Source organism: Anomaloglossus baeobatrachus, chromosome 7 (assembly GCF_048569485.1).
Source record: "Anomaloglossus baeobatrachus isolate aAnoBae1 chromosome 7, aAnoBae1.hap1, whole genome shotgun sequence".
Lineage (NCBI taxonomy): Eukaryota > Metazoa > Chordata > Amphibia > Anura > Aromobatidae > Anomaloglossus > Anomaloglossus baeobatrachus.
The window spans coordinates 248891568-248963298 of NC_134359.1; the positions used below are offsets into that span (position 1 = coordinate 248891568).

Sequence of the window (71731 nt, forward strand, 5' to 3'; positions counted from 1 at the left end):
GGCTGGAGTTACTGGCACTAGTATGGGCGATAACCGAAAGGTTCTCGGAATATCTCACGGGAGCTCAAATTGAAGTCTATACGGATAATAACCCCCTGGCTCACATCTCCACCGCCAAACTGGGAGCAATGGAACAGAGGTGGCTGGCACGACTCTCCAGATACAATTATCATGTGCAGTACCGCTCTAAGCATGAAAATCAGAATGCGGATGCCCTTTCTCGTGTTACCACCGAAGCCCTAGTGGGGGAGAGATGAACAGTTGGAGGAAGACGAAATTCCGGACTTCAGTAAATTCACCGCTCAAGTAGTAGAGGCTCGTATGCTGGAAATTACGTCGGGCACGACATCACGCCTGCTTGGCCAAACCAGAAAGGAATGGGTGAAAATTCAGTCATCTGACCCAGAACTGCTTCAAGTGAAAGAGTGGGTGATCCAGCAGCGCAAGCCTAGAAAGGAAATACGGGCCATGCTGTCGCACGTGGCCCTCCAGATTCTCAGCCAGTGGGATAAGCTGTCGGTGCAAGAAGGGATGCTGTATCGGAAGGTGCACCTAGCTACAGAGTTGGAAGTACGGTGGCAAGTGGTGATACCCCAGAAGATGGCAGTACCACTGGCCCGAGAGGCGCATGAGAAGGGAGCCCATTTCGGACCGGACAAGACTTACCAGTGGTTGCAAAGAATAGTATACTGTCCTCAGATGCTTCGGGCAGTAGAGAAGGCCTGTAAACTGTGCCGTTCCTGCGAGTTAAGTAAGGCTCCCCCACAGCAAGCACCAGTACAGACTATTGTAACCAAAGAGCCGTTGGAAGTACTCATGATCGATTATCTCAAGATTGGTCACTCCCACCGGGGCTATCAGTTCTGCCTTGTGATGACAGATCACTTCTCCAAATTTGCGGTGGTGACGCCCACCAGAGATCAGACAGCTGAATCAGCTGCTCGAGGCCATCAGTGATGACTTTATCCGGGTGTACGGCTGCCCCAAAAGAATACATTCCAACCAAGGGGCTTGCTTTCAGGGCGGTGTCGATGTGAAGCCCCACAGGTGTTGTGTCGGTGCATTACCTTCAGGGACTCCACTCGGCTGGATCTGGTCACAGGTAGGAGATCTTCTATTTGTCGTGACGCCACTCTCAGTATTGCGGTCAGTGGGGACCGCCACTGCAGGTTGAGGGACGCCTGGGGCTGATGGTGAGTGCAGTTAGTTGGAATAGCCTCCTGAGAGTGAGGCAAGCCCCAGGGCCCTGTGTAGGTGCGTAGTACCACAAGGCGCAGAATAACTCCACACACGCAGAATGTCTTTCAGGGGTTTTACTCACTTCAGATGGCAGGGTGAGTAACCCGGGCGTAGCTGGGATGAACCAGGCTGGAACCAGGTATCCTTCAGGCTGACTTCTGATGGTGACTACCAACTCGCCTTCCTTAGCCCTTGGTGGTTTGGGGTAACCCCGACTTTTAGTCCCTATGGGGGTCACCCAGGGAAGTTGCTGAAGCCTCTCTCCCCTTCGTTTGCCGTTTGCTTGTTGCCTGGGCCAGATCACTCCAGCTGCTTGCCTCCTGTGAACTATGGGCCCTAACTGTGGCTACGTGGCTGCGGCTTTTGTGGTGTTGTGGTGTGGGCTTTGAGGGCCCCACACCGGCAGGTTTAGCAGGGAAAGGTGGATCTATCCCCGCTCCGGGATCTGCCGCCCGTTTGGGCCTGGTACTCCCTAGCAGTCTCCTTACTTCCCACTCTGTGCTCTCTCTCTAGCTGGAGATGGGTTTCGGGTAGCACTCCTAGGTGACCGTTCTCCCCCGTCGGTAGCCACTGCGCGGACGCTGTCAGACTGCAACAGCCCCAGGGGTAGGGGTCAGCTCCCTCTCGGAGCTCCCTGGACTCTGCACTGAACCGGCTCACTGCTCCTCCTCTCCTGTTCTTGCCTACGCCACCTAGCAACCAGGCTCTCTTACCACACCCCTTGAGAGGAGATGGAGGCTTTTGGCCCCCTCCACTATTCCAGTGGAGGTGAAGGCTTTTCCCCCTCCTGGGATCCCCAGGGGTCCTCTCATAGGTACATGTGTGAGACCTGATCACTATGCGCCTGTGTAGTCACACCTCGGTCAGCCTTCTGGATTACCTGTATTGTACTGTCCCCAGCATGGGTGCAGTACTCAGTGGTGCCTGACCAGGTCAGGGGCGCCACATCATGAGAGAGCTGCAAAGGATTTACGGAATGCAGAAGTCAAGGACTACGCCTTATCATCCACAGGGCAACGGAGCCTGCGAGAGATTTAACCGGACCCTCCTACAAATGCTACGCACGTTGGAGGATGATCGTAAGAATCACTGGCCCGGCTATCTCGCAGAACTCGTGTGGGCGTACAATAATCGTGTCCACTCCACCACTGGGTACACCCCATACGTACTACTGTTTGGAAGAGCCGGAAGAGGCATAGAAGAGCTCAACCTGGCTCCTCCCGAGATCAGTGAAGGTCAGAGCGTAGGTTCCTGGGTTGACTGTCACCGTCGGCGGCTGGAGACTATCCATCGAATTGTCACCAAGCGGTTGCAAGAAAAGACACACCCGCAGTGGAAACCTGTGTGTGAAGTCCCGTTCTTGCCAGGAGACCGAGTACTAGTTGCAGAGACACACCCGAGACACAAATTGAGTGAGCGCTGGAAAACAGAGCCGTACATTGTGATTAGAAGAATCTCTCCCCACGGATCAGTATAGAAAGTGAGAGGTGAGCGAAGAGGCGAGACCCTCATCCTGCATCGTAATATGCTGAGGCCCTGCTATTCAGAAGACAGGACCCTACAAAGTACCTCGGAGACGGTGCCCGTGCCTGTTCCTGTTACCTTCGAAGAGGGCTCTGACGATGAAGAATGGTGGCGGGCCCCGACCAACCCAGCAGACTGGGAGAGATCCACACCCCCATCCTTTCAAGACACAGGTGCCACCCCTGCAGAGCAGGAGTCACTAATCTCCAGAGATGGGGACGGGAATACTGTACTCCCTGATACGGCGCCGACGTCTGGTGAGTTAGCTGTGGTGCCACGCCGGACTGAGCGGGCTAATGCTGGTATTCCCCCTGATCGGTACTTGGCAGATGAATTTGTGTGTTCTGTCACGGAATCCTGTTTTACGACATTGGCTCCCAAGCAACAGGTTGTGAAGCAGGGCAGGAGTTGCCACCGTGTGCCCCTTTGCAGAGTGCCTCACTAGTGTATCGGCCGGGACGGCCGAGGTTAAAGAGGGGGGGAAATGTAAGACCTGTTAACATTTATATATATATAGGTTAAAAGACTGTTGGGTGGACTTCCTTGTGTTATGCTGCCACCTGCTGTCAAAACAGAGAACAGCGGGCAAAAGTCCTGCTGCTCGAGTGACTAGTTCAGTCTGGAACAGGAGGAGGAGGCTACATGTGGCTGTGTTTTGCAGAGAGGAGTGTGCTCGAGTGGGCTGTAAGATAGCAGGCCTCAGTCTGCCCTGTTTTCCGAGGTCGAAGTACCTTAGAGTGCTGCGTGGTGTCCCCCCCAAGACACAGATCCAAAGAGGCTAGATGTGGAGCGAGGGGCCAGACAGCACGTGCAAATTACAGATCCAAAGAGGCTGGATGTGGAGAGCGAGGAGCCAGGCAGCACGTGCAAGTTACAGATCCGGGACAAAGACTGAACTTTAGAGCTGTCTGCGGCGGAATACGGGCCCCAACGGTGACAAGGTACCCCACGCTGAAATCTGCAGTTAAATGTGCACACTACTTTTAGTTAGGGACAGATAGGAAAAGACTCTGCACTGTGTTATACGAGTAAGATAACAAAGACTCTGCGGGTTTTTTTGTTTAATAAGGATTTCTGTGTTTTGCTTTTGGGAGTACAATCTGAGGCTTCCTATCTTTGACAAGTTATTCAAAGTAGTTGTATGTATATTGCATTATCTCTACTGCTGTGCTCCCTTCCCTCACTTTTCCTCCACCTGTGTTGTGCAATACATTATTAAATTTGCATTGATTAACCCCCGTGGTTCCGTGCAGTCCTTGCGTATCCCGTTACCTGCAGGTTATTACACAAGGATGTCAAAGCAGAAAAGGCTAGCGTATAAAATTCCCTTTAAACTGGAGGTAATAAAATATGCAAAAAGAACATGGGAATAGAGCAGCGGAGAGACATTTCGGACCGCCTCCAACTGACAAAATGATAAGGGAGTGGAGGAAACAGGAGGATGAGCTGGAAAAAGCACAAAAAAGCAAATGTGGTCTTCGTGGATGTCGTGCTAAGTGGCCAGACTTAGACGTGGACATGAAAGAATGGATAACACGCCACAGAAATAGTGGCCTATCCGTGTCCACTAAAATGATCCTATGCGAAGCAAAGCGCATTGCTGCGGAGAAAGGCATTACTGACTTTACAGGATCACCATCATGGTGCTTCAGATTTATGAAGAGATGTGGTCTTGCAATGCGCACAAAATCTAGAATTGCGCAAAAAATGCCCCGAGAATATGAGTCCAAGATCCTGTCTTTCCACAAGTTTGTGCTTGACAGCATAAAGAAAAATGGTTTTGAAATAGGCCAGATTGGGAATATGGATGAAGTGCCTCTAACCTTTGATGTGCCATCTAACAGGACTCTTAATGAAAAGGGGGCAAAAACTGTAACAGTAAAGACCTCAGGACACGAAAAAACCCATTACACCGTTGTGCTGTCCTGCTGTGCCGATGGCACGAAACTGCCACCAATGCTCATTTTCAAAAGAAAGAATATGCCCAAAGAAGCAATACCGCGAGGAGTTGTCGTGCATGTTCACGAAAAAGGATGAAAATGGAATGAAAGTGTGGATCGACAAAGTCTGGTCCAAACGTCCTGGAGGGCTTCTAAAAAAACCTGCCCTATTAGGGTACTTTCACACCTCCGGTTTTTCTTCTGCGGCACAATCCGGCACTTTGCAGGAAAATCGCAACCGGTTTTTTTTGCTGCCGGTTGCGATTTTCCTGCATAGACTTTAATTAGTGCCGCATTGTGCCGCATGGCCTTGCGTTCCATCCGGTTTTTGCCGCATGCGGCAGATTTAGCCGATGCGACGGCCGGATGGAACGTTGCCTGGCACGTTTTTTCGTGCGGCAAAAAAACCCGCATCGCGCCGCATTCGGCCGATGCGGCGCATCTCTCAATGCATGCCTATGGCGGCCGGATGCGGCGCGATGCGGCAAATACCGCATCCGGCCGCCACATGCGGTTTTTGCCACTGCGCATGCTCAGTAGCATGCCGCAAGCGGCAAAAACCGGGCGGGCCGCAAGGGAAAAACGTATGCAAAGGATGCGGTATTTTCACCGCATCCGTTGCATAGCTTGCACAGCCGGATTGAGCCGCAGGGCTCAAGCCGGATGTGTGAAAGTAGCCTAAGTGCTGGACCAGTTTCGAGCTCACATTACTGAAACCACAAAAAAGGTTTTTAAAGAAGTGAAGACCCATCTCGCTGTGATTCCAGGGGGGCTTACCAGCCAGCTGCAACCCCTTGATGTGTCCATCAATAAGCCATTTAAAGTGTTCATGCGAGAAGAGTGGAATAAGTGGATGGCTGCTGGTAATCACGATCTGACACCTTCTGGACGAATGAAGAGACCCACTATTACTCAAGTGTGTGAGTGGGTGAAAACTTCATGGCAGTCCGTGAAGGATGAAACGGTTATAAGGTCATTCAAAAAATGCGGGATTAGCAATGCTTTAGATGGCACCGAAGATGATATCTTATATGAGGACACTGAAGAAAGTGACACTTCTGACTGTGAGGAATTGAGCTTCCTGAATGCTGACAGCACTGATGAGGAATTCCTGGGGTTCCCTGAGGACTAGAAGAGTCCCGTATCTGAGGACTAAAGCTTTCCTTCCTATGTTGTTCACAAACATGGTTCATGTATCAAACAATGCTGCTATTGACTCCTGTTGAGTCTAAATTGTTAAAATAATGTTATTTTAATTTTATTAAAATGTTTTAGCACACTATTTGACTCAATTTTTTTTTTTTAATTTTCCTCCTCCAAAACCTAGGTGCGTCTTATAATCAGGTGCGTCTTATAAAGCGAAAAATACGGTATATATATATATATATATACACATACGCAAATATCTTCATCAGCGCTCCAAAAGACTGAATAGCTATTTTTCATTCATATATTCCCTGTAAGGGAAATCCGGCAGGAGCTGCTCAGAGGATAGGAATTTGTCCAGAGTAACAGAGGTTTGTTTAAAAGAACTGAAGTCCTCAGTGGTTGATACCTTTTAATGGCTAACTGAAAAGATGGTAATATATAGCAAGCTTTCCAGACTACTCAGGTCTCTTCATCAGGCTCCATATAACACAAAATCTGAAGAGTCACATATTTATACACAACAGGACTTAGAATAGTGCAGTGAAAAAAAAACAAAAACAAAAAAAAAACAAGTCCTGTGAAGCAGAACTATCACTATGGCAAGGGGGCAAACTGTTGTGGCCATAAATATTGTTGTGGTTCATAGATAAGCAGTGTGAAAGTTTTATTGTCCTCTGATTGGGGTCTGGTCCAGGGCTGTGATGCCCCAGATGCTCTGAAGAGCACATTTCTTAACTGATGTAAAAAGACATGAATCCATGAGACACATTCATTCCTGCTCTGAATGTGTCAAAGGTCATCATGAGTTTGAATTCCCAGACTCTCCTGTCTCTTTGGGACTAGAAATTTCCTTTAAATACCAGCAATTTCATGTCCATGATGCTGTGGTCTGGGTTACAAAAATGTTTGGCCACAGGTAGATCTATTCTTTTTTCTCTAATTGTGTGGCGGTGAGAATTTACTGCACTATTCTATGTCCTGTTGTGTATAAATATGTGACTCTTCAGATTTTGTGTTATACCATGCCTGATGAAGAGACCTGAGTAGTCTCGAAAGCTATTGCTATTATTACCATCTTTTCAGTTAGCCATTAAAAGGTATCAACTACTAAGGACTCTCAGTTCTTTTAAAGAAACTTTTTTTTATTTCTACTGGCTAACACGGTACAAGGATATATTTTACCTGTATCCAGAGTAACCGAGGATTTGCTGGATGTGGATGCCAGAACGGGAACTACGTGACCTGCGGTGTCGGTGCAGACTGGAGGTGTCAGGAGAGCAGTAAGCCCCGATCAAGTTTCTCCACACACAGCGCTCCAGGGAGGTGAAGAGGATTGCCTCCCCATAAAAAACATAACTCTTTACTGGGGTTGTGCGGGGGTCGCACAACCAAAATAGGTGAGCAGTGGCAATAAGTAATAATACATTATTAAATACGGGTGCTTCTCATTGCGCCTTTTTTTCTCCCTTTTTCTAATTATACTCAGGGACATGGCCAAGGTAAGGAAGGCTGAAAAACGACCACCTTTGAACAAGAAACATAAGATAAAACGTCAAGACTGGGCCAAGAAATATCTTAAGACTGATTTTTCAAAGGTTTTATGGACTGATGAATTGAGAGTGACTCTTGATGGGCCAGATGGATGGGCCAGAGGCTGGATCAGTAAAGGGCAGAGAGCTCCACTCCGACTCAGACGCCAGCAAGGTGGAGGTGGGGACTGGTATGGGCTGGTATCATCAAAGATGAACTTGTGGGACCTTTTTGGGTTAAGGATGGAGTGAAGCTCAACTCCCAGACCTACTGCCAGTTTCTGGAAGACAGTTTCTGGCGTTGCGTTGAGTCTGTTTTTTTCCGGATGCGGCATATTTAGCCCATGCGGCGGCCGGATGGAACGTTGCCTGGCTGTTTTTTTTGTGCGGCGAAAAAAACCGCATCGCGCCGATGCGGCGTGATTTCCAATGCAAGCCTATGGACGCCGGGTGCGGAGCCCTGCGGCAAAAAACGCATCCGGCGGCCGGATGTGGTTTTTTGAACTGCACATGGTCAGAATCAAGCCGCATTCATCAAAAAACGGATGGGCCGCATGGAAAAACATATGCAACGGATCCGTTTTTTCCGCCGCATCCGTTGCTTAGGTTTTTGAGCCGGATTGAGCAGTTATATTGGTTTACCTGGTGAAAATAAACAAGTGAGATGGGAATATATTTGGTTTTTATTAAGTTGCCTAATAATTCTGCACAGTAATAGTTACATGCACAGATATCCTCCTAAGATAGCGAAATCTAAAAAAAACCCTCCAACTTCCGAAAATATTAAGCTTTGATATTTATGAGTCTTTTGGGTTGATTGAGAACATAGTTGTTGATCAACTATAAAAAAATCCTCTAAAATACAACTTGCCTAATAATTTTGCAAGCAGTGTAATGCAGACAGAGATATCTCAGTGCAAGATTAAAAATAATAGCCTCCTACAGAAGAAGAGGATGGGAGCTCAAGTGCAATCTATTGGATGTACTGTATTATTCAGCTCAATCTCGAACCATGGTGACTTGATCGATGAATGCTCTGTAGGAAGATCGATCTTGTGCAGCCTAGATGGGTTTATTAGGTTCTTAGGGAATCTGACAGCTTATACATACTGCCCAATCCACGTATCAGATGCTGGGTGTGTGATTTCAGCAACATATGTTTAACTGTAAAATTTTGCAGTTTCAGAAAAATACATACTTTAATAGTTTCCGGGGAGCGAGCTGCACAGAAGACTAGTGGGATAGACGGATGCATGGTGGCTTCTCCAAACTTGCTGCCCTGGAGTGGCATGTCTACCACTGTGTTCATGTATAGGGAGAGACATGTCATTTCAGGGCAATGGGGGGAGAAGCCGCCGGGTATCCACCTGTCCCACTAGTGTTACGTATGGCTCAATTCCTGAGGACACGACTGCGAAACACGTGTCGGGGTGTAGGTTCATGACCGTTCGGATCACCACTGCCACCACTGAACTGAGATAAAAACATTTTATTGTCTTTAATAAGCTTAAGAAGTCTGTCATTCCTCTACACAGTATGATTTTGACTGGGGTTGAATTCCTCTACTACTTAGTCCGTACTTAGTAGTTATAATACTACACTGTTAGTGATTTCACTTTTGTATACCGGCATTTTAGGACATGCTATGACATCCCATATGTTTGAACTCAGTTTACTCAATACCATTGTCACATCTATATATACTGTTTTAATATGTGCTTTGTGTGGTCCTTATACTCTTCTACATTTTGTGCACTGTCCATAACTATGATATATTTTGAGGGTTGTTTTATTATTTAAACCGGTCTATGTACATTATTTTGATCTTTTGAGGCACTTTTTTTCTGCTGTTTGTTACTTCAATTATATATAATAAAAATAATTCTTTTAAAAATGATTTTTTTTCTGACCTTGTTACTGGTTATTTTTAGCTTATTGGTGCTGAAAATTGTGTTATACCATTTGTATCCAATGATGTTGGATGGTGGACGCAGGTACGGTGTTGTTCGTCATTCCTGGGATGTCACACGTAGCGATGTGTGCTGCCTCAGGAACGACGAACAACCTGCATCCAGAAAAAAGGAACGACACTTGGGAAATTAACGACGTGTCAAAACTCAACGATTTGGTGAGTATTTTGCATCGTTAGCGGTCGCTCGTACATGTTACACGCAATGATGTCGCTAACGAGGCCGGATGTGCGTCACGAAATCCCAACAAATCTCGTTAGCGTATAACAAGGCCTTAAGTCACGTAGCAAAGGCCTTTAAAGAGTGCTCATGTGTCGCCCAGGGAAAGGGGTACTCGGTCCCGGGCGGTTACAAATGGGAATGTCACTCTGGTGGCCGTTGCCCGGTCCTGTGGGGCTCCTTTGTAAGGGGGAGTATTTACAGGGGAGATAAAAGTTAATGTTCATGTGATGCCACTGGCGGGTTGCGGTTAGGGTGTAGAACCGCCACTGCTGAATATGGGTACTCCCAGGGCTGGTGGTGGTTGCAGCAATGATGTTGAGCCCTCCGCAGGTAGGGCCGTGGCTGGGAGATGTGAAGGGCAATAACGGAGACCACACCAGGTTGTCATGAACAGTCTCTACTCACTCAGGCCCGTGGATTACTGGTTCAGGTCCCATGGAGTATCAGTGCCAATGTAGTGACCCAGGTTGCTCTGTCCCCGGCACTCTCTGTTGATTGGGTCCCCGAAGCGTGCAGCGTTTGGGGCCCGACTGTCCCTTTTGGGGTAACAGTCTCACCCGTACGGCGGACAGTGCGGACCCTGTTTGGAGGAAAGTGTCCGAATCCCGATCCTAGTTTACTGCTGATGCCCCCGGATTATTTGGTTTGGTGAAGTCCAAGAAGGTGTCCTCACCGGGCATGTAATTATCAAGCAGTGTAAACCTGGCGCCTGACCTAGGGCCCTATGCCCCGTTCATGCTCCGGTCCAAGCGGTACCTGTCCGTACCCGACCTGGCGACCTCTCTCCCATGCCCTCGGTGTCACAGTTGCACGGACCCAGCTCCGGCACGGCCGCACACCTCTGTGTGCCACACTTCTCTGTACTGCCTCTCGACTCCTCCCACCAGGCTGGCTAAACCCGGGACTCGTTCCTACCCATAGGCGACCATCCCCTTACTTGGTTAACCCTATATACCAGGTGTGGAGTGGAGAACTAGGATTTTGGTTGTGCTTTGGTGGTATCGGCACTGGTACTCTCGGTCCCAGGGGGTAGGTCCTGCATCCCCAAGAGGATGCAGTTCCTTGTAGTGCCCTGAGTAGTTCAGGGGCGCTACACTCATTACACGAGTAAAGCTGATCAGATGCTTGGATGGGCTCGATTCAAGTAACGAGTATAATGGAAGTCAATGGGGAACTCGAGCATTTTACCAGAAGACCCTAATAGAAGAGTCGGGGGTCATGAAAATCACTGAAATGGATAGAAACAGCATGGGGAGTATGCCTGGACTCTAATGTCGCTGCTGTGAATTAAATAAACAAATAATTAATTTAACAAATGACATTGGGAACACTATTAATAATAATAATAAAACTGCACTTTTTTTAAATTTTGTCGAACTTGGACATTTTTTCCAGTACATCACATGATAAAATGAATGACATCTTTCAAAATGACAGCATATTAAATGAAAACCAAGCCTCACACATCTAGATTAATGGAAAAATAACAAAATGTATGGCTCTTGGAAGAAAACTAAAGCACGCCCGGTCAGGAAGTAAATTCTCAGAGGAGCATTGGGTGGCCTATAAATCTCCTCATGCCTGCTTAGCACTCTCTATAAGGAAAAACATTATTCCTTAAATCGTCCTGTCCAAAGTGTCTTAGGAACCATCCAAACCGCATATTCCTCATTCTTCTGTGTGCAGCCTGCGTTGCCTATATATGTGCTACCATACCATGTACTCCAGAGTCTCTGGACTTGTCTCACATCGAGCACTTCTAAGACATAGTGTGTTAAAAAGTGCGGGATCAGGCAGGTCCACATTTATCATTAGCTACCGGAGTTCTGGTGCCTGGGGCGGCGAGTCACGAAAGGCGTTGCCAGGAGCGAGAGTAAAAAAAAATATTTTTTTGTTAAAATTTCCTTCTCCTCCCCAGACTCATTGCTAAAACCGGCGTCTTTGTGGGGGGAAAAAGGGAAATAGCTGGAGGCCCCGGAATTATTTTGTATTAGCGTCTTTAAGACCTGCTCCTTGCGCACTGGCAGGAGCTCCAATCAGCTCCCTGAGCTGGCGCACTTACTGATGTCACGGGCAGTGCGATACGTTTACCTCCTCGCTGCCGGCGTCTCTGCAGAGTGCTGCTGAGGAGGAAAGGAGAAGTCACTGGTGCCGGTAAGCGCTGTAGAGCCAAGGATAGTGGCGGCAGACGGCGGGGTGTGATCTCTATGGGACGGGCAGAAGCATACGGAGCACTCTGTATGGAAAAAGGGGGTACATGGGGTGTGATCTGTGTGGGCCAGGGGGCAGCAGTATAAGGAGTGCTCTGTATGGGAAAAGGGGGTGTATGTGGTGTGATCTGTGTGGAACAGTGGGCAGCAGCATAGGGAGCGCTATGTATGGGAAAAGGGGGTGCATGGGGTGTGATCTGTGTGGGCAAGGGGGCAGCAGCATAGGGAGCGCTCTGTATGATAAAGGGGGTGCATGGAGTTGGCTCTGTGAGGAGTTACAGCATGCGGTGTGATCTGTATGGGGCAGGAGGCAACCTGAAGGGTGGAATCGGGAACAGTGTGTGGTGGGCTCAGTATGAAAAAGGGGGCAGCGTGGGGTGGGCGCAGTCTGGAGAATGGGCAACATGGCTCAGTATGTAGAAATCTAATGTGAGGGAGAAAGTTCGAATAGGGGGCAGCATGTGGTGCAGACAGTTTGGAGATCATAGTTCCTAAGTGAGGAGGGTGTAGTGGGTGTAACTCATGAGGCGAAGCAATGTGGCATATAAAGGGGGCAGTGTGGAAGCCATGTACCATAATATGGACAATATGGGGGTCATTTTTTTTGTGCAGGGATTAAAGTGAGGGACAGTTATTTATTTTGGGGGCTTATTTAGGGAACAGCATGGGTGATTATTTTTATAATGACATGTTATTTTTAAGGGCACTGTGTCGTGATGTGCTGCAGAAGAGCAGAGAAGATGGACGTCTGCAGAGACGAGCTGTGGATGTGAAGTCATGGCAGCAGGACCTGTGAGGTACCGAGGTCTAAGGTTGGATAAATGCAGGTGATGGTTAAACACATTGGCTAAATGTAGGTTTTAAGCGATCGCTGATCTATATCCAGCAGATGGTTAGTGGTTTAATAGCTGCTTAGCCTGTTATCGCACTTTCGTGTGCACAGTACGATCTTTAACAAGAGCGTCCTGTGCACATAGAATAGTTCTGGGCAGCGTGTGTTCACAGGACAATGTGCGGCCGAGAAAGATATTGAAAGGCGTCTGTCAGCCCCCAAATGCCAATTAAACTGTACAAACATTTTTGGGGGAACATAGCCCATATAAAATTCATGCCCAGTAGATGCAGTGTAACCTAAGTGTAAATTCACACAGTGCGTTTTTCGTGGCGTTTTTGCGCGTTTTTTTTCAGGTGCGTTTTTGCTCAGAAAAATGCATGAATTTGCTTCTCCAGCAAAGTCTATGAGTTTTCATTTTTGCTGTCTGCACACAGCGTTTTAGCTGCGTTCTTGTGGGCACCACAAAAACGTATGTCAATTATTATTGCGTTTTTCACTGCGTTTTCTACCCATTGAGTTCAATGAGATGTTCAAAAACGCAATGAAAACAGCAAATTGCAAATATAGCTGCGTTTTATGACTAAAAACGCAGCTATAAACGCAAGGGGTGGGTAGTAAAGTGACATGTACAGGAAGAGGATTCCTTCTGTCAGTAAACACAGAAGCGTGAATCCTCCCGGTACCGCCACCGCTGCTTCCATTTCCCGCCCGGTGCCATGTCCGCTCCCGTGCAGGAGGTGGAAGCGGCTGCTAAATCAAAAGTGAACAGTTGAAAAATGTCATATTCACCTGTCTGCAGACTCCCGGTGCCATGTCAGTTCCCAGCACCTCTGCCCGGTACCGCCACCCCCGCTCCGGCTGTGTGTCGGCTCCCAGGCACGTATGATAGCTGCAGGACCTGGCGGTGATCACCTGATGCGGGCACCTGACGCAACAGCTGATCGTAATTCTCGCGGTGACGCCGGATTTTACCGCTGGGCCGGCTATCAGCTGATGCAGTCAGGAGACTTCATCAATGATTACCGGCAGCTCCTACAGCAGTCGGACGGGAGTCAGGACGGACGTGTGTAGTTGTTTTTTTGTTTTGTTTTTGCACTGATGCATCAGCCTAGACTGTACAGAGAGCGAGCGCCGAGTGACTGATTCCCCAGCACTTGCAGTCAGTTAATGACAGCTGCAAACAGGCCGGGGTGATCTACGGAGTTCAGCCCGGGATGTCTGCAGCTGTCATGAACTGAACCGCAAGTGCGGGGAATCAGTCACTCGGCGCTCGCTGTAAAGTCCAGGCTGCACGCCGGAGCTCAGGTGAGCGCTCCGGAGTGCAATGCAGGTACCTGAATCCAGGCCTGGCATTACTGGAGATTCCTCCGGTAGCCAGTCCGACGCTGTGACAGAAGTGTGTGTTTTTTTTTTATTTTATTTTTGCACTGATGCATCAGCTGATTGTATAAAAGCCGTTTACACAATCAGCTGCTGTGTCATGTGATTCAGGCCCTTGAACCTGACATCATCTGATCGCTTTGCCTTCCAGCAAACCGATCAGATGATATTGGATCCGGATTGGATGGCACGGGACCCTTGACCCAGGATTACTGCGGAGGGGTTCTTTATTTCACTAATTGTGTTGTGTTTTATTTCTAATAAAAATATTTTTCTGTTTTTTTTTGTTTTTTTTTAATCTTTACTAGAAATTCATGGTGGCCATGTCTAATATTGGCGTGACACCATGAATTTCGGGCTTAGGGCCAGCTGATAATACACAGCTAGCCCTAACCCCATTATTACCCAGCGAGCCACCCGGCATCAGGGCAGCTGGAAGAGTTGGATACAGCGCCAGAAGATGGCGCTTCTATGAAAGAGCCATTATCTGGGGTGGCTGCGGACTGCAATACGCAGCGGGGGTGCCCAGAAAGCTTGGGCACCCTGCATTGCGGATTCCAATCCCCAGCTGCCTAGTTGTACCTGGCTGGACACAAAAATTGGGCGAAGCCTACGTCATTTTTAATTATTTCATGAAATTCATGAAATTAAAAAAAGAAAAAAAAAAAAAAAGGGCTTCCCTATATTTTTGGTTCCCAGCCGGGTACAAATAGGCAGCTGGGGGTTGGGGGCAGCCCATACCTGCCTGCTGTCCCCGACTAGCATACAAAAATATGGCGAAGCCCACGTCATTTTTTTTGTTTGGGGGCAAAGAAATCCTGCATATAGTGCTGGAAGGAGGATGCTGAGCCTTTTAGTTTGGCAGCTGCTGTCTGCTCTCCTGCATACACAGTCCTGCATGGAGCATGCTGAGCCTTGTAGTTCTGCAGCTGTCTGCTCTCCTATATAGACTAGTGAAGAATGAAGACCAGATTGAAGAAGGAAATGACATCAGACCTTTTTTTTTTTTCAACAATCTTTAATGGCAATGTTCACTGATAAACGCATAAAAACAGTAAGCAAAACACGCACCAAAACGCGGTAAAAACGCATGCGTTTTTGCCGCGGGTGCGGTTTTGTGCGTTTTTTGCGGCAAAAACGCACAACAACGCAGTGTCAAAAAGATGCAGTGTGTGAACTTAGCCTAAGAATGAAAAATTTATATATTTATATATATATATATATATATATATATATATATATATATATATATATATATATATATATATATATATATATATATATATATATAAAATTTTTTTTTAAACTAGGGGGCATTGTGCACTTTTGACGTGGCCTATGCCATAAACAAAAGGGAATCTTATCAAATGTTAAGCTGAACTGTATACACCCGGTGCGATTTCTGTATGGGCTGTATACACCCGGTGCGATTTCTGTATGGGCTGTATACACCCGGTGCGATTTCTGTATGGGCTGTATACACCCGGTGCGATTTCTGTATGGGCTGTATACACCCGGTGCGATTTCTGTATGGGCTGTATACACCCGGTGCGATTTCTGTATGGGCTGTATACACCCGGTGCGATTTCTGTATGGGCTGTATACACCCGGTGCGATTTCTGTATGGGCTGTATACACCCGGTGTGATTTCTGTATGGGCTGTATACACCCGGTGTGATTTCTGTATGGGCTGTATACACCCGGTATGATTTCTGTATGGGCTGTATACACCCGGTATGATTTCTGTATGGGCTGTATACATCTGGTGTGATTTCTGTATGAGCTGTATACACCCGATGCGATTTCTGTATGAGCTGTATACACCCGGTGCGATCTCTCTATTGGCTGTATACACCTGGTATGATTTCTGTATGGGCTGTATACATCTGGTGTGATTTCTGTATGGGCTGTATACACCTGGTATGATTTCTGTATGAGCTGTATACACCCGATGCGATTTCTGTATGAGCTGTATACACCCGGTGCGATCTCTCTATTGGCTGTATACACCTGGTATGATTTCTGTATGAGCTGTATACAAAATGGTAATGACAAACACGTCCACCGCAAAGCTCTTAGTAACCCCAAGAACCATTATCGGGTTTCCACACATTTCTATTTTTGTTCAGATTGCACTCTTTTCTTCTGAGCCGAACTCAAGTGGCTCATAAGTTCACGTTTGATGGTCCTTGTTTGTTAACCCTTGCATTCCTTATACAATAATGATCAGGGAATAACCATCAGGGAGTAGGTTTGCTTTTCACAATGCCCCGTGCTATTTATTAGTTATTACTCCTGAAAAGGATGAAGAAACTGACAAATTAGATATTACCACTTCTTATTAGTAGTGTACGACCTATTACTATCTATGGTGTCAGTTCGGTCATACATTTCCAGGAGGAATAGCAGAGGAACAGCACAACCGTTCTAAAATAAAATGCTCAAGCATGGCGATTTAATGGATGTTGGAAAATGGATATGTCCAGAAAGCGGACAGATCCCCCTAAACGATAAGAAGGCCCTCAAACCAACCATCAAATGGCACTGCTAGATACGCTGTAAAGTGTTAATGGTGGGCCTGTGACGCGGGTGGGACACACCACATTCCTGACACTTTCCCCTTAGGTTTTTAGATTGGAGATGGAGCACAGGAACAGTTCCCCCCACATTGGGTGTTAATGAATCTTCTGTGCCGGTTATGGCTTCTGGCTTACAGATCCGTCAATCACATTTGATAAAGAAAATCTGCTTAATACAATTTTTTTTTTTTTCCACAGGAAACCAATATTTATGTCATAGCAAAAACAACATACTGGACCAGGTCATCCATGACCTTACTAAAATCAGAAAATCATTCAAGTGCTGCTCTACAGAGGGGGCAAAAATATACAAAGGGGAAAAAACAGCAGCTAAAAGGGGCTTATGTTACTAAAATAACAGAATTTTTTGCGCTTGACAGTTTGTTCTTAAAATCCACAAAATGTTGTGATCTTTTTGATGTTTGCTGCCCCAATTCTTCCCAGACCCGTCATGTACGAGGCCTTTAGGCGTCACACCCTACTGCAGGGTCCTCTTTGCTTTGCTCCGGGGCTTTCTCCTTTCCTTCATCCAGGGCTGGCTCTTGTGGAGTCTTCTCTTTGGGGCCGCTCTTCACCACCTCCTGTAGGTTATATTTCCTGAACAGCATGTAGTCCTTCACCACGCTCAGGCAACAGACGTTCTTTATAATCTCCACTACGATGGTTAACTCTGGGTTGGTCAGGTCCACCTTATTCTCCGAATTAAGGCTCCCGACTATTCCTGAAACATAGGATGGTCTCAGTTAATTTAGAAGAAAGTAAGTAGCTTTGTGCTCATCAGTATTCATTGCCACCATTAACCCCTTCACGATCGGATGATTTTGCGTTTTCCAGGTTTTTAATTTTTCAGTCAATATAGCCATGTGAGGGCTTATTTTTTTGTGCTTCAAGCTGATGGTTTTTTTTGGTTTTTTTTTTATAACTGAATGTTTTATTATGTTTTTAGAACAGATACAGAAAAAGTACATGGATGCATAGATATGTCTCACAAGCTTGTTAGCAATAACTGTAAACCAGAAATCAGTATCCATATTATCCACTAATACACTGAAAACAGGGAATATGACAAGACGAACAATACAATACTAGACAGGGTAACATAAGGGAGGGGGGGATGGATTGGGGAGGGTGAGCATATCAGGCTTCAATCAAGACCGTACTTCACTGTTATTCTTTGTTGGCCCAATAAGTGTCCCAAAGTGACCAAACACTCAAAAAGATCTACTGTGTTATTTGACAGGGCAGATAAATACTCCATCCTTCTCACATCTTGGATCCGAGATTGGAGATCTGTAAGTGAGGGTGGATGGGCCAACCTCCAGTTACCGGCAATTAGACATCTAGCTGCTGTGGTCATGTGTAATAGTAACCGCTTCACTCTTTTCCCCAGCTGAGCAAGTGGTATAGTTAATAAATAGAATTTAGGATCCAGGGGAACCCGAAGGCCAGTTACTTTATAGATAAGAGATTGCACCAACCTCCAGAAACACTGGATATTGGGGCATACCCAGAATATGTGTGGTATGTCTCCTCCTGTGGCTCCACACCTCCAACAATTGTCTGGTATAGCTGGGTTTAGTTTATGTAGTAGTGCTGGGGTGTGATACCAATACATAAGTAATTTATACTGATTTTCCTTATAGACATAGCATGAGGATGTCTTAGAGGCAGTATCCCAGATCCGTTTCCACATACACAAGGGAATGGACTCACCAAGGAAATCTTCCCATTTCCTCATATATGTATGATTTGGCTTGTCTTCTGGGCATGGGGCCATTAAAATACAATATATTTCGGAGATGAGGCCTTTAGTAGATCTGCATAATCTCTCAAAAAGTGTAGGGATAGAGACTTCTAAGGAGGTAAAAAGGGAGTGCATCAGGTGTCTAACTTGTAAATACCGATATTGGGAATTGCCTGGGAGATTAAATTTAGCAGCTATGGTGGCGTATGGGAGAAGGACTCTGGAGTGTGCGTCTACTATGTCAGCAAAGCAAAAGAGCTTCCTGTCAAACCACGTTTTAGTCGCTGTACCCTGCATACCGTCTGGCATTCTGGGATTAAAAAGAAAAGAAGTCAATGGAGAGTGTTCAGATTTAAGTGGAAACTTTTTGACACAACAGTCCCATATCTTCTTAGTGAAAGCTATCGGGCCCAGAGTATGTGGGTCAGGCTTATTAGATGAGGTGCCCCAAAGGTAGGAGTTAGGGTGTATTGGGGCAAGCCATAACTTCTCTATTTCCATCCATCTAGAGAAGGCACTGCGATTAGACCATGCAGGGATGTGACGTAAGTGTGCTGCCCAATAGTACCTAGTAATATCAGGGACCCCCAGGCCTCCTCTCAGTTTACTGTCAAATAATGTTGTTTTCTTGATTCTATGTCTCTTGTGGGACCAAAGAAATTGAAGTATACTAGACTGAATGTTGCGTAACTTTTTGTATGGTACACACACCGGAAGGGTCTCAGGTAAAGTAGCTTTGGCAGGACAGACATTTTGACTGCAGAGATTCTTCCAAACAGAGACAATGGGAGCTTGTTCCAATTGAGCAGGAGCCTTTTTATCTCAGTAAATAAACTAGGATAGTTCTGCTGGTATAAAAGCTTATACTTAGATGTTAGTTGTATCCCAAGGTATGTCAAGGATATGTTTTTCCATTTATAATTGTAGTTTTCCTGTAAGGAGGAAACTCGCCTCTGTGGAATATTAATAGGCAGGGCTTCCGTTTTGCTCTGATTGACCTTATACCCTGATAACCTTCCAAATTGTAGTAACAAGGAATGCAAATTCGGGAGGGTGGTATGTGGTTGGGACAAGATCAATAGGACATCATCCGCATATAGAGATAGCTTAAACTCCTTGTCTCTCACCATTACGCCATGTATATTAGGGTCATTGCGAATAAGTTAGAAAAACCACAAAGAACTATATCAAAAAAACACCAAAAAGGAGCCAAGACAAATGATATGTGCACACACAGAATGTGGTGAGCCTTCCTCATAAAGATGGCTGCAGCCGAGGTGCAAGATGCTGATGTCACAGCCACTCAACCTCCACACTAGGGGGGAGGGGCGGCTGCTTAGCATAAAGACATGCACACTAATAAGGCTTGCACTAGGAGCCCATCATATAATGAGTGAAATGCACAGTGTCTGAACTGTGACCTATAAATGACGCCAGAAACCCAGGTCAGGCGGGCAAAACAGCACTATATAGGTACATCTCGCACGGATACACGAGACGCACAGTGTCTGAATAATGGCCTATAAATGACGCACAACACCAGGTCCAGGCGGGTCCGTTAGCACTATGAGTACATAACACATGACAGGCTCACCATTTAACCACCTGAATTCAAAAGGTCCACACACATCCTGCAAAAATGGATAAAATGTGCCATACCTCAATTAGTGAGATATTAGTTTATATTTTGGCCCAAAATATGTAAGCTCGCAATCCGTTCGTCAAGGATTCTCACACTTGCGAGTCCCTACACTGAATTAGTTAGAAAAACCAAACACTGTGCATTTCACTCATTATATGATGGGCTCCTAGTGCAAGCCTTATTAGTGTGCATGTCTTATGCTAAGCAGCCGCCCCTCCCCCCTAGTGTGGAGGTTGAGTGGCTGTGACATCAGCATCTTGCACCTCGGCTGCAGCCATCTTTATGAGGAAGGCTCACCACATTCTGTGTGTGCACATATCATTTGTCTTGGCTCCTTTTTGGTGTTTTTTTGATATAGGTCATTGCGAATAGCAGCAGCCAATGGCTCAATGCACATAACAAAGAGCAGGGGGGACAAAGGGCATCCCTGACGAGTGCCGTTGTGTATTTGAAAGGGTTGAGATGTGGCATAAGGAAGCTTGACCGAAGCTGAGGGGCATGAATATAGACTTTTCAGGGCAGTAATAAATGGACCTGAAATTCCAAATTGATGCAATGTTTCGAACATGAACGGCCACCCCAGACGGTCAAACGCCTTCTCCGCATCCAAACTAAGAAGGAGTGCTTCACTCTCTGTCTTATTAACAACCTCTACTAAGTCAATGATCTTCCTGGTATTGTCCCCTCCCTGTCTACATGGGACACAACCCACCTGGTCTTTGTGTATTAGGTGAGGAAGTAGAACTGAAAGATGTAGAGCCAGTAGTTTAGTAAAGATTTTCAAATCCGCATTAAGGAGTGCTATGGGCCTATAGTTGGCACATTCCATAGCATCCTTCCCAGGTTTGGGTATGAGCGTAATATAAGAATGTAATATACTTGTGGGTATAGCGGAGCCCGTGAGGAAGCTATTAAATAATTAAACTAAATAGGGGGTGAGTCGATCCGAAAATGCCTTGTAGTAAAAGTATGTCAGACCGTCTGGACCCGGTGATTTTCCATTAGGAAGTAATTTAAGCACCTCTCCTACCTCTTCACACGTGATTTCTTTATTCAGTGTGTTTACAGCATTCTTAGTAAGGGTAGGCAGCTTACACTGCACAAGAAAGGAGTGGATTAGCTCCCTCTGTTTTCCTGGGTCTGTAGGAAGGGTGCTGGGCAAAGAATACAATCTTGACAAATAATCCTGAAAAATCTTTGCAACTTTAGTGGGGTCATAGAACGAATTCCCTCCCGAATCTCTCAAGGCATAATGGATGAGTTCCCCCTCTCCTCCCTAAGTTGGCGGGCTAAAAGGGAGTGAGATTTATTTCCTTTGTCATAGTATTTATGCTTTCTATAAAGTAGTAATTTTTCTGTTATATTGACTGCTAAGTCTTTCAGTTGGGCACGAGTCTTTACTATAGCTCTAAGGGTACGTATTGATGGGTTAAGGGTCATCCTATTTTCTAAGTCTCTGAGACTTTTAAGGAGCTGATCTCTCTGATATAGTCTATCTTTTTTGATGCGGGAGCTTAATACTATGCATTGCCCAAGCTGATGTTCTTAACGGTACCATTTTTGCGCAGATGCTACATTTTGATCCCGTTATTGCATTTTGCGCAAAGTTTGTGGCAACCAAAAAACGTAATTTTGGCGTTTGGAATTTTTTTTTGCCGCTACACCGTATAACGATCAGATTAATATATTTTGATAGATCAGGCATTTCTGAACGCAGCGTACCAAACGTGTGTGTATATATTTTTTTAACCCTTTAATTTACAATGGGGCAATTTGAACTTTAAGGTTTTTTTTTTTTCTCCAATTTTTAATAGTCCCCCTAGGGGACTAAAAGGATCAGCTGTCTGATCGCTGATTGTTTTCTCCTGATCAGCGCAGCACCGCTCAGATCGGGAGAAAAGCTCATCTCTTGTAACAGGCATTACTTGGCTGCTGGTTACAAGACCTGAGTCTTGTGAGCTACAGGAGTCGTCCCTGTGCTACCATAACCATCAGATCCACCTGATCATGTCAAGTCACTTCTAGTGGAGGTCTGTAAATAAAGTTTTATAATGGCGCTGTCACATTTTGAGAGCACCATACAAAGCTATGTGCGCAATGAGCTTTTATTGGGTGCGGTTTTGGGCTCAAAACTGCATGACTTTGCTTCCTTAGCAAAGTCTATGACTTCATTTTTGCTGTCCGCGCACAAAACTTTTTTTTTTTTTTTTAGCTGCGTTTTTGCATTAAAAAAAAAAAAAAAAAATATGGACATGTCAGTCCTGTGTTTTATTGAGTTTTTCAGCCATGCAATGCATTGGAAAAACGCAGCAAAACGCAGTGATCAAGAAAGCAGCAAAACACAGCCAAAAACACACCGAGACACGGTAAAAACGCATGCGTTTTATACCGGTGCGTCTTTGCAGCCAAAAACGCAGCGTTCTAAAATGCTGTGTGCACAGATAGCCTAAGGGGTTAAAAGGCACGGGCGGAATGCGACTCCACTCGTGCCTGTTAGGCACATCTGTCAGCTGTACAAATCAGCTGACATGTGCGCGGATTGCCGCAGGCTGCTTGCAGCAGCTGGCGGGGATTAACACTATGACCGCTAGAATGTAATATTACTGCCCGCGGTCGTTAAGGGGATTATTATTATTATTATTATTATTTATTATTATAGCGCCATTTATTCCATGGCGCTTTACAAGTGAAAGAGGGTATACGTACAACAATCATTAACAGTACAAGACAGACTGGTATAGGAGGAGAGAGGACCCTGCCCGCGAGGGCTCACAGTCTACAGGGAATGGGTGATGGTACAATAGGTGAGGACAGAGCTGGTTGCGCAGTGGTCTACTGGGCTGAGGGCTATTGTAGGTTGTAGGCTTGTTGGAAGAGGGAGGGGATAATATTTTATAAAAAAAAAACAAATAAAACAACAAAAGAAAAACTCCTAAAATAGATTTTTATTAGTATTCAATATTAAAATCATTAAACTATAAAAAGCTATATTGCTTCTCAATGTCCACTCAGTATAGACCGGTCACGTGAGGTGGGTGTGGAAAGTGGTAGAGACGATTTGTGGGATGAGTGATGGTAATCTCTTAGTTAAAAGGCAAGCACTGTGTAAGTGCGAAACGGCCGTCTGACGTGTCCGGCGTGCGTTCCCTCCCCACCAGCCCTCTCCACACATGTAACCTCCATGATTGAAATAAACCGTACCCTGCACAGCAAAGACCTGGTGAGTGCCATTTCTTCTTATACTAGTAAACTAATATTTTGTTGACCTGTAATAACTGGCACTATTCATCCTCTTTTGGTGGTGGGTGCTTTGCTTGGCAACTGGTGGGTTGCAGGGAGAGAATAGGGAGAGACGACGACGACGAGGAGCGGGGGGCACCCAATACTTTATGGCACACCTCCGCTGGTAGGTAGGCGATAAGGAGGGATACACCCCCCCCCCCCACCTATAATAATAGGATGGCTACCTCGCAAAACTACAACTACTATAGTTGGCTTACCTATAACTAAGATTACCATCACTCATCCCACAAAACGTCTCTACCACTTTCCACACCCACCTCACGTGACCGGTCTATACTGAGTGGGAATTGAGAAGCAATATAGCTTTTTATAGTTAATGATTTTAATATTGAATACTAATAAAAATCTATTTTAGGAGTTTTTCTTTTGTTTTTTTTTGCTCTAATACTCCTGTCTTTATTGATTTTGGTTTATAATAGATAATATTTTATAACAAAAGCACCAAACAATGCAGCTTATGGCACCCGGCAGAGAGCTCAGAGCAAGATAATAGCAAGAGGCTTTGCAAAGGTGCAGCGCTAGCAAAAAGGGGAAAAGGAAAAGGCACCCATGATCAAAATAGGGGGCCGGGTTCCATCTTTTTTCTGGATTGCAAACTTGTCCCCGTCAAATGAAAACGTCATCAGACAATGGGGTGATCTCGTCTCCGTCTACCCCATTATTTCCCTTCAACTAAAAACTCACTGGCAGAAGTAACCCCTTAGCCCCCGGGCAATTTTCTGATTTTGTGCGGTAAAATTGCAAAAAAGAAAAATAAAAAAAAAAAAAAAAAACAAAACCCAGCATTTTACTTTATTTAATTTTATTTTTTTTATTTACCATGTTCACTATATGGTAAAACAGACCTGGCATTAGGATAGGATTCTCCAGTATATATACCGTATTTTTCGGACTATAAGACGCACCCTGGTTTTAGAGAAGGAAAATAAGAAAATAAAATTTTAACCAAAAAATGTGGTCATGACACACTTATGGGGCGAGGATCTGCTGCTGACTTATGGGGTAATGTCCCTAAATTCTCTAGGGTACCCCATTCTGGTAACAATCCTGCTGCCTTGTATATGATCCTGCTCATATACCCCATCCTGCTCATATACCCCCATCCATCCTGCTCATATACCCCCATCCATCCTGCTCATAAAATACCCCCATCCTGGTATATGGCCTGTATCCTGTGGCACAGAAAAAAAAAAAAAAAAAAAAAAGTTTATACTCACCTTTCCTCACTCCATGCAGCATGGATCATCTTCCTCTCTGTCTCAGCTGTAGCGCCGCTGAGTGGAGCCGTCCCCCTGCAGCATCGCGATGTCTTCCTCTGTACCAGTCAGCTGATTTGTGTGGATGCTAGCGGCGCGCAAAGCGATGACGTCATCGCTGTGCTCACCGCTTTCTACACAGATCAGCTGACCGGGACAGAGGAAGACATCGCGATGCTGCAGGGGGACGGCTCCACCCACGGTGACGGGTGAGTACACTGATTCACTGCACCCCGCGCTGATAATGATGCACAGGGGCAGTGAATACAGCCGCACATGATCACTCCAGGCTGTAGTTGCCAGGGGTGATCATGCGGGCAGGCTGTTTAATATGCGCGCATTCCCCGCCCATCACCCCGCCCACCTGTCAGCGCTGACTTCAGCGCTGAGAGAGGATGGGCGTGTATATGTTATGAGCGGGCCCACGTGGTCACGGCAGGCTGCTACAGCCTGCTCGTGCCCCCGATGACCTGCTCCACCACAGCACCCTCATTCCCCGCAGCCACATTCAGACCATAAGATGCACCCCCCACTTTCCCCCAACATTTGGGGGGGGAAAAAAGTGCGTCTTATGGTCCGAAAAATATGGTACTTTTTTTCTTTTAGTTCAGCGGAAAAAAAAAAAATTTTAAAAATTCCGCATTTGTTGCAATTTTCAGAGACAAGTAGCGTTCTCCTTTTCCAGTATCTGGGGCTCAATTTTGGCTTCTTTTTGCGCCCTGAGCTGAAGTTTTTAATTGTATCAATTTTGGGTAGCTTGGATGTTTTGATCACCTAATTATAGCATTTTATTGCAATGATACAGCGACCAAAAAAAGTCATCTTGCCAATTTTTGTTCCCCATTATGGAGTTTACCGATCAAATTAATTTATTGTATATTTTGATAAGTCAGGCCTTTGAATTATGTGCATTGTTTGTTTTTTTTTTTCATTGTGGCAAAAAGGGAGTGTTTGGAACTTTTCTTTTTTATTATTATTTTTTTCACAGATTTTTAAATACTTTTTTTTTGTGTTGTTTAATAGTCCCCTTAGGGCAGAGTTCCCCAACTCCAGTCCTCCAGGCCCACCAACAGGGCATTTTTTCTTTCCCTAGGGCTATTTCACACATCCAGCATTTTGCCGGATGCGGCACGCATGCAGTACAGTAGATTCATTTACAGAGGACGCGCGACACCATGCGGTTGTGTACTTCATGCACAACCGCATTTGTTTGCATGGTGTCACGTTTCCACTGTGAATGAATGTACTGTACTGCATGAATGCCGTATCCGGCGAAGTGCTGGATGTGTGAAACGGCCCTTATTATTGTACAGGTGTTGGAATTATCATCTGTGCAATACTAAGGAAATCCTGAAGATATGCCCTAGTGATGGGCCTGGAGTTGGGGAGTCCTGCCTAAGGGCAGAGTCACACTGGTGTATGACTCGCATGAGTGCAATGCAAAAAAAAAAAAAATCTCGCATTGCACTCGGCCCCATGTAAGACAATGCTGCAGCTCAGATCTGCGAGGATTTTTTTCCAACCCTAATCGGACTGAGGGAAAATAACAAAACGCAGCTGCGAGTCATGGATCACTCACACCCATACAAGTCTATGGGTGCAAGTGAAACATCGGACTGCACGCTGATGTCATTCAACTGCAATGCGATATACGCACAGACTGATAATGAAGGAGAGTGAGAGATCACTCTCCCTCTCCTCCGCAGCTGTGATCAGATTGCAAAAATCACAGTATGATGACACTTCGCTCACGCTCACAGCAGAGGCTGAGCCGAGGGTCATTAGCATATTGCATACGATGCTCTCGCATTGGACGCAATACGCTAATCTGACTCCAGCCATAGGGGACTTGAAGCTGGCACTGTCCCATTGCTTGTGTTGTACAGAGCCATGCTGATGCACGGCTCTGTACAGCACAAATTCTGATCTCCTGTGAATGCCGGCGTTCACAGAAAGTTCATCATGACAGTAACATGGGTCATCAGCTGACCCCAGGCTGTCATGACAGCCCATCGGCACTCCACGATCAAGTCACAGGGCAGCTGATGGGAGAGGGGAATGAAGCGCTCCCCGCTGGTGTGTGTTTGATCGCATTCACAGATTCATTCCCAAGGTTAAATGTAGACTGTATAAGCAAGCTTAGTGTGGCTATATTATAGCACGTATGATAACATAGGATGACAATACTACAGACGGATGCCGCCATGCTTTCTCACCTGCCAGGTCCTTTATGACCTCCTCCCGGTTCATGTGATTATTATTTCTTGCTTTATAAACAATCTGAAAAGTTCCTTTGCTGGGAGCTTTAAACCAAGGCTCGAAGAACGTCTCTGCATACTTGTTGAGAGCTTCAGGGAAAGCTTTACAAGTGCCGGTGACGGGCAACATACGAAGGATGACCCGCGTCTTCTTCTTCTTCGTAGTGTTCAGATCATTTAAAATGTGATGAACCAATTTCTCTGGCTCTGAAACAAGACAGGTTATAAATATTAAAAATAGAAACTGACCCATATTCTGGCTTTGATGAATAACCACGGGCTCGCTAACGTAACGTTAGAACATACTGATATGTTAAAAAAGATCTGTTAAAAGGGAATGTGTCTTGATTTTTATATGATTATATATTACATACCGTATTTTTCGGATTATAAGACGCACTTTCCTTCCAATAATTTGGGAGGGAAATGAAAAGTGCATCTTATAATGCGAATGTAGCTTACCGGGAGGTGGAAAATGGGTGCTGTGCGGCTGCGGTGGGGTTATTTGTGGCAGGGCGGTGCGGTGCGCAAGATGCTCTGTCGGCGGTGCAGGCTTCAAAAAAAAAAATGATGCCCAGAGTCGGCACGTGCACAGATGGAGCTCTTTTACAATTTGCCATAGGCAACTAAACCCCTATACTAAAGACTATTAAAACTTAACTTTTAATTCATATCTTTATATATATATATATATATATATATATATATATATATATATATATATATATATATATATATATATATATATATATATATATATATATATATATATATATATATATATATATATATATATATATATATATATATATATATATATATATTTGCCTTAGTCTGTCTGTCCGTCTTGCTCCAAAATTGTGTTGTTACAGTGACAACTTTCGGATTGGCCGCCGGGCTCGGCCTGGCCCCGCCCACCCCCACGGATTGGCCGCTTGCCTCGGCCTAGCCCCGCCCCCCGCACGCATCGACCGCTCGGCCACGCCCCTTCCCCCGAATTCAAACAAAGCCCCGACTTCCCCAGCCCAGACATAACCTTGCGATGCTGGGATCGTGACGGAGCCGGTGTACGCTGGTAACCATGATACACATCGCGTAACTATAGGAAGCGCTTCGTATCATGGTTACCAGCGTACACCGGTGCGGTCAATAATGAAGTGTCATGCAGCGGTGAAAGAGTTAAAGACACTGCAAGACACTTCATTATAGGCAGCGGGCACCCCCAGAAGAGAGAAGACAGAAGAAAGAAGACCCCCTAACATACTCACCAGACGCCGACCGGGAGCAGGTGAGCGCATCAAGGTCCTGCAGCGGCGGAACACACACACACACACATCAGATCACACTCACTCACTCTCACACACACCTCACACACACACATCAGATCGCATCCACACACTCACAACATCCAGTGATATCGCTTACTTCTCGGCGGCGATACTGTGCGTGCAGTGACCTTCCAGGACCTGCCGGAGGATCACATGGCCGGAAGCATGTGGTATCTCCGGATGTTGTGAGCGCATATGTGCGATATCGTCAGTGTGTGTGTGCGTGTATGTGATCGGATCTGTGAGTGTCGGCAGAAGGCAGAGGAGCACGGCGTGCAGCACAGCTGCTGGGACCGCCCACCGGAGGGCACAGGGAGAAGTGGGGTGTGAGTGTATGCAATCAGATGTGTGTGTGTATACTGTCTGATGTGTGACTGGAGCACGATGGGGGGTGGAGCACGATGTGGGTGCACACCCCCAAAACACACACACACACACACACCCCGCACAACACACCACACACACACTGGGAACCACAAACACCGCTCAACACAGACACCCACCCACACACACACACAGCTGCGCACACAGACACACACACACACACCAACCAACACACAAACACCGCGGCATACACAAATATACGCACATACCGCGCAACACACACACATTCCACAAAACATACCTCCCCCCCAAAACACACACACACGCACTCCACACCCACACAAACCGCGCAACACACACAGAACGCTGCAGACACACAGCGCTCCACAAACAACGCAACACACATACAACACCGCTCTCACACACCCCCACACCCAGAACATGTACAGCGCCCTACACAAACACTGGCAACATCTATCTATATCTAAAACAAAAATCATACATTAACTACACAATACGTAAATTCTAGAATACCCGATGCGTAGAATCGGGCCACCTTCTAGTATTAAATAATGAAGCACTAATTACATTAAGGCTAGGTTCACACACTGCGTTTTTTTGACGCTGCGTTTGTGCTTTTTTTGCGGCAAAAACGCACCTGTGGCAAAAACCGCACGCGTTTTGCCGCGATTTTGTGCGTTTCTTGCTGCGTTTTTGCTCACTGCGTCTTTATGCGTTTTTTATCAGTGAACAAAAAAAAAAAAAAAAAAAAAAAAGGTCTGATGTCATTTCCTTCTTCAATATGTTCTTCATTCTCCACTAGTGTATGCAGGAGAGCAGACAGCTGCAGAACTACAAGGCTCAGCATGCTCCATCCAGGACTGTATGCTGGAGGGAGAGTCAGGCGTATCCTGGGGTCTCCATGAAGTGAGTTTGCTATATTTAGCTGGGTCCACCATTGGTCTGTAAAGAAACTGAGTAGGGCCTTTCTATCAGTTTTCTCTCATAATGGGAACATGCATTGACTCTCTATTGTAGGGATTGCATTATGGCCTGATATATCGGATGTATTGGTGACCCTAACCTCAGTAACAACATTTGAGTATTGGGGTGTTGCGATTTATACTGCTTTGTATTATTGATTTATTGCAGTGTATTCATGTATTGCATCTGTATTATTGAATTATTGCAGTGTACACTCCATGTAGATAATTGTGGTTTATGGAGATACCCAGGTGTGGGCTATATGTTTTTAACTGTTTTTAATCTCTTTTTGCAATTTAATAAAATCCTATTTATTTACATGATTGTAAGGTGTGCTTCCCGTTATAAGCAGTACTTTTCTCCTTGTTTGTGACTTATGCCTATACTGCTTGTGGCAGCACCCTGTTTTGTTACTTACGTCAATACTGCTGTGCACCTTTTTTCCTAAAATAGCCAATATTAGACATGGCCACCATGAATTTCTAGTAAAGATAAAAAAAACCACAACACACAGAAAAATATTTTTATTAGAAATAAAACACAACACAATTAGTGACTCCATCTTTATTGAAATAAAGAACCCCCCTCCGCAGTAATCCTGGGTCAAGGGTCCCGCGCCGTCCAATCTGGATCCAATATCATCTGATCGGTTTACTGGAAGGCATACCGATCAGATGATGTGTCAGGTTCAAGTGCCTGAATCACATCACACATCAGCTGATTGTATAAAAGCCGTTTATACAATCAGCAGATGCATCGGTGCAAAAAAAAAAAAAAAACTCACTTATGTGCTGATTACCGGCAGCTCCTGGAGCAGAGTCTGATCCCGTCCGATCGCTGCAGGAGCTGCCGGTAATCAGGGATGAAGTCTACTGACGCATCCGCTGATAACCCGCCGGGCGCTGGCGTCAGCCCGAGACTTACGATCAGCTGACGTGTCAGGTGACTGCATCATGTGATCCATCGCCAGGTCCTGCATCCTGCAGGCATACGTACCCATGGAGACTGCACACACCCGGAGCGGCGGTACCGGGAGGATCTGGGAGCGGGCATGGCACCGGAAGGCTGTAGACAGGCGAGTATGACTTTTTTTTTTTCTACTGTTCACTTTTGATTTCACAGCCGCTTCCACCTCCCGCCCAGACATGGCGCCGCACGGCAGCATACATGCACAGGACGGGAGGTGGAGGCAGCGGTGACGGTACCGGGAGGATTCACGCTTCTGTGTTTACTAACAGAAGTAATCCTTTTCCTGTACACGTCACTTTACTACCCACCTCCTGCGTTTATAGCTGCGTTTTTGGTTTTAGAAACGCACCAAAACGCAGCTATTTGCGTTTCTCATTGCGTTTTTCAACATCCCATTGCACTCAATGGATGAAAAGCGCAGTGAAAAACGCGGGAATAATTGACATGCTGCGTTTTTGTGGCACCATAAAAATGCAGCTGAAAAAAAACGCTGTGTGCAGGCAGCAAAAATGAAAACTCAGACTTTGCTGGGGATGCAAAGTCATGCAGTTTTCTGAGCAAAAACGCACCCGAAAACTGAGCAAAAACGCCGCGAAAAACGCACTGTGAACTTACCCTAAAAACGCACTTGCTAATAGCACAACTTCATCGCTTATCTTATCAATCCCTATGTATGAGACACCGGCCATGTGTCTATAACATTCGCCTCCCCAACATGTTTCACCTATACAGGAGTCATCAGGGGGATTGAGGCTCAAGAAGGGAATTTTGTTTACTTACCGTAAATTCCTTTTCTTCTAGCTCCTATTGGGAGACCCAGACAATTGGTGTATAGCTTCTGCCTCCGGAGGCCACACAAAGTATTACACTTTAAAAAGTGTAACCCCTCCCCTCTGCCTATACACCCTCCCGTGCATCACGGGCTCATCAGTTTTGGTGCCAAAGCAGGAAGGAGGAAACTTATAAATTGGTCTAAGGTAAATTCAATCCGAAGGATGTTCGGAGAACTGAAACCATGAACCAAAAGAACAATTAAACATGAACAACATGTGTACACAAAAGAACAACAGCCCGAAGGGAACAGGGGCGGGTGCTGGGTCTCCCAATAGGAGCTAGAAGAAAAGGAATTTACGGTAAGTAAACAAAATTCCCTTCTTCTTTGTCGCTCCATTGGGAGACCCAGACAATTGGGATGTCCAAAAGCAATCCCTGGGTGGGTAAAAGAATACCTCGATAAAAAGAGCCGAAAAACGGCCCCCTCTTACAGGTGGGCAACTGCCGCCTGAAGGAGTCGCCTACCTAGGCTGGCATCTGCCGAATCATCGGCATGCACCTGATAGTGTTTCGTGAAAGTGTGCAGACTCGACCAGGTAGCCGCCTGACACCTGCCGAGCCGTAGCCTGGTGTCGCAATGCCCAGGACACCGACGGCTCTGGTAGAATGGGCCTTCAGCCCTGCAGCAATAGGAAGCCTAAAAGAACGGTAGGCTTCAAGAATCGGTTCCTTGATACACCGAGCCAAGGTTGACTTGAAAACCTGAAATCCCTTACTCTGGCCCGCGATAAGGACAAGAGCGCATCAGACCGGCGCAGGGGCGCCGTGTGAGAAATGTAGAGCTGGAGTGCTCTCACCAGATCTAATAAATGCAAATCCTTTTCACATTGGTGAACTGGATGCGGACCCAAAGAGGGTAAGACGATATCCTGATTGAGATGAAACGGGGATACCTTAGGGAGAAAGTCCGGGACCGGACGTAGAACCACCCTATCCTGGTGAAACACCAGGAAGGGGGCTTTGCATGACAGCGCTGCTAGCTGAGACACTCTTCTGAGTGATGTGACTGCCACTAGGAAGGCCACCCTTTGCGAAAGGCGAGATAGAGAGATCCCGCATCGGCTCGAAAAAGTGGCTTCTGAAGAGTCGTCAGCACCCTGTTAAGATCCGAGGGTGTTAACGGACGCTCGTAAGGTGGGACCGGAAAGCGCCGATACTTGTCCCTTGAGAGAGCCGAGAGACAAGCCCTTGTCCATTCCGGATTGAAGGAAAGAAAGAAAGTGGGTAAGGCAAAAGGCCAGGGAGTAAAACCCTGATCAGAGCACCAGGATAAGAAGATCCTCCAAGTCCTGTGATAGATCTTGGCGGATGTTTGTTTCCTGGCCTGTCTCATGGTGGCAATGACATCTGGAGATATCCCTGATGACGCTAGGAGCCAGGACTCAATGGCCACACAGTCAGGTTTAGAGCCGTAGAATTCAGAAGGAAATATGGCCCTTAAGGCAGCAAGTCTGGTCGGTCTGGGAGAGTCCACGGTTGACCCACCGTGAGGTGCCACAGATCCGGGTCCCACGATCACCTCGGCCAGTCTGGAGCAACGAGGATGGCGCGGCGACAGTCTGACCTGATCTTGCGTAACACTCTGGGCAGTAGTGCCAGAGGAGGAAATACATAAGGCAGTCGAAACTGCGACCGGTCGCGAACTAGCGCGTCTGCCGCCAGAGCTCTGTGATCCTTGGACCGAGCCATGAATGCCGGGACTTTGTTGTAGTGCCGAGACGCCATTAGATCGACGTCCGGCGTTCCCCAGCGGCAACAGATCTCTAGAAACATGTGCGGGTGAAGAGACCATTCCCCTGCGTCCATGCCCTGGCGACTGAGAAAATCTGCTTCCCAGTTTTCTACGCCCGGGATGTGAACTGCGGAGATGTTGGAGGCTGTGGCTTCCGCCCACAGCCGAATCCGCCGAACTGCTCGGAAGGCTTGACGACTGCGTGTGCCGCCCTGGTGGTTGATGTACGCAACCGCCTTGGCGTTGTCCGACTGAATTCGGATCTGCCTGCCCTCCAGCTACCGCTGGAACACCTTCAGGGCTAGATCCACTGCCCTTATCTCCAGAACATTGATCTGAAGGGAGGACTCTGTCGGAGTCCAGGTTCCCTGAGCCGAGTGGTGGAGGAAGACCGCTCCCCACCCTGACAGACTCGCGTCCGTCGTGACCACAGCCCCGGCTGGGGGCCGGAAGGATTTTTCCTTCGCCCAGGAAGTGGAAAGAAGACACCACTGAAGAGAGGTTTTGCTGCAAGGGAAAGAGAGACGTTCTTGTCTAGGGACGTCGACCTCCTGTCCCATTTGCGGTGTCCGATAGAATCGGACGCAGACGAAACTGTGCAAGGGAACTGCCTCCCTTGCTGCCACCATCTTCCTGAGAAAGTGCATGAGGCGCCTCAAGGGGTGACTGGGCCCGAAGGAGAGATTGCACCCCTGTCTGTAGTGAACGCTGACTATGCAGCGGAGCTTCACTATCGCTGAGAGAGTATGAAACTCCATCCCGAGATAAGTCATTGATTGGGTCGGTGTCAGTTTTGACCTTGGAATTTTGATGATCCACCCGAACCCCTGGAGAGTCTCCAGAGCAATGGTCAGGTTGTGTTGACATGCCACCCAGGAGGGTGTCTTGACTAGAAGATCGTCTAGGTAAATGATCACCGAGTGGCCCTGAGAGTGTAGGACCGCCACCACTGCTGCCATGACCTTGGTGAAGACCCGTGGGGCTGTCGCCAGGCCGAAAGGCAGTGCCACGAACTGAAGGTGTTCGTCCCTGATGGCGAAACGCAGAAAGCGTTGAAGCTCGGGTGCGATCGGCACATGGAGATAAGCATCCTTGATGTCAATTGATGCTCTGAAGAAACGAGTCGGAGGACGAGAGCAGAGCTCTATCCTGTAACCGTGAGACAGAATGTCTCTCACCCATCGGTCTTGGACATGTGGCCACCAGGCGTCGCAAAGCGGGAGAGCCTGCCACCGACCGAGGACGCGGTCTTGGTGAGGCCGAAGTCATGAGGAAGCCGCCTTGTGACTTACACCGCCATGCAGAAGAGTTCCTCTAGCCCTCCTCTGACCTGTTGGACGTGGAGGAACGGAACTTTGCTGAGGACCGAAATGACCGAAACCTTTGGACTGGGGCAAGGACGAGACCTTTCCCTTGGACTGTCTAGTAACTTCATCCAATTGCTCGCCAAACAAACGGTCGCCAGAAAATGGCAAACCGGTTAAGAACTTCTTGGAAGCAGAGCCTGCCTTCCATTCACGTAGCCACATGGCCCTGCAGACTGCCACCGAATTGGTGGATGCTACCGCTGTACGGCTCGCAGAGTCCAGGAACGGCGTTCATGGCGTAGAACGAAAAAACCTACGCCTGAGAAGTGAAGGACACAACCTGCGTGGCAGAGGTATGTGCAACCGCAATAATCTCAGCCCACCAGGCGTCGCAAAAGCGGGAGCAGAGAAGCTGAGATAGCTTGGAGTGCCCTCACGGCTGCGAAGGCTGAAGCAAAAGATGCGACTATGGCTTCCTAGATGGAGTTCATCATAAGCTTTATTTGCCTGTCAGTGGCATTCGTGAGAGATGGACATCTGCCACTAATACTACGGATCTAGCCGCCAGCCTAGAGACTGGAGGATCCACCCTGTGACACTGAGCCCAACCCTTAACCACATCAGGGGGGAAAAGGGTAACGCGTGTCAATAAGGCGCTTAGTAAGCGCTTGTCCGTCAAGCTCTGTGCTTCTGGACGGCCCCTCTGGAGTTAGAGTGATCGAAACACGCACTCCTGATGAAGTCGGGGAAGGTTCCTAGCGGGCCCGCTTAGCCTATCATAGGCCGCGGTCCGTGACGGAGTTCTCACCGTGGGATCTGGGTGTTACCCCAGGAGCCCCTTGTTGTACCGACCCAGAGGAACCCGGGAGCGATGAACTCACAGCTCCCTGGCCCTGTGTTATCGGTCTGGACTGCAAGGTTTCCAGTATCTTAGCAGACCCTCTGTCCATAGACTGAGTCCTGGAATGTGAAAGCTACTCAGAGATTTGCTGATTCCAACATGCAAACTCTGTCCCTGTCAACTGTGCAGTGCCTGTAATATAGCCGCACAAGAGGTACAGGTTGTAAAATAAGCCAGTGCCTTGGCACCCTTACTCTTTAAGAGCAGACAACAGCATGTCGTCCGCAGAGTAAACAGTGAGGGTATACAGCCAAAAGCAAATAATGCTGCCGAACAGTGAGATCATATACCATATAAATAAACATATATATATACACTGCGGCACCAAGGGGGGTCAGCACCTGAAAAACTGGTGCCCCCCAGTGCTCAGTGATGGGGAAGGAGGATACCAACGTATGCTCCAGCCCTCCCTGCCGACGTCCAGTCGGCCGTCCCGTCGTTACCCCTGACTGGCAGGCCCGAGAACGGGAGTATATGGCACTAGGCCGTAAGAGCCGGGGACTAAATTTAAAAACGCGGCCGGCAAACATGGCGCGGTCAGTGCGGTAATCCCAGTCTCACAAACCACTCAGCAACCGCTGCGGCGTTTGTAACACAGATGCTGCATGCACCGTCCCTCAGGGGACACAGAGTACCTTATGATGCAGGGCTCTGTCCCTGATGATGTCCAGTCTCCTGTCCGTCAGAATCCCCCCGGGGCTGCGGATGGAGCCCGGTCCCAGTGCATGGCGACCGGTTAGGATCCCCCTCTCCCAGAGCAGTGGAGCAGACTCTGAGATCCTCCACCGGCAGAATTATAACAATGGCTGCCGGCGTTCCGAGGGGAGGAGAGAGCCGTGGGCGGAACCGCAAAAGTGCGGGAACCTGGTGGCCCATAGTGATCAGTGAGGGGGGCGGAGGACAGCGAAGTGTGCTCCAGCCCTCACTGTCGGCATCATACCGACCGTCCCGCCTTTCTCCCTGACTGGCAGGCTCAGGGGCGGGAGTTTAACACACTAGGCCGCAAAAGCCGGGGACTAAAGTAAAAACTGCGGCCGGCAAACAGGCACGGTCGGCGCGGTAGTCCCAGACAAAAAAATCCACACCGCAGTCGCAGCTGCGTCTGAGGCCAAGGTGCTTCATGCACCGTCCCAACGGGGACACAGAGTACCTGTAGATGCAGGGCCATGTCCCTGACGATACTCCGTCTCCTGTCCGGCAGATTCCCCCAGGGGCTGCGGAGGGAGCCCGGTCCCAGTAGCTGGATGACCGGTTAGGATCCCACTTCCCCAGAGCCCCTAAGGGATGGGGAAGGAAAACGGCATGTGGCTCCTGCCTGTGTACCCGCAATGGGTACCTCAACCTTAACAGCACCGCCGACTCAGTGGGGTGAGAAGGGAGCATGCCGGGGGCCCTGTTAGGGGCCCTCTTTTCTACCATCCGATAAAATCAGCAGCTGCTGCTGACTAAAATGTGGAGCATTGTGTGCATGTGTGCCTCCTTCAACACAAAGCATAAAAACTGATGAGCCCGTGATGCACGGGAGGGTGTATAGCAGAGGGGAGGGGTTACACTTTTTAAAGTGTAATACTTTGTGTGGCCTCCGGAGGCAGAAGCTATACACCAATTGTCTGGGTCTCCCAATGGAGCGACAAAGAAATCATTTTTTTTTATTATTATTTTTTTTTTCTGCTGCTGGATGGGGTGGACATTTTTACTTCTAAACCGCAAGTATGGCGGCCGCTGTATATAGAAGACTATGGTCGGTGACTGACACCACCTTCTACACTGTGGTGCTTCATTTATCTCTGTAATGGCTTCTGCAAATCCGCTCCTATCCAAACGATAGGTCACCAATATTAAAGTAATGGAACGAGTTTTTAAGAACGTCAACTATATCCATCTGAGAATGATCAGTCCTCAGACTCTTCCTGCCGCTCATCTATAATAGCGGGCACAAGATGTATTTAAAAGGGAACCGGTCACCAGATTTGGGGCCTATAAGCTGCGGCCATCACCAGTGGGCTTTTGTATTCTAACATGCTGTATATAAGAGCCCAGGCCGCTGTGTAGAACATAAAAATGACTTTATAATACTCACCTAAAGGGCGGTGCAGAATGGTCAGATGAGTGGCTCCGTTCTTTGAGTGTGATGCCTCTTCCTTCGGCCATCTTTGTCCTCCTTCTGAAGCCGGGGTGCATGACGCGTCCTACGTCATCCACACAGGTCAGAATTGATTTCCTGCGCAGGCGCACTTTGATCTGTCCTCAGCAATGCAGATCAAAGTATTGTAGTGCGCCTGCGTAGGGCCTCAATGCCGGCCTGTGTGGAGGACGTAGGATGCCTCATGCACCCAGGATACAGAATACAGAAGGAGGACAATGATGGCCGAAAGAGGAGGCGCCAGTACTGGAGAACGGAGACACCCATCTGACCAGTCTGCACCGCACGTTAGGCGAGTATTATAAAGTGATTTTTACATTCTACACAGCGGCCTGGGCTCTTATATACAGCATTCTAACATACTGTATATAAGAGCCCAGTGGTGGTGGCCGCAGCTTATAGACACCAAAAGCTGGCGACAGGTTCCCTTTAACAGAGCACTGCAGGGCTAGTACAAGCATGGTCCATATTCCTTGGGGTATATTTACACTGGTCAGATGAACAACGGCTAAGAATTGGATAATCTGCTTTGTGTTATTGTACAAATGTTGTAGATGAATTTTACAAAACCTCACACACAAGCTGCAGAAAACAAAAATCAGCGTCAATTGAGCAAGACTCTGGAGGTCACAGCCACGACCTGTTGATTTGGATTTTACCCTTTACAATACAAGAGATGAAATCTGCAGTAAATACTCAGCATATGGTGCACGTGGAAGAAATAGGACATTTCCTTGAATGTGTCATTTGTCTAAGCGGGCCTTGCACAAATCCATCCACCTGCACCTGACCCCATTCACACATATGGAAGAGGTTTCAAATCTGCCGCCTGTGGACCCCCCTCTCCAGCAACAGTCATATAGAGGGGGTGGGAGCTGATCTTACCTACATTAAGGGTCCTGATGAATATCACATTATTAGCTCCGCTTTCTACTGACTGAAATCGGCGCAAATTCTTTTCGGTTGATGTCCGAATTTGGTCAACTTCTTTCTTCAGTGCGGCTTCAACGTCATCCTCATCTTCCTCCTCCTCCTCGCTGCTTGAGAGTCTGTCTTCTTTATCACAGAGCTGTAAATGGAGAAAGAAATTGAAAAAGTTTAATCCATCAACAGCATTTACTTATAATTCAGGGATGTATAACCTCAATGCAAGTGTCTGCTGCAAAGAAATCCACACTGAAAACTGAATACATATACAATGCAAGTGAATGGCGCCGCATCAGTTCTATCTCTATATAGTGACCCCGGTCCCCCAACTGTGTCGGGAACTGTCACGCCGCCCTATTCTAAGCAATGGAGGCCGGCTGCTATACCCTGAACAGATTGGGCGAGCAGGCACCATAAGGTGAAGATACACAGTCCTATACATCAATGGAACTTGGGCTCAATTAAGAGTATAACTGTGCAGGGAAACAAGGCAAAGAAGGGAATTTTGTTTACTTACCGTAAATTCCTTTTCTTCTAGCTCCAATTGGGAGACCCAGACAGTGGGTGTATAGCTACTGCCTCTGGAGGCCGCACAAAGAACTACACTTAAAAGTGTAAGGCCCCTCCCCTTCTGGCTATACACCCTCCCGTAGGAGTACAGATTCCTCAGTTTTAGTACCAAAGCAAGAAGGAGGAAAGCCAATAACAGTTTCAAAAACAAATTCAATCCGATAACTAGATCGGAGAACTTAAGAAACAACGTGAACAACATGTGCACCCGAAAAAAAACGAAACCCTAAAAACAGATAGGGCGGGTGCTGGGTCTCCCAATTGGAGCTAGAAGAAAAGGAATTTACGGTAAGTAAACAAAATTCCCTTCTTTTTCGCTCCTAATTGGGAGACCCAGACAGTGGGACGTCCAAAAGCAGTCCCTGGGTGGGTAAAAAGATACCACATGAACGGGCTGTCATACAGCCTCTTCCTACAGGTGGGCCACCGCCGCCTGGAGGACCTGTCTACCTAGGCTGGCGTCTGCCGAAGCGTAGGTATGCACTTGATAGTGTTTGGTAAACGTGTGCAGACTCGACCAGGTAGCCGCCTGGCACACTTGCTGAGCCGTAGCCTGATGCCTCAACGCCCAGGACGCACCAACGGCTCTGGTAGAATGGGCCTTCAGTCCAGATGGAATCTGAAGCCCAGCAGAACGGTATGTGTGAAGAATTGGTTCCTTGATCCACCGCGCCAGGGTGGATTTGGAAGCTTGCGATCCCTTATGCTGACCAGCGACTAGGACAAAGAGCGCATCCGAACGGCGTAGAGGCGCCGTGCGAGAAATGTAAATCCTGAGTGCTCTCACCAGGTCCAACAGATGTAAACCCTTTTCAAATTGGTGAACTGGATGCGGACACAAAGATGGCAAAGTGATATCCTGATTGAGATGAAAGGAAGAAACCACCTTGGGAGAAAACTCTGGAATTGGACGCAGTACTACCTTGTCTTGGTGAAATACCAGGAAGGGAGATTTGCAAGATAACGCCGCCAGCTCGGACACTCTTCGAAGAGACGTGACCGCTACAAGAAAAACTACCTTTTGTGAAAGCCGAGAAAGGGGAACCTCTTTCAAAGGCTCGAAAGGCGGCTTTTGAAGAGCAAGGAGAACCTTGTTCAGATCCCAGGGTTCCAATGGCCGTCTGTAAGGAGGAACGATATGACAAACTCCTTGGAGAAACGTGCGTACTTTAGAAAGCTGTGCCAAGCGCTTCTGAAAGAATACGGATAACGCGGAGACTTGACCCTTAAGCGAGCTAAGGGACAAACCTTTTTCCAACCCAGACTGCAGGAAGGAAAGAAAAATTGGCAATGCAAATGGCCAGGGAGAAAACCCTTGAGCCAAGCACCACGCTAAGAATATCTTCCACGTCCTGTGATAGATCTTAGCTGAGGATGGTTTTCTAGCCTGTCTCATTGTGGCAAAAACTCCCTGAGATAAACCTGAGGCCGCTAGGATCCAGGACTCAATGGCCACACAGTCAGGTTCAGGGCCGCAGAATTCAGATGGAAAAACGGCCCTTGAGACAGCAGATCTGGACGGTCTGGTAGTGCCCACGGTTGGCCTACCGTGAGATGCCACAGATCCGGGTACCACGACCTTCTTGGCCAATTTGGAGCGACGAGTATGGCTCGCTGGCAGTCGGACTTGATTTTCCGGAGAACTCTGGGTAACAATGCTAGAGGTGGGAACACATAGGGGAGTCGGAATTGCGACCAATCCTGAACCAACGCGTCTGCCGCCAGCGCTCGGTGATCGTGAGACCGTGCCATGAAAACTGGGACCTTGTTGTTGTGCCGTGACGCCATCAGATCGACGTCCGGCGACCCCCAGCGGCAACAGATCTGTTGAAACACGTCCGGGTGAAGGGACCATTCTCCTGCGTCCATGCCCTGGCGACTGAGAAAGTCTGCTTCCCAGTTTTCCACGCCTGGGATGTGAACTGCAGATATGGTGGACGCTCTGCTTTCCACCCACGTCAAAATCCGCTGGACTTCTTGAAAAGCTTGGCGACTGCGTGTTCCCCCTTGGTGGTTGATGTACGCCACCGCCGTGGAATTGTCCGACTGAATCCGAATCTGCTTGCCTTCCAGCCATTGTTGGAAGGCACGCAGGGCAAGATAGATTGCTCTGATTTCCAGAACATTGATCTGCAAGGTGGACTCTTCCTGAGTCCACGTCCCCTGAGCCCTGTGGTGGAGAAACACCGCTCCCCACCCTGATAGGCTCGCATCTGTCGTGACCACTGCCCAGGACGGGGGAAGGAACGACTTTCCCTGTGACAATGAGTTGGGGAGAAGCCACCAACGTAGAGAGTCCTTGGCAGTCTGAGAGAGGGAGACAGTCCTGTCGAGGGACGTCGAATTCCCATCCCATTGGCGCAGAATGTCCCATTGGAGAGGGCGCAGATGAAACTGCGCGAACGGGACTGCCTCCATTGCTGCTACCATCTTTCCTAGGAAATGCATGAGGCGCCTCAGTGAATGCGACTGGCTCTGAAGAAGAGATTGCACTCCAGTCCGTAGCGAGCACTGCTTGTCCAGTGGAAGCCTCACTATCGCTGATAGAGTATGAAACTCCATGCCAAGATAAGTCAGAGATTGGGTCGGGGTTAGATGAGACTTTGGAAAGTTGATAATCCACCCGAAAGTCTGGAGAGTGTCTAGCGCCACCTTCAGACTGTGTTGGCATGCTTCTTGAGAGGATGCCTTTATAAGCAGGTCGTCTAGGTACGGGATGACCGAGTGACCCTGCGAGTGCAGAACAGCTACTACTGCTGCCATGACTTTGGTGAAGACCCGGGGGGCTGTTGCCAGACCGAAGGGTAACGCTACGAACTGTAGGTGCTCGTCGTGTATGACGAAGCGTAGGAAACGCTGATGCTCTGGTGCAATCGGCACGTGGAGATACGCATCTTTGATGTCTATTGATGCTAGAAAATCTCCCTGAGACATTGAGGCTATGACGGAGCGTAGGGATTCCATCCGGAACCTCCTGACTTTTACGTGTCTGTTGAGCAACTTCAGATCCAGGACGGGACGATACGATCCGTCCTTTTTTGGGACCACAAACAGATTGGAGTAAAAACCGTGACCCTGTTCCTGAAGAGGGACGGAGGTCACCACTCCTTCCGCCTTTAGAGCGGCCACCGCCTGCAACAGAGCATCGGCTCGGTCTGGTGGTGGAGAAGTTCTGAAGAAACGAGTTGGCGGACGAGAACCGAACTCTATCCTGTACCCGTGAGATAGAATATCTCTCACCCAACGGTCTTTGACATTTGCTAGCCAAATGTCGCCAAAGTGGGACAGCCTCCCACCGACCGCGGGTGTGGGCATCGGAGACCGCAAGTCAGGAGGACGTCGTTTTGGCAACGGTTCCTCCGGCTGGTCTTTTTGGGCGTGACTGAGACCTCCAAGAATTTGAACGTCTCTGGTCCTTTTGAGTCTTTTTTGACGAGGCGAATTGGGACCTGCCCTGTCCTCGAAAGGACCGATAACCAGACTGACCCCTCCTCTGTTGGGGCTTGTTTTGTCTGTGTTGCGGTAAGGAAGAGTCCTTACCCTTGGAGTGTTTGATGATTTCATCCAAACGCTCTCCAAACAATCGGTCACGAGAAAAAGGCAAATTGGTTAAGCACTTCTTGGAATGAGAATCTGCTTTCCAATGTCTCAACCACAGAGCCCTACGCAAAACAACTGAGTTGGCTGACGCCACTGCCGTGCGGCTTGTAGCGTCAAGAACAGCATTAATCGCGTACGACGCGAATGCCGCCATTTGCGAGGTCAATGGTGCTACCTGCGGGGCAAATGCACGTGTGACTGAGTCGACTCGCGCAAGCCCGGCCGTGATAGCTTGGAGTGCCCATACGGCCGCAAAAGAAGGCGCTAATGACGCTCCAATCGCTTCATAGATGGATTTCAGCCAGAGCTCCATCTGCCTGTCAGTGGCATCTTTAAGTGCCGCTCCATCTTCAACAGCAACCAAGGATCTGGCTGCAAGCCTGGAAATTGGAGGATCCACTTTTGGACACTGGGTCCAACCCTTGACCACTTCAGAGGGAAAAGGGTAGCGTGTATCTTTAAGTCGTTTAGGAAAACGCCTTTCAGGATAAGCGTGGGGTTTCTGGATTGCGTCTCTGAAGTCAGCGTGGTCCAGAAAAGTGCTTAATGTACGCTTAGGGTATCTGAAATGGATTCTCTCGTGCTGCGAAGCTGACTCCTCTACAGGAGGAGCTGGTGGGGAAATATTCAACATCTTATTGATGTTAAATATAAGATCATTAACTATGGCGTCACCATCTGGTGTATCTAGATTGAGAGCGGTCCCAGGATCAGAATCCTGATCAGTTAAGTCCGCCTCATCACCCATAGATTCATCCCGCTGGGATCCAGACCATTGAGATGAATGTGAAGGCCCGTCATAACGAGCCCGCTTAGGCTGCCCGGGGCCATCGTCCGAGTCAGAGTCTTCACCCTGAGGTGTAGATGCCCGTCCCGGAGCTAGGAGCTGAGGGGGACCAGGGGGCAATACATGCACAGTGTCCGTGGTCTGAAGTACAGGCCTAGCTCGCAATGTGTCAAGAATTTGTGACATAGTGAGAGACATTCTGTCAGCAAAAGCTGCAAACTCAGTCCCTGTCACCTGGACAGCATTCACAGGTGGTACACCCTGGGACACGTCCAGCAGAGGTCCCGACTGTGCAAGCGCCGCAGGGGCCGAGCACTGCACACAATGGGGGTCCGTGGAGCCTGCCGGTAGAAAAGTCCCACATGCGGTGCAGGAAGCATACAATGTCTGTGCCTTGGCACCCTTGCGTTTTACGGGCGACATGCTGCTGGCTCTCTGTATGTGAGAGAGTCTATAGCCAAAGGGCGACCAGCGCTATGCAATACCAAGTATTTGTAGCCACAAAATACTAAGGATACTACGAGCACAAGAGGGGGTGAGCCCACTGGGCTGCTTACCGCCCGCTGAACAGCGGGTAAGAGGCTGCAGAATGCCTTGTCTGGGTCTCCCCGGCTCCCCTCTGCAGCTCAGCGTGTCAGCAAGAATGGCTGCAGGCTTCTGTGGAGAGGGGCGGTCCGTGGGAGTTCCCAAACAAAAGTGCGGGAACAGTGTCCCCTCTGTGCTGACTGTGAGGGCTGGAGTATGTAAAAACGACTCCAGCCCTCAGCGCTGATGCACTGGCCAGCGTCCCGCCCCTCTCCTGACTGGCAGGTCTGTGGGCGGGAACGAACGAACGCAGGCCGCAAAAGCCGGGGACTCGAGTTATCAGCGCGGCCGCCGTAAAAGCGCGGGCCGCGCTGAAGTCCCCGGCGCACCGCAAGTGCCAGCCGCGCCGCTGTTCAAGCGGCCGGCGCGACCGAGTTCTAGCGTGGGCAGCGTCCCGCCCCTCTCCTGACTGGCAGGTCTGGGGGCGGGAACGAAAGGAAGCAGGCCGCAAAAGCCGGGGACTGTAGTTATCAGCGCGGCCGCCGTAAAAGCGCAGGCCGCGCTGAAGTCCCCGGCGCACTACAAGTGCCAGCCGCGCCGCAGTCCCAGCGGCCGGCGCGGACTATTTCCATAAATGTGCCTGCTTCAGCAAAGCTGAATGAGGCCATGGCACAGGCGCCGCAGCGCTGATGTCCCCCGGCGCACTACAACACCCAGCATGCTGCGGTGTGAGCGCCAGATACACGGGGACACAGAGTACCTTGAGGAAGCAGGGCCATGTCCCTGATGTACTCCGCTCCATCCAGCATCTTCTCCAGGGGCTGTAGATGGAGCACGGTCTCTGTGCCTGGAGACCGGTAAATCCCACTTCACCCAGAGCCCTGTAAAAAGGGATGGGGAAGGAATCAGCATGTGGGCTCCTGCCGCCGTACCCGCAATGGGTACCTCAACCTTACAAACACCTCCGACATAAGTGGGGTGAGAAGGGAGCATGCTGGGAGTCTGTATAGACCCTCTTTTCTTCCATCCGACATAGTCAGCAGCTGCTGCTGACTAAGAACAATGGAGCTATGCGTGCGTGTCTGACCTCCTTGCGCACAAAGCTAAAACTGAGGAATCTGTACTCCTACGGGAGGGTGTATAGCCAGAAGGGGAGGGGCCTTACACTTTTAAGTGTAGTTCTTTGTGCGGCCTCCAGAGGCAGTAGCTATACACCCACTGTCTGGGTCTCCCAATTAGGAGCGAAAAAGAAAGGGCTGGTAAGGGAACCCGAAATACAGGCAGCACAAATCACAACCTGGCGGCATGACTTACTGAGAAATGCTGCAATATATCATGGAAAAACAGTTTCAATATCACATGGGTAACTTCTCTGCCCAGCTCCAGTTGACCGACAGGTCTCTATGTACACACGTGGGTTAATCACTTGGAGTGGGGCGGGGTAAAGTCAGATCCCTGTGAACAATCCCTTTAAGGCTGCTTTCATACATCAGTTTTTTGCCATCAGGCACAATCCGTTGAAAAAACTGATCTGACGGATCAGGCAAAAAAAACGGATCTGTCCCAGTTTCCCCCTTTTGGCGTGAGAGGGGTTTTTTTTCCTTTCCAGAAGTGAATTTACATACGTTCTGGGCATGCCCAGAAACAAAAACGGATCCGTTGCCTGATTCCATTTTTTTACAGATGATGACGGGTCCAGTGCCCATAGGCTTCCGTTGTAAAAAAAAAAAAAGAAAAAAAAAAGTGGACTGAACCAGATCCATCGCAATCGTTTTTTTGCCGGACGCAAGAAATATTGCATTGTGCGCTGCTTCTGGCGGCCGTACAGACAAATGTCGCCGGATCCGTCGCACGCCGGATCAAAATGCAAGGCCATGCAGCACAATCCGGCTCAAAAACAAAAACGGCGCCGGATCCGTTTTTTTCCAAAAATGCCAGATTGCGCATGATGGCAAAAAGTGATGTGTGAAAGAGGCCGTACATGATGCGTCCTGTCCGGCGGCCACACAGAAAAATTTTGCCGGATCAAACGCAACACCATGCGGCACAATCCGGCACTAATACAAGACTATGGGGGGGGAAATGGATCCGGCGCCGGATCTGTTTTATCCGCATTTTGCCTGATTGTGCCTGATGGCAAAAAACGGATGTGTGAAAGCAGCCTAATTCTCATGTTGGGAGGTCCATATAGATCAGCACCAAGCAGAAAGTGAGGTCATATCCTAAGGCTATGTGCCCACGCTGCGGATTTACCGCGGATTTTGCCGCGGATTTGCCGAAAATCTGCAGCAGCAGCACTTCCAAGCCATTTCAATGGCATTTTGGAAATGCTGTGCCCATGCTGCGGATTTTTCCGCGGCGGATTTGCCGCGGATTTTGATGCGGAAAAATCTGCAGCATGTCAATTATTGTTGCGGATTTTGGTGCGGATTTTTCCCATGCAAGTCAATGCAAGGTGTAAAATCCGCAAGAAATCCGCAGGTCTGTTCCCACAGGCTCTTTTTCCTGCGGATTTGGTGCGGATCTCGCAAACAAATCCGCAGGAAGTGATGTAGGATAGTTCAGGAAGAGGAAGTTTCACCATTTTGTAGTGTAGAGTAGTGGCAGTGTAGTCGTGTTGTGTCCGGACTCTGGATTGCCAGCTAAAAGCAGCTAGTTACAGGCTGCTTGCTTTTAGCTGGCAAAACAGGATCCCAGGTCTTTTTTCACAATTCTTTTAAAAAAAAAAAAAAAAAAAAAAATGTGCTCCGCTGTATTTTCACTGTCCAGCCCGATGCAAGCAAGCAACTGAGGGCTGTGCTTCTCAGCGGGATAAGGCTGAAGCATTCTCTGCCCCTCCCGCTGAGAAAAACAGTCCTCAGCTGCCCCTGAAAATGGCGGCTTCATTGTGAAGCGCCATTCTCAGGTGCTGTACCGAGGCTCATCCAGCCGCCCTGATGCATTTGGCTGACTGGGTAATCTGAATGGGTTAATGCCAGTTTTCTGCAAACTGGCACTAAGCCCGAGGTTCATAATGACATGCCTGTGTAGACACGGCCATTATGAACCTCCGTTTGGTAATAAAGAAAAGAAAACACTTTTTGAAAAATTTTATTTGAAATAAAAACACACACACATCCCTGATTCCCATCTTTATTACTCCCTGAATCCCCCGACGATAATCCATGACAGCTCCGATGTGCACCCGGCTGACCCGGGCACTGGCGTCAGCCGGTCACAGCAGCCGTCAGTGTACGAGATGCTGCACAGCTCTCTTCTGTCTGCTGGGACCGGCTGACGTCCGTGCCCGGGTCACATGAGTGCACATCAGAGCCCGGCACATCAGCTGGTCGGTGTGCAGTCAGCTGACCCGCCCGCGCTCGCGAATTAAGTCAGCTGACGATGTGCAGTCATGTGACCCGGGCACGGACGTCAGCCGGTCCCAGCAGCCGTCAGTGTACGAGATGCTGCAAAGCTCTCTTCCATCTGCTGGGACCGGTTGACGTCCGTGCCTGGGTCAGATGAGTGCACATCGGCCGACTATTCAGCTGTCGATGTGCACTCAGCTGACCCGCCCGCGCTCGCGAATTAAGTCAGCTGACCGGCTGACTTCTGTGCCCGGGTCAGCTGATGCTGTGAAGTCAGCTGACCCGAGCTCAGCTATGAACTGAGCTGACCCGGCCAGTGAGTTCTGCCGCTCCCAGCAGCCGGCAGAGAGCTTTCCTGTGATATTGTCCTGGATTAACCTCTGAGGCTTGGGAGTAATAAAGATGGGAATCAGGGATGTTTGTGTGTTTTTATTTCAAATAAAATTTTTCAAAAAGTGTTTTCTTTTCTTTATTACCAAATGGAGGTTCATAATGGCCGTGTCTACACAGGCATGACATTATGAACCTCGGGCTTAGTGCCAGTTTGCAGAAAACTGGCATTAACCCCTTCAGATTACCCAGCCAGCCAAATGCATCAGGGCGGCTGGATGAGCCTCGGTACAGCACCTGAGAATGGCGCTTCACAATGAAGCCGCCATTTTCAGGGGCAGCTGAGGACTGTTTTTCTCAGCGGGAGGGGCAGAGAATGCTTCAGCCTTATCCCGCTGAGAAGCACAGCCCCCAGTTGCTTGCTTGCATCGGGCTGGACAGTGAAAATACAGCCGAGCACATTTTTTTTTTTTTTTTAAATAACAGTGAAAGGGAACATGGGACCACATTTTTTGGCTATAAGCTGCGGCCACCACCACTGGGTTATTATATACAGCCTGTTAGAATGTAAGAGCCCAGTGGTGTTGGCAGAGCCCAGTGGTGTTGGCAGAGCCCAGTGGTGTTGGCAGAGCCCAGTGGTGTTGGCAGAGCCCAGTGGTGTTGGCAGAGCCCAGTGGTGTTGGCAGAGCCCAGTGGTGTTGGCAGAGCCCAGTGGTGTTGGCCGCAGCTTTTCTGTATAAGCACACTGTGAGACTGCTAACAAAATGGATAATGGAGAAGAAAGGAGGGTTGGGACAGGAAATGACACAAAGAGACTTTTTTTTGCCTTCAAAACAGTCAAAGCTTTATTCAGAAACACATTAGAGTACAATGGACAAAATCCGCATCAAAATCCGCAACGAAATCCGCGTCAAATCCGCAGCTATGCTAAGGTGCGGATTCTGGGGGAAAGCTGCGGATTTTGAGGCACAAAAATCCGCAGCAACATTCTCTCGTGGACACATAGCCTAAGGATATGCCTTTAAAAAGGTTGTCACATGACCAGATCTGCCCTGAATGTCTAATACACACCAGTATTCTCTCAGGAACTGGGATCCCCCAACCACAGGAGATTTTAGCTGGAACTTCGAGAAGAGACTCCGGTCAGTGGCCACAATTCTCCAATCTGTGTTATTGAGCACTTCTGGACATTTAGGCTATGTGCCCATGTTGCATTTTTATGTGCATAAAAGCTGCATAAAAAATTACTGGTTCTGGCAAGAAAAAAAAACTGATGAAAAATGCATTGTGTCTTCTTTTTGTGTTTTTTTTTTTTAACTCCTGGTGACCACGTGGGTTCAGTAGCTGTACCCCCACCAGGTCTCTGGCTGATATTATAGCCGGGATCTGGCTCTCACTGACCGGAGCGGTGCCTGCGCTGCTCCCAGCAGTTTAACCCCCTAAATGCTGTGATCAGTGCAATCGCAGCAATGTTGAAGGCAGGGTGACTGATTGCTGACCTCTCCCTGGCAACTGGGTCCCTGAAATGTGATCACAGGGACCTGATCGCTGCCATAGTAACCCTGGGTCGTAACCATGATGACCCCGGGTTACTGAGCTATGGAGATCCTGGCACACCATGCTGTATGCACAGTGTGTGAGGCAAAGTGCTGCGATATAATCCATTGTAGTGATAAAGCACTGAAGGGGTTTATATAAACACAGAGGAAAAAAAAAAGTTGCAGAAACAATTGACATGCTGCTTTTTTCAACATCAAAATCTGCGCACAGCAAGTCAGGATTCTCAGACTTTGCTGGGATGCTTTTTCCTTGCTTTTATTGATTAAAAGAAGCAAGGAAGAACGCATGAAAAAAAGCCACGTGGGCACACGGCCTAAGGCTGTGCACGCACGTGTGCGTATTGCAGAAGTTACGCTGCGATCTGCACCGCAGCGTAACTGCATGCGTCCTGCGTCCCCAGCACATTCTATGAAGATTGTGCATGAGACGTGCGCACGTGGCGTATTAGAGCGCAGCGATTCGGCTGCTGCCCGAAGCGCTGCGTTCTAAGAAATGACATGTCACTTCTTCCGTGCGCTTTGCATGCTGTCTATATGGAGAGGCAGCACACAGAGCGCACGAATTCTGCAGGCACCAGGCGCTTCAGAACGGAGCTTTTCAGCCGCACTCTGAAGCGGACCTTTTGTGTGCGGTGCAGAGCGCACACAGCCTTACTGTCTTCCTACAGAATCACATTTTAAGGGTATGAGCCCACACTCAGGATTAGTAGCATTTCTCTGCGTTTTACAACACAATCACAGTGGATGGGATTAATAGAAATCTCTTAACCTCTGTGCTTCTTTAACACTGTGTTACTGGTTTCACACATCTGGCATTTCACCGCTTTGCCGGATCCATCACACTCCAGTACAGTGCAATACAGTACAATGGCATCGCGGCAAGCTAACATGCTGTCATGTGACCGGAGCTTGCCACGATGCCATTGTACTGTAATGCACTGTACTGGAGTGTGACGGATCCGGCAAACCGACAAAATGCTGGATGTGTGAGACCGGCCTAAAATGACAACCTCTGTGCTTCTCTAACGCTGTGTAAACCGACCTATGGAGCAGGTTTCCCATCTGCAAGTCAGTTTCTCGTGTGGAGAGTCTCCTGTGCGGGAGAAGGCAGAAAAAAAATAGGCTGTGTCCAGAGCCCCACATAACCCCGATCGTGGGTGCCTCCCCCTAAAAGCTGTTCCCAATATCGGAAGTGATCACCTATTCACAGGAGATAACCTTGATTGGTGAGGGTCCGACTGTCGGGAACCCCACCGATGGCGGAGTACAGTGCGGAGCCATCTCATAGAAAATTAATAGAGCAGAGGCGGCATGAGTGCTCCCCTCCAATTGAAGGGAGGCATTTCAGGGCCCTGTCTATGGATCATATGCGGTTCCAGCACCCACCTATCAGCAGATCTGCAGCCTACAAGTATCTGAGGTTTCTGTGACCAGATTCACATACAATGGAAAGTAATCTGAGTGGAGAATAAGAGTTAGATTGGTCCAAAAGCAGAAAGAAATAGCAGCTGATACAGGACTACAACTCCCAGCATGTCATTACAATAAACAGCTGCCATTGCATGCCGGGAGTTGTAGTTCCACAGACCCATGAGGCACACGTGACACGCACCTTCTCGGCGCCGTACAGCTCGTCTCCGTACTCGTTGAGCAGACTGTAGGCTTCCCCCACGCACCTCCTCTCGTTCATGTTGCAGGTGATGAGGATGCCCTGCATGCCCACCTCCAGCTGCCGGGCCCCCCGGTGCCGTTTGGCGCTGCTCACGTACTGAGCCTTTGCTCTCTTTTTCCCCTTCTGAACCTCGGCACTCATCGTGGCTGCAGAGTGACACGCAAATGACCGGGTCTATGGCGGCGCGGAGCGATGACGTCACCGGAAAAGGCGGAGCCTCCCAACACAATGCGGAAGCGCCAAACCGGAAGTAGTAGTACACGTGCGTGCTGGAGTGGCGTTGTCAGTCGGTTTCCAGCCTTGGGGGTTACCTCTCCGCCCTCCTCAGATATAGAAGCCTTTGAGCCTCCACTTTCTGAGCTTTCACCCTACAATGGCGTCTGCTGAGCTGAGAGAGGAGCTGAACTGCTCCATCTGCCTGAGCCTCTATACAGAGCCTGTATCCCTGAGCTGTGGGCACAACTTCTGCCGCTCGTGTATTGTGAGCGTGCTGGACGCACAGGAGGCGGCTGGAGTGTATCCCTGTCCGGAGTGCAGGACAGAATATCCGGAGCGTCCGGTCCTGGAGAAGAACCGGAAGCTGAGGAACATCGTGGAACGCTTCGTATCTGCTCAGCCCAACATGGCGGAGCCCAGAATAACCTGCGCTTACTGCGATTCCCCCACCGCGGCTGTAAGAACGTGTCTGCAGTGTGACAACTCCCTGTGCGCCAAACACCTGGCAGCCCACAATAAGACGATGGATCACATACTATTAGAGCCAACTCGCTCACTTGGCAACAGAAAATGTACGCTCCATAAGAAGGTTCTGGAGTATTTCTGCCCGCAGGACGCGGCTTGTCTGTGCGTGTCCTGCTGCTTGGTTGGAGAACACCGGGGACACCTGGTGGAACTCTTAGATGAGGCTTCGGAAAAAAAGAAGGAAAAGCTAAGGGAATATCTGGATGATCTAATCCCAAAAAAAGCAAAAATTCAGGAGAGAGTCGAGAATCTGCAGTCTGATAAGAGGAGCGTCCATAAGAAAGCCTCTGATAAGAAGAAAAACATCAGCAAGATATTTAAGGACATTAAGAAGCAGCTGGAAACGGCAGAAGCTAAAGCGCTGAGTGAGGTCTCCAGGCAGGAGAAGACGATTGTGTCCCAGATATCGCATCTGATCAAGAAGTTGGAAATAAAGGAGGACGAGATGTGCAGGAAGATGCATTATGTGGAGGAGATGTGTCGTGTCACTGACCCTATAAGACTCTTACAAGAAAGTGACACTACTACATCTAGTCATGGAGATGATGAGGAGTCGGACACTGGGGATGATGAGGGAGAGGTCAGTTTTGAGGAGGATCTGGATGAGGTTCTGATCTCGCTGACCTTACACCGATCCCTGAAGGATATTGTCACCGATGTAACATCCCAGCTTGAGATTCAAGTTCCAGATATATTGCTGGATGTGGACACTGCTTCTAAGTTTATACAGTTGTCAGATGATCTGAAAGTGGCATTCTCTTCAGAAGAAGAACAGAACAGACTGGAATCTCCAGGAAGATTTCTGGACTATACCCAGGTGTTAAGCAGATGTGGCCTCATCTCGGGAAGACATTACTGGGAGGTGGAGTGGAACCAGATTGGAGAAATGGAAGTCGGAATGACCTATCCCAGTATAGAACGGGAAGGAGAGGAGTCTAATACTAGACTTAATGATAAATCTTGGTGTCTGTGTATGTCTAATGAAACATATGAAGTATGTCACAACTCGGAAACATTAACCCTAAGTGTAAAGTCAACATTCCCAATAATTGGAGTCTTCTTAGACTATGAGGCAGGGTGTCTGTCCTTCTATGAACTAAGGGACCAAATCAGGCACTTGCACACCTTCACTGCCTCCTTCACCGAACCTCTACATGTCGCCTTCTATGTGGATGATGGAGCGTCTGCTACAATAACAAGCTGAGGCTGGTGCCGTCCACGTCACATTTATTACTACGTTATTTCTTGTTACAGTGATACATCGATATAGGAAGTTAGCAACGTCCTCTAATGATATAATGTATGTTGTGTTTTTCATGGCAGAATTTGTCATATGGTATATTTTTTTTCTTTCCCATTCCCGGACATTATTTGCAGAATACTTCATTGAGCCAAATGGAAATATTAATGTGCGAATTGTCCTGAGATTGGTCATTGTTCACATTAAACGATTAATCCTATCTGAAAGTGGAGTGCTGATACATACCTGGGACATGTCAGTGTCTGTGGACTTGAATCTGATCCTGAGACGGAAGGGGCGGCAGCATTAGTTTATTGTAGCCTCCGACATATTGGAGCTCTGGACTCCCATGGTGCAGGGAGTTGCTGTAGGGTCAGATTGGGGGGGGGCATATCAGGTGGTCAGGAGCACTATGCACGGTGAACAGGGAAGGCACAGAGCACTCCTTCAGTTTTGGGATGTGCAAGATCCGCACCAATTAGAAATCAATGTCATATTCTATCTATATATTACTGTGGGAAAACCACCAAGTCAACGTCAGCTTGAGATAACTGATGTGATCAGTTTGTCTATATCAATTATTAATCTAGTAGACCGGTGTTTCGCAAACTCCAGTCCTCACAGCCCTCAACAGGTCATGTATTCAGGATTTCCGTGGTATTACATAGGTGATGATTCCATCATCTGTTCACTGCTAATGAAAATCCTGAAAACATGAACTGTTGGGGGTCGTGAGGACTGCAGTTTGGGAAACACTGTGATATGCATAGTACTGAACTTAAAGGGGTAGTTCACTACTTAGCACTAGTGGCCACATCGATATAATGTCCAGAAACAAGGCTTCTGTCAAATACTTTGTGTTGGGTTGGTTGCCTCTGAGCGGCACTATTGTGGTCCGCTCATCCCCATTGTGTGACCCTCGGGCTCCCTGACCTCTGAGATCTGGTGATATCACATAAGCTGAGGTGGGCCACAGTCTCCGTTAGTGACTGGGCTGTGGGCAGAGCTTTCCCGCACATCATTCATCAGTCCTGCTTGCGGCGCTCTGCAGTGAAGGAGTGCGCGTGCGATGCTGGGCTTGGATGAGCGGTGAAACTCCGCCCACAGCCCAGTCGCTCACGGAGACTGGGCCCACCTCGGTGATGTCAGGTCAAATGGAAGTTGACGTGACCTCATCGGATCTCAGAGGTTACGGAACCCAAGGAGTCACCTCATGGGGATGAGCCAACTGCAGTAGCGCTGCCTAGAGGCTGAATTGGCTAAACAAGGTATTTGAAAAAAGCCTTCCCTATCAGTTTTACAAGGATGTGGCCACTATTGCAGAATAGTAAACCACCCCTTTAATTATGTTCTTATTCCTGGAAACAACTTTTAAAATGTAAGACAAATCCTCGTTTTAAAAGATGTGTTGCCGAGTGAAGAGCAAATATTCATTTGGAGGTTTCCTTTCATTGGCCAGAAAGCTTTCGAATCTGTAGGAAGGAGTGCTGCTTACAGGTACCGGTCATTTGACAGTGGGGGTGGTGAAATTTTGAGTCCTAATAGACTTTGGCACCCCGGAAGCTGCCACTGCAGCCCTGGTTTCCTTGCTATATCACTACCCACAGTCAGGGGTGGACATATCAATTGTGCATCCTGTGCAGACGCACTGGGGTCTAGGATGTCAGGGGGCCCATTTCTACCTCCAAAGCAGGAATATGTGTGCATTTTGATGAATTATATGACTAAAAAGGGCCCCCATACTGTTTTATACAGGGGCCTTATTCTGTCTTTGTCCACCAGTGCCGGTACCAGTACCAGTAGATGCTGTTTGTATCCCTGTGGTAGGTACGCCAGTGCATTTGATAATTGTTTCAAGCACAAAACTGAAATATAGTAGAAGAATGGGATGAGATTAACCTTACATGCTCTCCTAGCATGGCCAAGGCCTCTGCCGGTTTCTGTTATATAATTAATGCAGTCAATCATAAGATCTAGAGAGTCCAGGTTTGTACTTGGCGTGCTTCACAAATGGTCACCTGACTGCTGCAGCCAATCATTAATTGCTGCAGCCAATCGCTAATTGCATTGATGAGTTGTTCACCCTATACGGAAAGGGATTGGCTGCAGTGATCACATGATTGTCATTATCTGAAGAGGAAGACCAAGACTGGCAGGAACCTGGGCAGCGTTTGGAAAGCAGCAGCAGAAAATCTGAGACATCATCCACACGTCAGTATTTTTGCATCAGTGTTTGTATGCCAAAGCCAGGTGTGGAACTTCCAGAGAAAAACTATGCATTAAAGATTGACCCTTGTACCTTGGTTTGGAGACGCGCCTGAGTTTGGCAAATACTGATGCCATACTGGTGTGTGAATGAGGCGAGTAAGACTTTTTTTTTATTTTCAGCATGGTGGGATGTATAAACTACAAATTAAAAACAAGTAGTGGACAACTTCGTTAATATACTTTTTTTTTTTTTTTTTTTCAAGGTGCTTTACTTTTTGAAGGGATCCTTATTATTTAGAATACAGTGGAACCCGGGATTACGAGCATAATTGGTTTCGGGAGTGTGCTCTTAAACCAAGTTACTCTTATATCAAAGCAAATTTTCCCATAGGAAATAATTGAAACAGACAATTCGTTCCACAACCCAATAATATTTACTGTATTTACACAAACTTATTACAGTAATACAAAATAATGTACTGTATTCATATACAATTATTACAGTACACTAATACAAAATACTGTAGAGTAAAAAACATGTAAAACAAATTAAACTGCACTTTAGCTTACAATAGAATTGTTGGTGTGCGGGAGGTACAGTATAAGTAATGTGCTGCACTGGTTAGCAGAAAGTACAATACTGTATCCACAAATACAAATTGATAGACATACTATATAGTATGTACTGTACAATGGTATACTGTATACAGTACATATGTACAGAAAGTTACCTCCAGAGCAGGTCAGAGCGCGGTGAAAGGACAAAACCGGAAGTGTGCACGGTGAGGATTTGCTCCTTTGCAAATTATTGCTTTTAAACCAAGTTACCCATTTGTAAAAAGCTTTGCTTGTCTTGCAAAACGCTCTCAAACCAAGTTACTCTTAAACCAAGGTTCCACTGTATTTGATAATCCAGAAAACCCCAAGTTCCATTCCTACCAGTTCCAACACATTAGGGAATTTGTGAAAATACCATTCTTCAATATAAAGATGTGTACATGTGGCATTTTAATATTCTTTTCATATTCAATTTTCATATTTTTCACTGCACTGGATGAGCACCCAGTCTTAATTATCCATTTAATATATATTCGTTGCGGTGCACCTACCTTCTTGTTCATACGTGGTGTTTTTCCTTGCTTTTTTTTAATCAATAAAAGCAAGGAAAAAGCATCCCAGCAAAGTCTATGAGAATCCTGACTTGCTGTGCACACGCTGCTTCTTTTCTTCATCGTTCCTTATGGGAGACCCAGACCATGGGTGTATAGCTTCTGCCTCCGGAGGACACACAAAGTACTACACTAAAAAGTGTAGCTCCTCCCTCCTAGCATATACACCCCCTGGATAACCAAATAAAGCCAGTTCAATGCTTTGTATTCAGGAGGCACACATCCACACATGCATCCTCATCTGTTTTTGATTTTTGAAAAGAGTTTGAAGAAAAGCGGGTCCAAGCCTGGACTCCCGGCATGTCCCTTCTCACCCCACTGTGTCGGCGGTGCTGTTAAGGTTGATTTCAGGGCTGGAGCCCTTCATGCCGCGCTCCTTCACCATCCCCTCGGGCTCTGGCTTGAAGTGGGAGCCAGCACGGTTCTCACTGCCTTGCAGGAGACCGGTCTCAATCCGCAGCCCCTTTTGGATCTTGCCGGACGGAGCACTCATCCCTCAGGGACCTGGCCCTGCGTCTCACAAGCTAAGTATCTGAGACGTGGTTATCAGGGGGTCCCTTGTACTTTATTGTTGGGGAGAGTGTGCTGTATAACTATGCTGACTTTCCGGCCGGTTCTCTGTTTTTTACCGGAGAACCGCGCCGATGGTGCCTGCACGCCGTCCGCATTGTTAAATTTAGGCCCCGGCTTCGCCTGAGGCCTACTTTCGTTTTCACTGCCCCTGCATGCCAATCATGCAGAGGGACAGTGCGGCTCCGCCCAGCGGCTGTTCAGCACAGGGAAGGGACACTCCTCTCTGAGGAAAGGTTCCCTCCCCTGTATACCTCCTTTGCCCTCCGGATCCCGTTCTTTGAGATAGGCCCCGCCCCCTCTCCTCGCTCCGGCGCCATTTTATCAGCGTTCTCACACTGATTGGAGCTGCCTGCAGCATCTCTCTGGGGGTCCGGTCTGTGGGATCTGGAGGGCACACAAACGGTCGGGTAAGCCACAACCTCCGGTTGTGGACCTAGTTATATACTCTCTGGGGGCTATTCTACTCAGAACCCCCACTTCAGCAGCATGTCTCACACAAGGAGCAAGGCTGTACTCAATATGCACTGCATGTAAGCTCGTACTGCCTGAACCGAGCACATATCCACATTGTGATGCCTGCTCTAACATGGTGGTGCCTCAGCCTGGAGTCTCACTCCCAGTGGTCCCTCCGGCTGCTTCGGCTCCGGTGGCTGAACCCTCGGCTTGGGTAGAATCCTTCTCTAAGTCTATCTCTCAGTCCTTTGCCGACTCCATGGGACAGTTGTCCCGGACTCTGCTGAGCATGCACCAGCCCCCTTCTCAGGGCGCCTCTGCTGCTACGGCTCGCTCAGCAGAGCTCACAGAGCTCAGACCCCGTCCTCCTAAACGGAGACGCAGGGGCTCCTCTCCTTCCTCGTCCCGCGGCTCTGATTCACGAGCTGAATCACAGGACGAGGAGGATGCCTTTACTGTGGGCTCGGACGCTACCTCCATGTGCCCCATTGATCTGACCGAAGGTGATGCAGATGTTAGTGATTTGATTACGTCCATTAATTCTGTACTGGACCTCAATCCACCAGTATCGGATGAACAACCCTCTCTGGTAGAAAAGCACCAGTTTACATCACCTAAGAGAGCAAGAAGTGTGTTCTTTAACCACTCCAGTTTTCAGGACACTGTGACCAAGCCCAGGGCCTGTCCTGACAAACGCTTCCGAAAGCGTAGTTCTGAATGATGACCGTTTTCCCTTTCCACCAGAGGTGGTCAAGGAGTGGGCTCATTCACCGAAGGTAGGCCCTCCGGTGTCTAGAATCTCAGCCCGGACAGTTGTATCTGTGGCTGATGGCACCTCACTTAAGGATTCCACTGACCGCCAGGTTGACCTTCTGGCCAAATCTGTATATGAAGCGGCAGGGGCCTCGTTCTCCCCGTCTTTTGCAGCAGTATGGGCTCTTAAAGCCGTCTCTGCTTCTCTGGAGGAGATGCATTCCCTCACCAGGGACTCTATGCCCGAAATGGTTGCCTTAACTTCCCAGGCTTCAGCCTTTTCATCCTATGCCATGTCTGCCATTCTGGAGGCTTCTCACCGCACTGCGGTGGCTTCGGCTAATTCCCTCGCTATACGCAGGATCTTGTGGCTGCGAGAGTGGAAAGCAGACGCTTCTTCCAAGAAGTACCTTGCTGGGCTCCCATTTGCTGGGTCCCGGCTGTTCGGCGAACAACTGGATGAAATCATTAAGGAAGCTACTGGCGGGAAGAGTACTTCCTTGCCACAAACTAAAACCAGGAAACCTGTCCAGGGCAGGAACCAGTCGAGGTTTCGTTCCTTTCGTTCCTCTAACTGGTCATCCTCTAAGCCCTCAGCCTCGTCCACTAACTCAGCCAAGGACCGAAAACCCAGCTGGCGCATGAAGCCGCGTCCTCAGAAGTCCGCAGGAGCCGCTGCCACTAAGGCAGCCTCCTCTTGACTATCTGGCCGCGCCAGCAACGTCCTTGGTCGGTGGCAGGCTCTCCCACTTTGGCGACATGTGGTTTCAACACGTCTCCGATCAGTGGGTGCGGGATATCATCTCCCACGGCTACAGGATAGAATTCTCTTCCAGCCCGCCAAACAGATTTTTTCTGTCCACTCCCCCCTGCTCCAAGGCCGCCGCCTTCTCGCAGGCCGTGGCATCCTTGCAGGCCAATGGAGTAATTGTACCGATTCCCGCCCGGGAACGGTTCAGAGGTTTCTACTCAAACCTCTTCCTAGTCCCCAAAAAGGACGGTTCCTTCCGGCCCATCCTGGATCTCAAGCTTCTCAACAAGCATGTTCAGGTGCGGCATTTTCATATGGAGTCTCTGCGATCAGTCATTGCCTCAATGACCCAAGGAGATTTCCTAGCATCCATCGACATCAGAGATGCCTATCTGCATGTGCCAATTGCAGTTTCACACCAGCGTTGGCTACGTTTTGCAATCGCAGAGGAACATTTCCAATTCGTGGCTCTCCCCTTCGGGTTAGCCACGGCCCCTCGAGTATTCACCAAGATCATGGCAGCAGTGGTTGCGGTTCTGCACCTCCAGGGGTTGGCAGTGATTCCTTACCTGGACGACCTTCTAGTCAAGGCTTCATCCAGTGCAGACTGTCAGCGGAGTGTCTCGCTCACTCTCGCCACTCTAGTCCAGTTCGGGTGGCTTGTCAATCTACCCAAGTCCACTCTCACTCCGACCCAGAGTCTCACGTACCTAGGGATGCAGTTCGAGACTTTGCCGGCACTTGTAAAGCTGCCCTTAGTCAAACAGCAGTCCCTCCATCTGGCGGTGCGCTCTTTACTGAGGTCTCGCCGTCACTCCATCAGGCACCTAATGCAGGTGCTGGGTCAGATGGTGGCGTCAATGGAAGCGGTTCCCTTTGCCCAGTTCCATCTGCGTCCCCTGCAGCTGGACATTCTCCGCTGTTGGGACAAGCGGACTTACTCCTTGCACAGGTTGGTGGCTCTGTCGCCACAGACCAGGGGCTCCCTTCAGTGGTGGCTTCGGCCCCTCTCTCTGTCTCAGGGACGTTCCTTCCTGGCCCCGTCCTGGATGATCCTCACCACGGATGCCAGTCTAATCGGCTGGGGAGCAGTATATCTCCACCACAGAGCGCAGGGCACTTGGACTCAGTCCGAATCAGCCCTCTCGATCAATGTGCTGGAAATCAGAGCTGTGCTTCTAGCTCTCTTAGCCTTTCACCATCTGTTGGCGGGCAAGCACATTCGAGTCCAGTCAGACAACGCGACAGAGGTTGCCTACATCAATCACCAGGGCGGGACACGCAGCCGTCTGGCAATGTTGGAGGTTCAACGCATCCTTCAGTGGACGGAGGACTCCAAGTCCACCATATCCGCAGTCCCACATCCCAGGCGTGGAAAACTGGGAGGCAGATTATCTCAGCCGTCAGACCGTGGACAGCGGCGAGTGGGCTCTGCATCCGGCAGTGTTTCGGACAATCTGCCGCAAGTGGGGCACTCCGGAAGTGGATCTAATGGCATCCCGGCACAACAACAAGGTTCCGGTTTACGTAGCTCGCTCCCACGATCCTCAGGCCTTTGCAGCGGACGCGCTGGTTCAGGATTGGTCCCAGTTTCGTCTGTCTTACGTGTTTCCTCCTCTAGCTCTCTTGCCCAGAGTCCTGCGCAAGATCAGAATGGAGGGCCGTCGGGTCATCCTCATTGCTCCAGACTGGCCCAGGCGAGCTTGGTATACAGACCTGCTCCACCTGTCCGTAGAGGTGCCGTGGCATCTTCCGGACCGTCCAGACCTTCTCTCACAAGGTCCGTTTTTCCGCCAGAATTCTGCGGCTCTCAGATTGACGGCGTGGCTCTTGAGTCCTGGATCTTGACGACTTCTGGTATCCCTCCTGAAGTCATCTCCACTATGACTCAGGCTCGGAAGTCTTCCTCGGCCAAGATATATCACAGGACCTGGAGAATCTTCCTGTCCTGGTGTCGCTCTTCCGGCCATGCTCCTTGGCCTTTTTCCCTGCCGACCCTTCTGTCCTTTTTACAGTCCGGTCTGCAGCTAGGTCTATCCCTCCCTTTCCTCAAGGGTCAGGTCTCGGCTCTGTCAGTATTGTTCCAGCGGCGTATCGCCCGACTGGCTCAGGTGCGCACCTTCATGCAGGGCGCATCTCACATCATTCCGCCTTACCAGCGGCCTTTGGATCCCTGGGACCTTAATCTGGTCCTCACGGCCTTGCAGAAACCCCCTTTTGAGCCACTTAGGGAGGTTTCTTTGTCTCGTCTTTCACAGAAAGTGGGCTTTCTAGTGGCCATAACCTCCCTCAGGAGAGTCTCTGATTTGGCTGCTCTCTCTTCGGAGTCACCTTTTTTGTTTTTTCATCAGGACAAGGTGGTTCTCCGTCCGACTCCGGACTTTCTTCCTAAGGTGGTATCTCCTTTCCACCTTAACCAGGATATTTCCCTGCCTTCCTTTTGTCCGGCTCCTGTTCATCGCTTTGAAAAAGCATTGCATACTCTGGATCTGGTGCGGGCGCTCCGGATCTATGTGTCTCGCACCGCTGCTCTTAGGCGGTGCACCTCTCTTTTTGTGCTGACCTCAGGTCGGCGCAAGGGCCTCTCGGCTTCTAAGCCGACCCTAGCTCGTTGGATTAGGTCGGCCATTTCCGATGCCTACCAGTGTTCTCAGGTGCCTCCCCCGCCGGGGATCAAGGCACACTCGACCAGAGCTGTCGGTGCCTCTTGGGCTTTCCGGCACCAGGCTACGGCTCAGCAGGTCTGTCAGGCTGCCACTTGGTCTAGTCTGCATACCTTTTCGAAGCACTACCAAGTGCATGCTCATGCTTCGGCAGATGCGAGCTTGGGCAGACGCATCCTTCAGACGGCTGTCGCCCATTTGTGAAGTTAGGTTTCGCCTACTTCTCAGTTTTCTGTTTATTCCCACCCATGGACTGCTTTGAGACGTCCCATGGTCTGGGTCTCCCATAAGGAACGATGAAGAAAAAGAGAATTTTGTTTACTTACCGTAAATTCTTTTTCTTATAGTTCCGTAATGGGAGACCCAGCTCCCTCCCTGTTGCCTGTTGGCAGGTTTCTTGTTCCGTGTGTTTTCACCGGCTGTTGTTGTAGACAGAGGCTCCGGTTGTTCCGTTTTTTTGCTCTATCTCTACTTGTGGGTGGCTGTCCTCCTTCAGCTTTTGCACTAAACTGGCTATATTTGGTTATCCAGGGGGTGTATATGCTAGGAGGGAGGAGCTACACTTTTTAGTGTAGTACTTTGTGTGTCCTCCGGAGGCAGAAGCTATACACCCATGGTCTGGGTCTCCCATTACGGAACTATAAGAAAAAGAATTTACGGTAAGTAAACAAAATTCTCTTTTTTTCCTTGCAGATTTTGTTGCTGAAAAAGAAGCAGCATGTCAATTGTTGCTGCGATTGTTTTTTTCTGCGTCTCTATAATCACCCTGCAGTCCTTTATCACTACAGTAGATTATATCGCAGCACTTTGCCTCTCACACGGTGCATACAGCATGGTGTGTGAGGCTCTCCGTAGCTCAGTAACCCAGGGTCATCATGGTGATAATCGTGGGTTGCCATGGCAGCAATCGGGTCCCTGTGATTGCATTATAGGGACCTGATAGCCAGGGAGAGGTAAATTATTAATCTTCCTGCCTCAGTGCGATTGCAGCATTTAGGTGGTTAAACTACTGGGAACATCGTAGGACTGATCCAGTCTGTGAGAGCCGGGTCCTGGCTGTAACATCAGCAGGAGACCCAGCGGCGATTGCGGGGGTACAGCGCCTGAACCCCCCCACGATCGCCATAAGTAAGAAAAAAAAGCACAAAAAGAAGCAGGAAAAGCATATGAAAAAAAACACGCAAATGCAATAAAAAAATTGCATTTTTTCTGCTGTGTTTTTTTCCTGCCAAAACATGCTTTCACATTCCACAAACACTGACATGCAGCCAGGACAGGGAAGTGGGAGCAGATATCCGTACGGCTGGAGATTTCCATTCCACAGACTGTGAGTACAACTAATATATACGGATCGTACTTCCACCAAATGATGATAGTGGACAGCCCTAATGTATAGGGGGTATCATTGACCAGCTGTAGGTGGCACTGGTCCCACTATACAGAAAACACGCATAATCATAAGTAGAAAACAATAAGATTCACCGGGCACTGCTGATCCTCCTGATCGGTCTCTATGTACGGACCATTTCCACACCACGGAACGTACGGGTGCACCATCCAAACAAGAAGTCCAAGTACTAAGATCCAATCCAGGATAGAAAGGGCAGCAACACCGTATCTTCATTTGTGGATTTTTATTTTTTGTTACATGTGGATCGGGTACAGCATAGGGGGGAGGTGAGGAGAGGTAAGTGGGGTGTGCTACCCTACTTGCCTCTCCTCACCCCCCCCCCCCTATGATGTACCCGATCCACATGTAACAAAAAATAAAAATCCACAAATGAAGATACAGTGTTGCTGCCCTTTCTATCCTGGATTGGATCTTTATAATCATAAGTAGATACAGACCTGTTTCCTACATGCAAGAGTCTAATAATCGTCTGTCTAGCAAATATATTGCTTAGGCTTCAGGCTACACCTAGCAAGTTGAACAAAAACTCATCGATTTCTTAGGCTAGTTTCACACATCCGGCTTTTCGCCGGTTTATCGGATTTGATGCATGCCAGTACAGTACGATACAGTACAATGGCAGCACAGCAACTTCCGGGTCACATGACAGCATGTGACCGGAGCTTGTCGTGCTGCCATTGTACTGTATACACTGTACTGGCGTGCGCCGAATCCGGTAAACCGGCGAAAAGCCGGATGTGTGAAACTAGCCTTAAAGGGAACCTGCCATGTGACAAAATGCGATCAACCTACAGATATGGGGTTAATCTGCAGGTTAATAGGGTTTCAATGACCATTCACTTTCTCCTAGCCACAGGGCTCTATGTGCGGTCACTGGACAGGTTCAAAATGCAATTAACCTGCAGATTAACCCCATATCTGGAGTTTTTTTCACATGACAGATTCCCTTTAAGATATCTTTTAAAAGGAAAACTGTCACTAGGTTTTTGCCACCTAATCTGAGAGCAGTATAATGTAGCTGCAGAGATCCTGATTCCAGCGATGTGTCACTTACTGGGCTGCTTAGTGTAGTTTTGATAAAATCATTGATTAATCAGCAGTAGATTATCATTACAGGACTACTTGGCGTGCTGCAGATAGTCCAGCATATTCATGCGCTCTGTATAACTGCTGGATCTGCAGCAGAGAAAACATTGATTTTATCAAAATGACAGCAAACAGCTCAGTAAGTGACACATCGCTGGAATCAGGGTCTCTGTCTCTACATTATGCTGCTCTCAGATGGGGGAGCAAAAACTTGGTGACAGATTCCCTTTAACCCCTTCCCGATTTTTCGACAGGTTGTTTATTTTGTTTCCTTTATAATTTTGAAAAAGTTTTTTACTTTTACTGCATTTTGCAGTCCTAGGACTTAAACCTACGATTCTGATCACTTGTTCTATATAAAGCGATACCACAGTACTCCTGTATACACGAAAAGTCACAGTTTCATAAAAATTCCAGTCACATGTTGGCTTTCACAGGACTACTGTCATGACAAGCATGATGGTCTTGAGCAGACTTCCGACTGTTTCAGCAATCCAGCACCCAGGGAGGTTAGAATAGTGACCCCTGGGACACGTGCTGTAAATACTGCTGTCATAGATTGACCGCTGCTTTTAACAGATTAACAGTAGTGGGCGGACGTCCACTCATGGTTGTTAGAGGCAGATGATGGCTGAATAATAGCCACCATCTGCCGAGAAAGATGCAGGTTCATGAGCTGAGCTGCCGAGTACGTCCAACTTCAATTTCTCACAGTTTTCAAAATTTTCGTTAGTAAATAGGAATCTGTATTTCTTCCTTCCATGCTGTGCTGATCTCATAGGTGTATGTGTTACACCTCGTGGCTCTCCTGTGGCAAGGAATGAGACAGTCTCCTTGCCTGCCACGAGTGCTCCTCCTCAGCAGCGCCGAAGGTCTGCCAGACTGCGCAGAGTGCAGGAGAAACCTCCTCAGGGAGGCAGCACAAGGGTGACACCTAGTGGTACTCCTGTTGCAAGAAATGAGACGGTCTCCCATTCCTTTCCTGCCGCAGCTCCTCCTGCTCAGCAGCCTCGAAGGTCTGTGAGGTTGCGCAATGTGCAGAGGTTTGCTGCTCAGGGAAGCAGTGAGACTCCCGTTATCTCTACACATTGTGAGACCGAGGATCCCGCCTCTATTTCCCAGAGGCAGGAGGGTGAGCATGTGCTATGCTTGGTGGATCCTGATTCGCCCACTGACGTCACACGGCTTGATGACAAGGCTGGTGACGTGGTGAATCCTGACTGGCCAGGCTGGGATGTCGTGGATCCTGATTGGGTCAAGTCCGTCATCTCCGCCTCGCGCCCGCCCTTGGCTGGAGCTACACCTCCTTAAAAGCTCCTCCTGCCATCATGGCGGCGCGCGACCGTCCTATGTTTGGATGTCTGGCAGCGTGCTGCCACGCCACTGCTCAGGCATTATCTTCCTCTGTGGGCTTGGCCCTTGCTGCTTAGGCAGCACCTGGTTTGCAGGCCGTGTCCCTGCCTTGCTGCTCCGGCAGTAGCTCCTTCTACAGGCCGTGTTCCTGTCCCAGGTGAGCTCCTCGAGTCTCCACTGGACTCACCTGGTTATTGAAAGCACACGTGCGTGGGCACCTCTGTGCTACCCTCGTGCCATATTCTCGTGACTTCCACTGGCACACGTGCGTGGGCACCTCTGTGCTTCCCCGTGCAACAGGTACACCGAGCCGTGTGATCCCTGCCATACAACCCACACGGGTTAGAGCAGACCGGTGTACATAGATCGTCTGTGACATTCCAGACGATCGCTAGCAGCAACCCGCTCACTCTTCACCCACCATAGCAGCGGTCCCTTACACCGCACAGTGGACCTTGACCGGCGGAAGCTGTCCATTCCCCATCTTGGCACGCTTCCCCGGGTCCCCCTCGTAACATTACGGTCGCGCCAAAGGTCTGGCTATGGCTGAAGAGCAGCAGCAGTTGCTGCGTTATGTGCAGCAGTTGGAATCACGTTTGGCAGCAGTGGAGCAGTCTTCCTCCGACAAGACTGCTCTGACGACAGTCGCCACCCAGGCGGCTACCCAGGCTGTGCTATTGGGCGGAAGGTCTCCTCGCCTTGCGCTTCCAGAGCGCTTTAGCGGGGACAGCTCCGAGTGCCGTGGGTTTATAAACCAAGTTACCACCTACTTAGAGCTGTCCGCGAATCTTTACGCTACCGAGAAGGCGAAGGTAGCCTTCGTCCAGTCCCTGCTCACAGGGAGAGCGCTGAAGTGGTCTACGCCGTTGTGGGAGCGCGGAGATCGGGTGGTGACTAACTTAGCATCTTATCTTGGGGCCATGAGAATGGTGTTCCTCGGGCCTCAAGTCACCCACGACTCCGCGCTGCGCCTCCTACGACTTCGGCAAGGGTCCACTTCAGTCGGGGACTTTGCCGTACACTTTAGGACACTTGCCGCAGAGCTGGACTGGCCCGATAAGGTCCTTGTCCCTGTGTTCTGGGAGGGCCTGGCAGGGTTCGTCAAAGACGCACTGGCCACGCGTGAGGTGCCTGCTACTTTAGAGTCCTTGATTGTGGTTGCTTCTCGCATAGACATCCGCCAGGCGGAGCGGAGGCTCGAGGTCTCTTCAGCACCCACGTCCTCACTGCCTAAAAAGCGTCTGGCTCCCGTCTTCCACCAGACAGGTCTCCCAGCCAGCTCTGTAGGCGACTCCGTGGAGTCAATGGAGGTGTCCAAAGCGGTCTCCTCTACCCCAGGTTCTCGGTCTGGTGTCATCTGCTTTTCCTGTGGGCAGAGGGGACACATAGCTACCCGATGTCCCAAACCGTCGGGAAAAGACAGCGTCTAGTTTCCATCAGAGGGGGGTTCCTAGACGCTGCTTCTCCCTGTAGGTTGACTATCAGCGTCCAGTTGCAGTTTGGCACTACTCTCTTCTCTGGCCTGCCTGGACTCAGGCGCTGATGGCAATTTCATTTCGACCTCCCTGGCAACCCGATACTCAGTTCCCCTGGTTCTCTTGCCCAAGCCACTCAGGGTTCGGGTAGTCAACGGGTCCCTACTAGTCGATCCCATCACCCAGATCACCATCCCTCTCAGGATGGAAGTATCACGAGGACACCATGAGCAGGTGTCCTTCCTGGTGCTTCCAGGGGGGACGGATGAGATCTTACTGGGCCTCCCCTGGTTGAGACAGCATGCTCCTATACTCAACTGGGCAACAGGGGAGATCTCATCATGGGCAGGATCCTGTAGGGAGCACCTCGTGACTACCGAACCACCCGCTACCATTAGGTCGGTTGGGTCCTCAGGGAATACAGGGGAGCCAGGTTTACCGACACCTTATGAGGCCTACAGGGACGTCTTCTCCAAGAGGGCCGCAGATACCCTTCCTCCCCACCGGCCATACGATTGCCGAATAGACCTGAAGCCAGGCTCCGAGCCCCCTAGGGGCAGAGTGTATCCCCTCTCTGCTCCAGAGACGGAGGCTATGTCCAAATATATTCAGGACAGCCTGGCAAAAGGGTTCATTCGCAAGTCTATTTCACCGGCCGGTGCGGGGTTCTTCTTCGTGCAAAAGAAGGAAGGGGATCTACGCCCCTGTATCGATTACAGGGGATTAAATGCAATCACGATCAAAAACAAATACCCTTTGCCCCTCATTACGGAGTTATTTGATCGATTCCGCGGGGCAAAGATCTTCACGAAGCTGGATCTACGCGGGGCGTATAATCTAGTGCGAGTCCGAGAGGGCGATGAGTGGAAGACCGCCTTCAACACCAGGGACGGTCACTACGAGTATCTCGTAATGCCCTTCGGACTCTGCAATGCCCCCGCCGTATTTCAAGACTTTGTGAATGATGTTTTCCGGGATTTGTATCTTTCCGTGGTTGCATACCTGGATGATATCCTTATCTTCTCCCCCGATCTTGCCACCCATCGGAGGGATGTCATCCGAGTACTTAAGAGGCTCCGCACTCATTCGTTATATGCTAAGCTAGAAAAGTGCGTTTTTGAACGTGAATCCTTGCCGTTCCTGGGGTATATCGTGTCCAGTCAGGGGTTAGCAATGGATCCGGGGAAGTTGGAGACAGTGATGAAATGGCCTGAGCCCCGCTCGCTGAAAGCGATCCAGCGATTCTTGGGGTTTATCAATTATTATCGCCAGTTCATTCCCAACTTCTCGACGGTGGCAGCACCCATCATTGCCCTTACCCGCAAGGGCGCTAATCCCAAAGCATGGACACGGGAAACGGTAGAGGCATTTCACACTCTCAAAACTTACTTCTCCAGAGCTCCCATCCTTCATCGTCCAGACATCTCCAAACCCTTTCTACTAGAGGTAGACGCCTCTTCGGTCGGTGCTGGTGCAGTCCTGTACCAGAAAGACGAACCAGGAAGGAAGCATCCATGTTTCTTTTTCTCCAAAACCTTTTCTCCGGCCGAGAGGAACTACTCCATAGGGGATAGGGAGTTACTGGCGATGAAACTAGCATTCCAGGAATTGCGGCATCTCCTGGAGGGTGCGAAGCATCCATTTGAAGTATTTTCCGACCATAAAAATCTCACATACCTCCAGACAGCACAACGCCTGAACCCAAGGCAGGCCCGTTGGTCCTTGTTCTTCTCCCGGTTCCGCTTTATTATCCGCCACCTGGCCGGTGAGAAGAACGTACGGGCCGATGCCTTGTCACGTTGTATGGTTGTGTTGGAGGAGGACGAGGAGGAGCCTCGTCTTATACTACCCCCGGACAGCTTGAGGATGGTCACTCCCACTTCTTTGGACCAGGTGCCACCTGGCAAGACCCTCGTTCCCCCTGAACTACGGAATGAGGTGCTATCGTGGGCCCATGCCTCCAAGGTCGGGGGTCACTTTGGGGTCAAAAGGACCAGAGACCTTGTGACTAGGCACTATTGGTGGCCGAGACTACCCCAGGACATACAGGAGTATGTGGGAGCCTGTATGTTGTGTGCACGGAATAAGCCGTCCCGGCAGAGACCGGCAGGTCTTCTTCACCCACTGCCAGTGCCGGATCGTCCCTGGGAAGTGGTGGGAATGGACTTCCTGGGAGATCTGCCCAAGTCAGCAGGTCACAAGGTCGTATGGGTCATCACGGATCACTTCTCTAAAATGGTCCACTTGGTGCCTCTCCCACGACTCCCGACGTCACGTGCTCTTGCCACCTTATTCGTTAGGCATGTATTTAGGCTGCATGGCATGCCTGACAAGGTGGTGAGCGACCGGGGTCCCCAGTTCGCGTCTCGCTTCTGGAGAGAGCTCTGTAAGCTCCTGCAGATAGAGCTGAACATCTCCTCCGCATACCATCCCGAAACCAATGGACTGGTAGAGAGGACCAATCAGACCTTGGTAACTTACCTCCGCCATTTTATCTCCGCGCACCACGACAACTGGGCTAACCTCCTTCCTTGGGCCGAATTTGCCATTAATAATTCGGTCCATGAATCCTCTGGTCAGACTCCATTCCTGCTCAATAACGGACAACATCTCAGAATCCCGGTTCCTATGCCCATAACGTCACCCGATCCTAGAGTGGAGGATTGGGCGACCGAGGCCCGGGAGATCTGGGATAACACCCAAGAGGCCCTTAAGAGGGCTAAAGACCGGATGGTGACAACGGCTGATGAGCGCCGCCGCCCTGCACCATCCTTCGCCCCTGGTGACCTAGTGTGGCTGTCCTCTAAGAATGTTAACCTACGGGTACAGGCAGCCAAGTTCGCCCCTAGGTACCTGGGTCCGTTTAAAGTGCTAGAGCAGGTGAACCCGGTGGCATACCGACTCCAGCTCCCTCCACGCTGGGCTATAGCCAACACCTTTCACGTGTCCCTCCTGAAACCCGTACGACTTAATAAGTTCTCGGGGTCCCTGACGCCTCAAACTGACCCCCCGCCCGACGACTCTGAGGTGGCGAAGCTTGTGGAGACAAAAGTTATACGGGGCAGGAGGTACTACCTTGTGGAGTGGGTCGGCCGTGGTCCGGAGCATAGATCCTGGGAATTGGAGGATCATATCCACGCCCCGGGTTTGATAGCGGCCTTCGAGCATGGGCAGGGGGGGGGGGCCTAGACGGGGGGGTAATGTTACACCTCGTGGCTCTCCTGTGGCAAGGAATGAGACAGTCTCCTTGCCTGCCACGAGTGCTCCTCCTCAGCAGCGCCGAAGGTCTGCCAGACTGCGCAGAGTGCAGGAGAAACCTCCTCAGAGAGGCAGCACAAGGGTGACACCTAGTGGTACTCCTGTTGCAAGAAATGAGACGGTCTCCCATTCCTTTCCTGCCGCAGCTCCTCCTGCTCAGCAGCCTCGAAGGTCTGTGAGGTTGCGCAATGTGCAGAGGTTTGCTGCTCAGGGAAGCAGTGAGACTCCCGTTATCTCTACACATTGTGAGACCGAGGATCCCGCCTCTATTTCCCAGAGGCAGGAGGGTGAGCATGTGCTATGCTTGGTGGATCCTGATTCGCCCACTGACGTCACACGGCTTGATGACAAGGCTGGTGACGTGGTGAATCCTGACTGGCCAGGCTGGGATGTCGTGGATCCTGATTGGGTCAAGTCCGTCATCTCCGCCTCGCGCCCGCCCTTGGCTGGAGCTACACCTCCTTAAAAGCTCCTCCTGCCATCATGGCGGCGCGCGACCGTCCTTCTATGTTTGGATGTCTGGCAGCGTGCTGCCACGCCACTGCTCAGGCATTATCTTCCTCTGTGGGCTTGGCCCTTGCTGCTTAGGCAGCACCTGGTTTGCAGGCCGTGTCCTTGCCTTGCTGCTCCGGCAGTAGCTCCTTCTACAGGCCGTGTTCCTGTCCCAGGTGAGCTCCTCGAGTCTCCACTGGACTCACCTGGTTATTGAAAGCACACGTGCGTGGGCACCTCTGTGCTACCCTCGTGCCATATTCTCGTGACTTCCACTGGCACACGTGCGTGGGCACCTCTGTGCTACCCTCGTGCCATATTCTCGTGACTTCCACTGGCACACGTGCGTGGGCACCTCTGTGCTTCCCCGTGCAACAGGTACACCGAGCCGTGTGATCCCTGCCATACAACCCACACGGGTTAGAGCAGACCGGTTTACATAGATCGTCTGTGACATTCCAGACGATCGCTAGCAGCAACCCGCTCACTCTTCACCCACCATAGCAGCGGTCCCTTACACCGCACAGTGGACCTTGACCGGCGGAAGCTGTCCATTCCCCATCTTGGCACGCTTCCCCGGGTCCCCCTCGTAACATGTATGGCTTGTTATAGTAAGGATATTACAGCTATTTTCCCATTGACAGTGGTGCTGAAGGGTCCCGCAATGCAGTATACGGCCGCCACTGTCTGACCTCTGCAGCTGCTTCTGGGTCGGCTGTGCCTGCATAAATGAATATCAGAAAAAACAGGAATCCAGCATCAAGGAGAATGTGTGGATGAATAAAAAACTTGCTTTTATTGGAATTTTTCTTAAAAACAGGTATTCAATCCAGTAAGCACAGAGGCACAAGTATAGTAGCGGATTATCCAACGCGTTTCGACCAGAAGGTCTTACTCATGGCATGTGTTTTACCCCAAAATGATCCCATATAAAGGGTGCACATTACACGTCATTGGCAAAGCTGAGTGCTTAATTAAAACAAAAAACAAACAGGTGCATGTTCTCATGCAGGGAAGATATACATAGGACAGGAATAAAAACATTTATGTAGGAAACCGCAGTTGAAAAAATAGATGTAAATATATATATATGTATACAGATCATATAATATATTACAGAGGATTAAATTTATTATGAAGAAGTATAAATATGTGCAGTTGATTCAAGAACTGTTAGACTTGTGAAAGGAGGAATGATTATTTTGAAAATATTGCAAGATAAGTCCTGTCGGGTGTTCAGACCGTGCGGCACCCTGGTACCGAGTCTGAAAATCCAAAAGGACTCTTTATTGGAGAGTTTGCTCCTGTAATTTCCTCCTCTAGCTGGCTTAATGATTTTTTCAATGCCCATAAAGGTTAGGGAGTCCGTGCATCTGTTATGTGTGCTGACAAAGTGCCGTGAAACGGCTGAAATATTGGAAGCATAGACATAAATTTATTATAGAGAAGTATAAATATGTGCGGTTAATTCAAGAACTATTAGAAT

At 49.0% G+C, this 71731-nt stretch overlaps 3 protein-coding genes across 3 annotated transcripts in view; 2 read left to right on the forward strand and 1 right to left on the reverse strand.

Moving 5' to 3' along the window:
- Nucleotides 1-15271: 15271 nt before the first annotated feature.
- Nucleotides 15272-50821, reverse strand: THUMPD1 (THUMP domain 1 NAT10 acetyltransferase adaptor). The gene is made up of 4 exons (XM_075318017.1): nucleotides 50560-50821; nucleotides 38188-38371; nucleotides 26739-26987; nucleotides 15272-17298 (listed from the first exon to the last, which is right to left on the reverse strand). The coding sequence occupies exons 1-4, from the start codon at nucleotides 50758-50760 to the stop codon at nucleotides 17042-17044; spliced, it is 891 nt and encodes a 296-aa protein (XP_075174132.1). The 5' UTR covers nucleotides 50761-50821; the 3' UTR covers nucleotides 15272-17041.
- LOC142245368 (E3 ubiquitin/ISG15 ligase TRIM25-like) lies at nucleotides 50559-52803 on the forward strand. Its single transcript, XM_075318016.1, has one exon. The coding sequence runs from the start codon at nucleotides 50993-50995 to the stop codon at nucleotides 52562-52564; it is 1572 nt and encodes a 523-aa protein (XP_075174131.1). The 5' UTR covers nucleotides 50559-50992; the 3' UTR covers nucleotides 52565-52803.
- Nucleotides 52804-62444: 9641 nt separating this feature from the next.
- Nucleotides 62445-71731, forward strand: part of LOC142246134 (acyl-coenzyme A synthetase ACSM3, mitochondrial-like) — a 17064-nt gene continuing 7777 nt past the window's right edge. Inside the window, exon 1 of the mRNA XM_075319154.1 lies at nucleotides 62445-62497. The gene's annotated coding sequence lies outside the window, so the exon portion shown is untranslated. The remainder of the gene's footprint in view (nucleotides 62498-71731) is intronic.

Coding starts and splice junctions, on each gene's coding strand:
- THUMPD1 (XM_075318017.1), bottom strand. CDS start 50,760: ATGAGTGCCGAGGTTCAGAAGGGGAAAAAGAGAGCAAAGGCTCAGTAC. Junction 38,372..50,559: donor AGCTGTACGGCGCCGAGAAG/GTGCGTGTCACG, acceptor CTCCATTTACAG/CTCTGTGATAAAGAAGACAG. Junction 26,988..38,187: donor CATCAGGACCCTTAATGTAG/GTAAGATCAGCT, acceptor GTCTTGTTTCAG/AGCCAGAGAAATTGGTTCAT.
- LOC142245368 (XM_075318016.1), top strand. CDS start 50,993: ATGGCGTCTGCTGAGCTGAGAGAGGAGCTGAACTGCTCCATCTGCCTG.